The sequence below is a fragment of the Patella vulgata genome, chromosome 1 (genome assembly GCF_932274485.2).
Source record: "Patella vulgata chromosome 1, xgPatVulg1.2, whole genome shotgun sequence".
NCBI classification, from domain to species: Eukaryota; Metazoa; Mollusca; class Gastropoda; family Patellidae; genus Patella; species Patella vulgata.
This window is the reverse complement of record NC_065879.2, coordinates 54,676-126,764: the sequence shown is the minus strand read 5'-3', so window position 1 is coordinate 126,764 and position 72,089 is coordinate 54,676. Positions and strand designations below refer to the sequence as shown.

At 36.2% G+C, this 72,089-nt stretch overlaps 1 long non-coding RNA gene across 1 annotated transcript; it reads right to left on the bottom strand.

The window, feature by feature from the left end:
- Nucleotides 1-33,641: 33,641 nt before the first annotated feature.
- On the bottom strand, nt 33,642-43,118 carry LOC126822048 (uncharacterized). The gene is made up of 11 exons (XR_007680621.1): nt 42,887-43,118; nt 37,718-37,816; nt 36,620-36,718; nt 36,386-36,457; nt 36,059-36,115; nt 35,744-35,797; nt 35,444-35,506; nt 34,741-34,827; nt 34,357-34,416; nt 34,078-34,108; nt 33,642-33,919 (listed from the first exon to the last, which is right to left on the bottom strand). It is a non-coding gene; the product is annotated as an uncharacterized LOC126822048 (long non-coding RNA).
- Between the last annotated feature and the right edge of the window lie 28,971 nt (nt 43,119-72,089).

Genomic DNA, 72,089 nt, shown 5'->3' with positions numbered 1-72,089 from the left:
ATAGAGGGGGGGGGGGGGTATGTGGCCTCCCTTCCGAAAATTTTCCCTCTCCTCTGAAAAATGTCGAAGGAGTTCCCTCAAATATTGAAGGAAATATCTTATTTTCCCATTGCTCTAATGACAATATCGTGTCCTCTTTTCCTGCTGCCCTCCCCTTGTTCCAACCAAATCAATGTAAATAATAATAAGTATATTTATATCGCGTTAATTCCACGTATAGTCGTGCACGTTGCGCCTCAAAAAACACAATCACGATCAAATAAGTATGTTTATAATCTGGATTTAAAGGCGTCTAATGATTGACTGGATCTAAGATTTTCAGGAATCAAGTTCCATTAATTGGCAGCTACAACACCAAGTGAGTGAGCTACAAAGGACATGAGTTTATACTTTAGGACAACGAGGTTGTTCTTATAACTTGATCTTAGATTTTTCGATAGAATGTGGTAAGTTATCTCGTAAATGGACCATCGATCAATCCTTGTTATGCTGGCTCTCAGCCTCAGGGTGACAGGAAACCAGTTAACGTTGCTGGTGTTCGACTGATTGACTGACTGATTCCTTGTCAAGTGAGCCAGGGGTGGGAAATCTGGAAAAAATATACGTTATTGTAAATGTAAAAACTAGAAACTGGGCAAAATTTGTGGTCTGTAGCTTGAAAATTGACTGAGATACGGGCATTTGAGTATCATCAGTTACGGATACGTTTTCGAAACAAAGTATGTATCAATAATTTACTCGAGTTTCAGATATCTTATTTATACTTTTCTAGTGAAGATATACAGCTCAAATTTTCTAGTCTTAAAGAATTTTTTGGTAAGGTTCGCATGCTACTTGGCCATGAAAACCGAACAACATTTGGTGTACTTCTATATTTTCTGGATTTTGTAGTGCTCCAGGAGCTACAAAGTAATAGATATAGACCCAAATTGTGAATTGTTTGTATTTCATTCTTTCAATATTTCATTCGTCCATAATTCATTCATTTATTTAAACAGTTCTTTTATTCTTATGTTTCTATTAATCCTTGGTTATTAATTAGACGTTATGCTTCTTATCTAATGACAGACAGTTGACAGCTGACACATTAATGATTTTAATTATTATTGTAATGTCCTTTATATTTTAATCTTTCCTCTTTAATTGTTATTAGTAACCTTAGTGTGTATTGTTAATTCCTAAAAGATACCATTTTATTATAAATACCGATTTGTACATTGACAAATCATTCTAGGTTTCATCCAGTTTCCCGGACAGTTACTCCGCTTGTCGTACGTGCTGTTCTCCGTATATAATGTTTAATGTTTTCCGGTAATAAACAGTCTCAAGGATATCTGAAACTCTAGTAAATTATTGATACATATTTTGTTTCGAAAACTTATCGGTAACTCATGAACTCAAATGCCCGAAGCTAGTTTCTAGTTTTAACATGTACAATAACATATTTTCCAGATTTTTCGAAGTTTCCCAAATTTATGAAAATTGACCCACTTGACATTGAATGACCCATTATAGTGTTTGGAGAAAACGACGCGGCTAATATGTTGAGGGATTTTTTCATTTTATTTCAGTGCCGACCGGGCTACACATTCCGACTTTCTATGACCCATTATATACGAAAATTAGAGTATCACGTGGCGTTACTGACCAATGAATAATCAACCTTCTTCTGACTGTTGACGTTATAATACTCTATTTAAATAATAAATCGGACTAGTTCTGTTACTGTCCGTTTTATAGTTAAATTTGACCACGAAGAATTCAAGATTTACATCAAAACGTTTGAGTAACAACATAATCAAGTTCAACTACGTTAAACCTTGGTATAAAAAGATTAAAAGATGACATAATTATTATAATAACCAAGATGAATTACTAGTCTTGTCAATCTTGGCAATAGTGTACAATAGGAGCTTTATATATGACGTAATTTAGGTGTCTATTTTTACTTTAGGAAAACTGGCCCTTTACTTCACGTTGTCGTATTATCTGGAACACTCGGCGCTACACAAATTGATAATTATTATTAAATGTTAGGACAAATAACGTTTGAAGTGTTCTCTTTAAAGAAAACGTATTGATAAATGCCACTCCTATTGTACGGTGTATGTGAAGCTTGTAATATATTACCGACTTCAAATCATTCTAAAAACAATATATTTTTTTTAATTACGACGTTCCAATAGGCTTATATGACTTTAACCATGTTTATATAATATGCAGATTTCGTTCTAAATACAAGATGTTTAACACATAAGTACAAGTAAGTAAATAGGCTTATCATCAAATATTACGATCATTAGACGTGGTATATTGCCGATAGTTCATCAAACTGCATCTACTTTGATATATTAAAGGGACAATAACACTCTTGCTGGCTTGAAAGCTCCAGAAAATAAATAATATCTCTATCTAAGTACTAGATGTTTAAGTGTCCCACCTGTTGTGTAAATTATCCATTACATCCTATTTTACTTGTCCAGAGGGTTCGAAAATATTTTTAAATCGAAGTTTCATTTGAAAAGGTTTACGTTAGACGTTTCAAACCATTATGTTGAATTTTTCAAATTTTTTAAATAAGGTGTGTTAAGATGAAATTTGTATCATCAATTAATTGAAATATTCTAAAATAGTACAATTTGTTGACCAGAATAAAGATTGGGACATATTATTCAGTTACAACAAGAGTGGTATTGAGCCTTTAACCAGTTTTCGATTCTACGGGGTGACTGGATTAATTACCCCGAGTAAACTCTATATTTATTGATGTAAAGAATAAAACATAAAAACAAACATAAAAACACACGACTAAGTCAATACAACTGATAAATCAAAGATTTTGAAAACTTTTCTCATAATCTATTTTTCATCTTTTTGGTATGTTTATTTTGAGGTTTAAATATTCACTGATTCGACATTATCATCGATTAATTGTTTCGGCAATTCATAGGCGTTGTAATGGGCGGGGATGGGGAGGGGGCGGCTTAGGCGCTACTCAAAGTGTGAAACCATATGCCATATTATTTAATGATTGATTCAGTCTGAAAATTTGGGTGACAAAGATTTGTTTTTTAGCAACACCCCAACCGAGATTGGCTCCCCTACGCCTATGCTGTTATTCATATTCAGTCAATAGGAAATTTTCCACAATGGCTGAATTAATGCTACGTGTGCAAAACAACTGTTTTATCGTTGGTTAGAAATATATTGTTTTCGAGACATCTGTCATACAATAACTCCCTGGATGGTGAAAGAAATGTTGTAGTTTGCATGTTTTTCATGTTTTTAAAACATCTTAAATCAATTTCAAGCCATGTAAAATTTATTATTAAATGAATCCACGTCAAATGTTTCTACCAAGATAAAATTTTGAATATTTTTGATATGACGTGTTTAAACTCTTTTTGAAGAACTCAAATATTTACTAAATGTAGAACAAATTCCAGATAAAAGGGTCCTTTGAACTACCAACAACAATCCAAATCACACAGTCACGGGTTAAACAAGACGTATTGGATGTGTTATACATACAGTCACAGGTTAAACAAGAGAGGTTTAACGTCCACTCGACACAAACTAGATCATTTCGCGACTAAAATATGGTTCAATTTTATTTTATAATTCGCTTGCTCGAAGGGGTCTTTAGCAGCGGGAGGAAACCGCAGAAACCGGAGAAATACCCAAGAGATTGGACAGGCGACCCTACTCCTTGTCACGGTATATACAACCGGGGAATCAAAACCACGCCATTAAACCCATTTACTCAAAATAAAAAATAGACATACAATAAGAGAATATTTCCCAAACGTTGTATAATAATATTGTGAGTAATAATCGGCTATGTGCTACATGAAATATAAATGTAGGAAAAATAATAACATTTACGTGAAATGTAGTAAAAAAACCCAGGTAAAAATTAAGTGGCCTGGGCTCTGTTCACAAAAACTTAAATCTCCTTAAAATCGCCGTAAACTAAAATTCCATCCTAACTTATGATAGATGCGTTTCACAAAACGATTTCTTAGCATTTTATATATAATAAAATACACTAAAATAATATTCTAAGTTAAAATTGTATCTCAACTTAAAATAGTGGCGTTTCACAAAACTATTTTAGGGACAATTTTAACTTAGGACAGCCGTCACCGTCTCCTAACTTAAAATCACGACATTAACAAACATTGATTAGAGCTACGTTGTGAGATCTATTGCGACATATAGATATATTTGGAATAATGATAATATTGCCAATGGCCCGGGTTATATAATTTAAACATACTTTCATTCACAAAAATAATTTTCATTCAATTTCTTTTCATTGCATGGGAAATATAGCTGCGGTCCACCCCTTTATTTTATTGTAAGGTAATATAAGCAATTAGATGACACCCCAAATTAAAACCCAAAGAACAAAGAAACCCCCAAAACCCCAGTAAACAAAACTCTTTGTTACTATTTTATATATTACCATGATTCAAGTATAAATTATACTATTTTCAAATAATTAATAGACCAAAAAGAAAAACCCTAAAAAAAAAAAAATCTAAACCCACTTCATATCTAATGTCTAAAAGAAATATTTTTGTAGGCCTACAATTATTTCAATAATTCGCTTGCGCGTAGGGGTCTTTAGTAGTGGGAGGAAACCGAAGGACCCGGAGAAAACCCACGAGGTTGGACGGGCGACCCTACTCCCTGTCACGTACAACCGGGGAATCGAATCCCCGTCAGTCCTATAATACTAGATACGCCATATGCAAAGTATTTATGGTTTTGGGGTTATGATAATTTATATACGAGCCAAGGGTATTTTATATTGTGAAAAAAATCATTTTAATTTAATAAGATATATAGGCATTATCCAATAAGAAGTTTGGCACTTTGGCATTTTCAAATTATTATTGAAAGGGTCCATGGGACTGACATTTCAAATCTAGGCATCGAAACATTAGTTATTTCGTGTATTAGTTTAAAATTTATTAAATACTTTTAAAAATCGACAATACTTTAGTCTACATTAATCGTTTGAGTCAGAAATATCACATGTTTGTGACAATTCCTCAATAGTTTTTGTTAACCAAAATACCATAAAACTACGAAATTGAAGCGATTTAGTTTATCGATACGCATTATTTCTATTGAAGCCTGCAAGTAAATCAAAAGCTTAGGTCACCAAAAGCGACATACAAGTTCAAGGCCATCCAACTCATACATTTCAAAACGAATAACACGCAATAAACTTATTTATATCATCCCTCTATGACTGTCTGACCATGTGTAGACATTGTTACAACGTATGAAACTCTCCCCATTGGTATTGTAACGGTTAGTTCAACCTGGCAACAGTTTTCAGTTCAAAAGCTGGTATGCTTACATCCTAAGTGCCCTCACCGGAATTGTGCACTGCGCGAACGCAAGCATTTTAAACTAAAATCTATTAAAATTTCATTTTAAGTTACAATCGATCTTCGTGAAACGTATAAAATTTGAAATTTCAGTTTGATTTTAGTTAAAATCTATTTTTGTGAAACAGGGCCCTGTACAGTTAGGAATCAAAACATAAGCGTGTGTATTAATTACAAAGTTAGGACATATTATTTATATAAACCAGAGAAAAAACTGAATACAAGGAATCAATTCACTACCCCAGGGCCCAGGATTCAAGAAATCCTTAAAATTAAGAATTGCCCATCAAACCATCCTTAAGTAAAATCCTTATTTCAAGTGGTATGCTGATAACCTAAGTACAAAAGTTTTGGTGTAGGTAATCGACTGATGCGGTCCATGGCTCATTCGGGCCAGATTATTGGCCGATTGTTGACTCTTTCGGACCAGATTCTGGGCCTTTTCAGACCATTATTCTTCACTCATCCGGACCATTACGTGAATGGCAAGAGTATTTAAAATATGTTTCATATATTTAATATTATGACAAAAATGACAACAATATAAATAGTGACTGATACTTCAATAACAATGAGCTAAATTATAGAAAAAGTCCATTCTCAATATCCCTGTTCACCCAAAACTAACAATGAAAATACAGAAATTTAAATTGTAAAGAAGAATATGGGATATGGGACTTTAAAATATTTTATATAATGTAATCCTATATTTAAAAAAATAAATACATTTGTGCCATTTTCTCTAAAATTAAGACTGGAAATACAGCATTGTAAATTGTAAAGAAGAAAATGAGATATGGGTCTACTATAAAAGCAGTTCTTATTTAAAGAAGATACTAGGATATAGGCCTATGCAATGAAAGGTTATTAAATTAGTAAACAATAAAAAGATCCCAAAATTACAGACTATGTAACTTATATATATGTTTATCCACTAGAAAGACAGGCTATGAAAATCATATCATGTAAGACCACATAAAATATAAAGGAAAATGGGTTATTTGTGTGTGCGTGTGTATTATGTTTATATATAAATACTCTGAACTTACAGACTGAAGAAAAGTAGCTTATCTATAATTGAACATTTCTTTTCCTAATAAAATTATAGTCGAAAATATAGAAGGGAAAAATGAAAATAGAATATAGGTCTATGAAAGAGCTATGAAATTACATACTAACAAAACTTGTTTTGACTGCTTAGAAAGTTGAAAGTACAGTAATGCTGTTACAATATAACTGAACACCCGAAAACTACAGGCCGCAATTCTTAACGCATGATCTTTAAACTTTGCATATTTATTCCTTAAATACCCTAAAGATGTTTCATATTGTTTTGGTGCATGCCCAACCCAGGTCACAGCCACACCCATTTATTCTTTGTGCGTTTATGTGTTTTACCAACAGGCCGAAATTCTTACTGGATTGTCTTGAAAACTATTTATATATATTCCTTATACCCAATGGATGACTGTTATTATTTTTGGTGCATGCCCAACTCCCGGGGCACGCTAACACAAGATGCTTTTGTGTGTTATCGTCCACAGGCTGCATTTCTGAACTTTTGGTGTATGCCCGACTTCTGCAAAGTCACGTTCCAGTATGATCCATTCAAAATTGCGGCCCTAAGCGATAAACATAACAAAATGGGCGTTGCTGTGCCCCTGGGGGTTGGTCATGCACAAAAAGCAATAGCGATCATTCTTAGGGTATAAGGAATAAGTGTACACATTTTCAAAACAAGCCATTAAAAAGTGTGGCTTGTAGGCAACAAACTGACACACATACAAAAACTGAGAGGGCTCTCTGCCCCTGGGGGTCGGGCAAGCACAAAAAACAATAGGGAACATCAGTAGGGTATAAGGAAAAATTAGTATTTATAGTTTCAAGACGATGCGCTAGGAATTGCTACCTGTAGTTTTGAGGCGTTTAGTGATAGTGAAACTAAGCAGACAAAACAAGTTTTCACCTGTTTTTAAAGCAACCCTAAATCGAAACGATACTCCCTGGATCCCAAAAGATTCTTTATTCTTATTCTACGTTAAGAGTTGGTCTAAAATGACAAATATGAGGGGTCTAAGTCTTTCAGAAATAATTTTAATCTGATCATCAAAACCCCTTTAGAAGTTATTTAAAATCGATATGAAAAGTCAACAATTTTGATAACAGCCATTAAAACGTCATCACTGCACATATTTCAAGTGCCAATTAAAAATATAAGCCATCAAATACACAAGATGGACTTTAATGTATGTTATAGTAGGGTAATTGAAGTTTCATTATCAAACATTTTCAGAATTTTAACCTCTGTCCCACATGGCCAAAATTGAATGTGAAAATGGGTATATTTTGTACGTTTTCAGTGTGTATTGAATTTCGAGACTGAATATTTGGAAAAGTATATATCTGATCGACTCAGAATCTTTTGTAAATTGATATAAGACAAACTGATATTAACTATGTCAATTTTGGAGGTCGTGTATGCAATAGTGACTTTGTCACCTGGTGACGCAAACAGTATGCATTGGACAATGAGTGTGATGATAAATTCATGATCTACACCAAAAGTTGTCTTAGATTACAAAGTTTGAGAGTTCTACTCCAATTAGAAATGTGAGTTTTTAAAGCATCCGAAAACCTGAAAAAAAATACTGAATTTATGATCCGTTTCAGTGCATTAATTTCAAATGCCCATATCTCAGCGAGTTTCCAACCTAGAGAGGTAAAATCTCGGATTTCTTAGTTTAAGGCCATATACTATAACACATATTTTTTTTTATACTTTTTTGGGAGGGGGTCATGTTTCCACCATTGGTCCGATTGATATCGAATACCCCCCCCCCCCCCTATAATAGATTTTTTTTTAACCCAAGGACATAATAGAGTTTGGGTATTTATAAAGATTTAAAATAAATAGTAGAACATATTCTGGTAGAATACATCCGGCTGATTTCCAAATTTTTTTAAAATCAAAAATCAAAACTATAATAAAATAAACAATAGCTACATCTAACATTTTCTTTGTCATTATAATTGGGTTTTTGTTTTCACACAAAAATTATATTTTTTTACATTTTATGGTTATTTCAGTATTCAAAATATATAGTTTCTCCGTCACAAAAAATAAAAAAAAAATATTTTGGAAAAAATTGAAGATTTTGGAAAATTATGGGTAAATTGATCCTTAAATAATATCAAGACACGGAAAACTGGCACAGTTAAAAAAAAATAGTTTATTGAAATTAAATAACAAATGAAAAATTGTATACATTGTTTAGACATAATTTAATCAAAATTATATTATTCATTACAAATAGTATGGGGTTGTGCCGCAATGTTATTCATAATATTATTAATAACGTCGCACGTTAAACCCCATCTCTCTCTCTCGGAGTTGGATGGACGACTACTAAAGACCCCTACGCAAGCGAATTACTGAAATAAAATGGTGTTGTGCCGCAATGTTATTCATAATATTATTAATAACGTCGCACGTTAAACCCCATCTCTCTCTCTCGGAGTTGGATGGACGACCACTAAAGACCCCTACGCAAGCGAATTACTGAAATAAAACTGAACCATGTTTTAATTCCGAAATAACCTAGTTTGTGTCGAGTGGACGTTAAACCCCATCTCTCTCTCCTTCTCTCTCTCTCTCTCTCTCTCTCTCTCTCTCCTCTCTGGGGGTTGGATGGCCGAATGGTTAGCATGTGCGTGCTGTATCATACGGCCTGTCATTGAGTTAACTGGCGTGGTTTCGAATCCGCGGTTGTACGTGACAGGAGTAGGGTCGCCTGTCCTACCTCGTGGGTATTCTCCGGGTCCTTCGGTTTCCTCCCACTGCTAAAGACCCCTGCGCGCAAGCGAATTATTGAAATAAAATTAAACCATATGTTAGTCCCGAAATGACCTAGTTTGTGTCGAGTGGACGTTAATTATCATGGGAGATACAGAATTGTAAATTAGATATAGGCAGGCCTATGCAATAAGCAGGGTTCTTTAAATAAGAAAATATAGGATATAGGTATATGCGATGGAGGGTTTTTGTCATACATAACAATATACAGAATCCACTAAAATATTATCTCATTTTAAACATCAGCGAAAAAAAAGGTAATAAAATAAAGTTGGACACATATAAATTACAGACTATGCTGTCCAAAAGACCAAAGAAAAACTAAGTGCACAACACTTGTTGAGTTTTTTCCAATAAAATTTAACTGTGAAATTACAGAAAAGTAAAAACAATTGGTTTAAGGTCTATATTTTTAAAGAATAAATACGGACTGTTTTGTATTAATTAAACAATGAAAATACACAATTTTGAATTGTAAAGAAGAATATGAAATATAGGCCTATAAAATATAATTATATGTAATCTTAGATCTTTTTATATAAAGGCTCTATAGAATTAATAGTATAAAAAGAAAATGGGTTATTTGTGCGTGTGTGTGTATTATGTTTATATATAAATACTCTGAACTTACAGACTGAAAATAATTAGCTTATCTATATAATTGAATTTTTCTTTGTCATGATGATGATTTTTTGTCCATACTAAACTTACATCTTTTACTCATTCTAGTCGACAATAAGATAAACGTTTCCCGGAGAGTTGAAGAGGACGCTGAATCCCCAGTCAGCTAGAACAAGGTGTGAGCACCAGCGGGGTGTGTGAGGAGGATCGCGCCACTTACACCAGGGTAAATTAGGCAATGATCAGTTTCTACATATGAAATAAAGAACCTTGTATCAGACCTGCGCTGTCAGACCAGTCTCTAGCAAAACTCTGTAATCTCGATATATACAATTATTGATTCGTATAATAACTTAGATATACTCCCCACTTGGAACACGGTAGATATAATGGGAAATATTTAGTGGTGGTGATGAGCATGGGGTGGAGTGGGGTATCCGCTCCGTCACTACAGCTTTGGATAGGCTGTCAAAACGAATAAATGAATATCTTTATTCTGCAAGTTTATCATTAAATAATGCACAAAATTATAAAGCTTAAAACATCGATTGAGACTTGTTCGATTGTTTTATCTCGAATTATCTCCAGCGCTCAAACTTAATTATCTAGACAGCCCCCCCCCCCCCGTAACGTCGCGTAAAAATGTCGTATTGTCGGGTTAAAATGTCGTGATGTCATGATGTCGGGTTGTCGTGATGTCGGGTTGTCGTGGTGTCGGGTTATCGGCCATAGTGATACACTGATCTTGGTGTTGGTCAAGAAAGTTCCTCGGGATTTTGCAGCGTAGTTTCTCCCTGTCGGTAGTGCAGAATAAAGGGTCTAGCAAAGTACAGCGTCTAGTTGTGTAGATGGGACAAAAAACACGTTCCCGTGTACATATTGGCGTGCACATAAAAGAATCCTTCACAGTTGAATTTCGATGAAGAAATTTCACGGTCCATTGAAAATTTCCGTCATAGCACTCCGCATAGCGTATGCCAATCTTCAATAGCCCGATTGGTACAGAAAAGTAGGTAAATTGGATGAAAGAGCGGCCATTTTGTTGGGCAGTTTCATTTCAATTTTCCCGAAATTCGAATATAACCTTCATTATGGTAATATATCTAAGCAGTTTTTAAAATCGGAAAAAAATTGTGACCTCTACAGAATCCACAAGCTAAAATCCAGGAAGTTACGTTCGGATATATGTGGTTATCACAAGGAACCAAGATCTTTATGATAAAAAAAAATATATATTTAAGGTTTCATACAAATTGGATAAAAACTGTGGCCTCTAGAGGGTCCACAACCTTGATATATACCATATTTTTTACACTATTTGCGTGCAAGGGGTGGTCATTATGTCTGTCAGTTTTAGTCCGATTTTCACGAAATTCGTACTCAGCCATCATTACTGTATAACTGTGATATATTCACACGTTTTTGTCTAAATCGGATAAAAAATGTGACCTGTATAGGGAGCACAAGCTCAAAACCCGATTTTTCCTGCAATCAGGGGCCATAATTCAGGAAGTTACAATCCGATACGCGCAAATATTGGGTTATAAACATGCATTTCATGTTTCATCAAAAATCGGATCACAATTGTTACCTCTAGACTGTCCACAAGCTAAATACGCGATTTTTCGTACAATCAGGGGCCATAATCCAGGAAGCTATGGTCCGATACATGCCAATATCGAAAGGAACCGAGATTTGTGGGAGATAGACCTATATTTCAAGTTTCGTCAAAATCGGATAAAAATTGTGACCTGTAGAGTGTCCACAAACAAATTGTGGACGGACGTCCGGGCGGTCAGGGGCGACGACAATATACGTCAGACAAATTGCTCCATTCTGTACCGAGATGTTAGCGATTGGATTTTAGACCTAGCCTCGATCATCATTACAAAAGTCGGTACGATAAAACATCATCTCGATTATCCATTTTTGCATTTAATCATCAATGAGCGTTGAGCAGTAGATCGGATTCAAATTCAGTGAAAATCCGACATATAAGATGGCATCGAGAGTTGATTAAGATCTTTTCATGTTAATAAATGTCTAATTAATAATTTATATAACATTTCAGACCTAAAGAAAGACCTGCAATAGGCAGATTTAGCTCTTGCATAACGTATGTTTAATTGACAACATTAATACATCACATAGGCCTAATAGACGGAGAGAAATAAAAAACTACCGAGAACAAATTGCAAAAGAATTTCTTTCACTGTAATTTAGTAAAGGAGTGTCTAAAGGACTCCCAACTCAAAATTGTCCGCTGAAACCCTGTAGCGTTTTTCATAATTAGCATAAATCCAAGATGGCCGCCAATTGGACTTTCTGACCTCCATATCTTGGAAACGGCTCGTTTTAGAGCAATAAATGTATTATCTTTAGATACAAAATTAATATCAACAAATGGGAAAATAAAATTTTCAAAACGCCAGCAGGTCATGGTGTGACGCCCTGACGTCACAATGACGTCACGACGTCACACTACCGTTATTTTGACGTCAAAACACTGCTTTAATACTGAATAAGCGGGTTTGACGTGAGTTCTGGTGTCTTAGAAACTCAGAATAAGCGGGCTGTGACCTAGTTTGTTTTTGTGACACTGACTGATTTGACTGGAATCCAAGTTGGTGATTGGCTTGGAATCCAGTCTGGGTTTTCCCCAGATACTTGAAACTTTCCTTTGCTAATTTTGTGAAAAGAGTCGTATTTCGCCATGGATACGTGCATAATTTGCGGGAATAACCTAAATAATGGTGGGGATGTTGTCAAGCTCTTGTGATTGGCTTGGACTTGTCATGTTTTAATTTGCAAAATTCAAATATTTTTCATATATACTCAGCCAAATTAAAAACTTGACACTGATGAATTTCTGGTAAGTCAAATAAATTTTAAAGTGTTTCTAACGATAGTAAGTAGTAAGAAGCCTTTGATTTCATAAAATTGTAAAGTCACGTGGATCACGTGACTTTTGAGCATATGAAGATGAAAAACCTGAAAAACACGTGCAAACACAAACTCGTGAGATCAATCGATGCAAGTTTGCTTAAACTGAACACGCACACGTAACTTGAACTGGAAAAACAAATTAAAATTGTTATTTTCATCATTGTTAGAAAATGCCGCGCCTTTCAAATGTAGAACGTTTACGTGCTATAGGTAGGCTCTATGCTGGTGAGTCTGTGGTCACTGTTGCGAGAGCCTTTAATTGTTCACGCCAGACAATAATTAATCTTAGAATGAGAGTGCTTCAAACTGGAACTATTGCCGACCGCCCAAGAGCGGGAGCGCCACGTGTGACGTCACTCCAGGAAGATCAAGCAATACGATTACGTCATCTTAGAAACAGATTTGTCACTGCAACCTCCACAAGTAGAGAGATGTTTGGTGGAAGGGTAACTGCACAAACTGTTCGAAATCGCTTGCAGGCTGCTGGTCTTCGAGCTCGGAGGCCCTACAATGGACCAATATTGACACCTCTTCATCGATGTAACCGACTTGTGTGGGCCACAAGACACATAAGATTTACTCAAAGACAGTGGAATTCGGTTGTCTTTAGTGACGAATCTCGGTTCACTTTGAGATTTGCCGATGGCAGGGTCCGAGTGTACCGCAAACGAGGTGAACGTCAGCAAGTGAATCCACCACTGACGTTGCAGGACCTTCAACATGCTCTTGCTGAGCAGTGGCGACGTCTTCCTCGGGTAGTGTTTACTAATGTTCTGAGATCCATGAGAAGACGTTTTGTGGCAGTACGAGACGCTAGAGGAGGCAACAACCGTTACTAAACACTTTATTCCGATTGTTCTCCAAGTCTGTGAATTTCATTTTGGGGGGTACTGTGACATCACGAACATTATCAATGTCAAGGACTTTCGGCGAGACGTATTCTTGCTTTCTGTTGATGTCAAGGTCGTCTGTGCACAACATAACACTAAAATAGTTGCCTTAAACCAAATATTAAAAATCTAGTCCCAAAAATCCCGAGTGTCAAGTTTTTAATTTGGCTGAGTATATATTTAGCCAGGTGTGCCGCTATTTTTCATGTGTGCCGTTGGCAAAAAAAGGGTTGAGAACCATTGTGTTAAGCTCTGGTGATTGGCTCTTGCAATCCAGTCTGGTTTTCCCCCAGATATTTGAAACTGTTTTTGCCAATCTTGTGAAAAGGTCCATATTTCGCTATGGATAAGTGCATAATTTGATAATAACCTAAATAATGGTGGGGATGTTGTCAAGCTCACCACCAAGGGATCAAATGTAATCAATCAGGCTGCTCAGCTTCACCGGTTGGACATTTCGGTCACCCCTCCTAATGCTCATGTGCATGTACAGTGCAGATAGAATTTCACTCACCAGATTGAATTCCAGTCCAGTCAGTGTTACAAAAACAAACTAGTTCTCAGCTCCCTTATTCTTAGTTCTCTAAGACACCAGAACTCACGCCAAACCCGCTTATTCGGAATCAAAGCAGTTTGTCCGGTTGTCAAGCCTCAATATTTCGAGTGAATCTGGAAATTGTCTATAAAGTTTTTTTAGGATTGATTTTAGTAGCCTATGGTGTCCTTTTTCAGAATCTGCCGGGTGAACTCCGGTCACCCTTGAGCGTTTTGCGAAATTCAAGATGACGCCCAAGACGACCGCCATTTCAAATAATACCCCATAACTCCCATAGTATTTATTCTAGGACGAAAATGTTTGGGTCTAAACGTATGTTACTCGGGTCAAGGAATACACTGAAATCATTCATTATGTTGTGGGGTGATTAGATGATAGTAAAATCTAAAATGCCAGACAATATGGGCCATTATTTCACCAAACCCAAACCAAACTATATCTAGAGACAAACTACCTATTTCTGGATAAAGGGGGACACGAGCTGTTTAGTGAACATTTAAACAAACAAATTCTACCCACAAAACACGAAAATAACCCCAACAAAACTAGGCAATATTCAGTTTAATCCTTTGGTCGTATTTCTGGCTGCAACCTAAGACAGTACAAGCACAAAATACTATACATTCTAAGCCACCCGTAGTGCATCTACAAGCACGCGTACTGCATGATGTGTCATTCTTGTATCCGCATCTGATGTGACACATGACAGACCCCGGAGCAAGTTGGTCGGTTGTAGTGTTATCAATTTAGTATCCTTCACCCAGCAATGGCTTGTTGATGAGCTCTTTTTACGTTCCCTGTAAATGCATCATTCATTTGAGCAAGACTACCATGTTTGAGTGGGGATGATGACTTTAAAATGTCCATACCCACCAACGTGATTCTTGTCAACTTTTTATGGACAGAGCTCCTTGCAAATCGACGCCTGAAACACGCTGGAGCGTATAGGCATCCGTAACTGAAAATATATCGTCATCATCCACATTTAAACCATGTAGTCTTGCTCCAACGAATGATGCATTCGTATGGAAAGTAAAACATTGTCACCACAATGCTTTTGTGTGGCGTTCACTGGAAGATCGCAATCCACCAGAACTGGATCCAGAACTGTATTGCTGGGTTAAGAAGACTAAATTGAGAACATTACAGTCGGTCAAATTGCTGCTGTGGCTCATCAAATGCGGATGCACGAGTGACGCCCCAAATAGTACGCTTGCTTGTAGCTGCACTAGGGGTGGCTTAGAATGTATGGTATTTTGCACCTGTGAAGTCGCAGGTTGCAACCAGACACACGACTAAAGGATTAAACTGAATATTACCTAGTTTTGTGGGGGTATTTTGCGGGTAGAATTTGCTTTTTAAATGATCAAAACACAGAGTGTGCTCTTCTTTTCAGGGCCGTCCCATGTGGCCCTGGACCGTTAGGCATGTATGTAGTGTTGTCGTATCAATCATATGCTTCTTTGTGCATAAATATAGTTTGGTTCGGTGAAATAATTATTGTCCAAACCGCCGCTATCGAGTTAAAGGGCCATATTGTCTGGCATTTTGCATTTTACTACCATCTAATCACCGCACAATATAATGGACGATTTCGGTGTATTCCTTGGCCCCCAAAACATACGGTTAGACACCAAAATTATCATCCTAGACAAAATAGTATGGGGGTTACAGGTGATTATTTGAAATGACGGCAGTCTTGGAAGCCATCTTGAATTTCTCAAAACGCTCAACGGTGACCCAGGTTCAATCGGCAGATTCTTAAAGAAGAAACCATAGGCTACTAAAATCAATCATAAACAAATTCTTTGTGTACAACGTCCAGGTTCAGCCATAGTTCTGCCGGACCAAGTGTTTTGACGTCAAAATAACGTCAGTGTGACGTCATTACGCCAAAATGCCGTCATGACGTCACACCCTGACCGGCTGGCGTCGTGATAACCTTTTTTTTCGATTCGTTGATATCACTGTTGTATCTAATGATAATACATTTATTGCTCTAAAACGAGCCGTTTCCAAGATATGGAGGCCAGAAAGTCCAATTGGCGGCCATCTTGGATTTATGCTAATTATGAAAAACGCTACAGGGTTTTAGCGGACAATTTTGAGTTGGGAGTCCTTAAGACATCCCTTTACTAGATTCCAGTGAAAGAAATTCTTTTGCAATTTGTTCTCGGTACTTGACAAACATAAATTATATCTCTCCGTCTATAGTGAAATAATAAAACAATAAAACAATAATAAAAATAACAATATATTTTGCCAAGGTGTTAGGCGAATTTACTTGTCAACAAACCTTGTAATGATACCGGAAGTAAAAGACTAACGATGGCGGGCGGTGACTTAAAGCTGCAGTATTGGTCGGCCTGTGTTCTAATATCTCTGTAAAAGATACGTCACAGCACACGGCATCAATCATTGGCTCAATGGCGCGTGCATTGTTTGCATAAGACGTTACTAGTTCGGACAGAATGCTGCCTTGTACTCGTTTTAATACCCATTTACACTAAAATATGAAATAATTTTTACCTACAAATACTTCAAACGTCTTTATTTATTTTTCTAATACATAAAAAAAATGTTTTAGAATTCAGTTTGTCGGTGGAAAAAAGTTAATATTTGTGGCTCATTAAGTCGCATGGCAGTCATCCTTATCAGTGATTGTTGCGGCCTAGCGAATATTCACTGCTGATCAGTGTGTGGCATGAGCTATCCAGTATATTTATAGATCAGCACCCCCCTCCCCCCAACCTAAAAAAATACAAAATTGTTTTTAATTTGGGATTACTTCAAAATATACTATTCAAAAAAAGTAAGGGATATTTGATTTTTAAGTGTTATTAAAGTCACCTAATGAAACTGACGTAGAAACAAATGACAAAATGAAATGAAGTTCACATTCATCGATTTATTCCAAATGATCGTTAGACTAAGTAAGGCACAGACTGACCATTATAAGGGTAAAATGATACCCGGGGTCAAACAGCAAAGTTACCACAGCATCACAACCAAGTCAGTAACGGGTAAATCCTCCTCTGTTTGCCAAACAAGCATTGATCCGACGTGGCATACTCCTAATGAGACGTCTAAGGTCATTTTGGTCCAGATTGTCCCATTCCTGTTGCAACGCAGTAGCAAGTTCTTGGACATTGGCAGGACGTTGTTGACGTTGACGTAACCTCTGTCCAAGCATGTCCCAGACATGCTCGATGGGGGAGAGGTCGGGACTCAGTGCTGGCCAAGGTAATGTGGTGATGTTCTGTTGTTGGAGGTAACCTGTAACGATCCTGGCCCTGTGACATCTTGCGTTGTCATCCTGGAAGATGAAACGGCGGCCATGACGTCGTGCGAACGGCACAACATGGACTGCCAAGATGTTGTCCCGGTAGTACTGGCCTGTAACACGCCCTGCAACAACATGTAAAGCCGTTCTTCCAGCAACAGTGATGCCTCCCCACACCATAACAGAACCACCCCCCAAATCGATCATGTCTGATGACGTTAACGTCTTGGAAGCGCTCGTTTCGACGACGCCACACCCTCCTACGTCTGTCCAAAAAATCAACAGTGAACCTTGACTCATCTGAAAACATCACATTGCTCCAGCGTCGATTATCCCAGTGTTGACGATCCCTACACCAACGACGTCTTGCCTGAATGTGATGATCTCTCAAACAAGGGATCACGCGAGGACGTCGGGCGCGAAGGTGACCCCTATGCAGTCGATTCCGAATCGTCTGGCCACTCACTCTCACACCAGTGTCTGTTTGAAGACGAGCGCTGATCTGACTTGCTGTGATGACACGATTTCTCAAGGCCAAGGTACGGATAAATCGATCCTGGGCTTGAGTTGTCGCCCTTGGTCGACCTGAGCGTGGTCTGTCCTGTACAGATTGTGTATCACGGTATCTGGGCCATAGCCTGCTTATGACAGACTGAGAAACATTCATCGTCCGCGCCACAACCGCCTGTGTTGTGCCGATCTGTAGCATGCCAAGGGCACGTAACCTTTCATTTTGGGTAAGCCGACGCATATCAAAATTTGTTTTCTGGTCACTAAAACAATTAAACTGATGTTTCCACCCTGGAATTCAATGCCACAATGACTGTAACATTCAAAGTCAGAGTCGTGCAAATCTTGGGTTGGACCCCCATGATGATCCCAAGCATCACCTGCATTCCATGCGGTAGCTATTGGTGCGTTTGGGCGTCACATGTAACTGGAAATGTTTCTTCTGTTAGGTTCTATAGTGACTTTTTTCGTAGTCATTTGCATATTTTAGTATTATGCCCCCAAAATCAAATATCCCCTACTTTTTTTGAATAGTATAGTTGACTGTAAGCGATCGATAGTCTGTAAATCAGGTCGTGCAAATTATCCTTACTTTAACAGAGGGCAGATTATTTGTTAATCAATTGCATACACATGATCAACGCCATTTTATAAATTCACATCAAATCATTTGTGAATGAAATTATAATGACTATATAAGGCAGTGAATTTAACGCCTGGCATGAATCATGTCTTTCAATAATGCTCAAGAATTAATTTGGAAGTACAGTCATCTGGCCTATTAGCTCATAGTTAAAGTCTTACATGCCAGCAACTAGTGTTTAATTGGTTTAGTTAACTCTATAAGTGAGCCTTGCAAAACCAAGACCAAAGGATTAGAGGAAGAATTTCCCAAATGACCGCGTTTATATACCGTCTGCATGTACGCACAGAATCAACACTTAAAATGAGGTAATATTTTAGTGGATTCTGTATATTGTTATGTATGACAAAAACCCTCCATCACATAGGCCTATATCCTATTTTCTTATTTAGAGATCCCTGCTTATTGCATAGGCCTGCCTATATCTAATTTATAATTCTGTATCTTCCATGATAATTTAAGAGAAAGAAATGGGGTTTAACGTTCACTCGACACAAACTAGGTCATTTCGGAACTAACACATGGTTCAATTTTATTTTATAATTCGCTTGCGCGTAGGGGCATTTAACAGCGGGAGGAAACCGCTGGAACCGGAGAAAAACCCAAGAGGTTGGACAGGCGACCCTACTCCTTGTCACGTACAACCGGGGAATCAAAACCACGCCATTAAACCCATTTACTCAAAATGAAAAACAGACATACAATAAGAGAATAATTTCCCAAACGTTGTATAATAATATTGTGAGCCATAATGGGCTATGTGCTACATGAAATGTAAATGTCGGAAAAATAATACCATTTAGGTGAAATTTAGTAAAAAAAAAACCCAAGTAAAAACTAAGTGGTCTGTGTAGTAGTCAAAAATTAGGAATCAAAACATAAGCGTGTGTATTAATTACAAAATGAGGACATATTATTTATATAAACCAGAGAAAAAACTAAAACTAAATACAAAGAATCAATTCACTACCCCAGGGCCCAGATTAATAAAGCATTTCAAGAAATCCTTAAAATTAAGAATCGCCCATGAAACCATCCTTAAGTAAAAATCCTTATTTCAAATCGTATGCTGATAACTTAAAGTAGCTAAGTCTCTAACTCAATATCATCCAAAATCTTCGACATTGAAAACACAAATTATTTGTCGGTTTAAATCAACATTGATGTTGTGATCTTACCTGGAAAAGATGGGCTTCTGATATCCAATATTTAAGAAAAAATAAACATTTTACAATTGGTACACGAATCGTGTACCATAGTGCGTTTCAGTGCTATTTGTAATAAGGGACTCGAAAAACGAGGCTAGGCATATTCCACAAGTCATGTCAAACGGTGCCGCTATATTCTTATCTGGAGAGCATGCCCAATAAATACTATCGGCGTAGACTGGAATAACCAGAAGCTAGAGATTGAAATTCGATTGAGAATACTGGCGTATGTCGCCGAACCTAACTGATTAGAAATTACAGTAAAAAAGAAAGGATTGAATGTAAATCAATTTATATACATTCATGTTACATTATTGTATGCGTTGCGACCCATTTGTGTCAATTTCTAGGTCCCAAATATTAGCGACTGATTCGGTCCATGGCTCATTCGGACCAGATTATTGGCTGATTCTTGGCTCTTTCGGACCAGATTATGGGCCCCTTCAGACCATATTCTTCACTCATCCGGACCATTACGTGAATGGCAAGAGTATTTAAAATGTTTGCATATTTAATAATATGACAAAAATGACAGAATATAATTAGTGGCTGATACTTCAATGACAATGAGCTAAATTATGGAATAAGTCCATTCTCAATATCCCTGTTCACCCAAAACTAACAATGAAAATACAAAAATTTAAATTGTAAAGAAGAATATGGGATATGGGACTTTGAAAATATTTTATATAATGTAATCCTATATTTGAAAAATAAATACATTTGTGCTATTTTCTCTAAAATTAAGACTGGAAATACAGCATTGTAAATTGTAAAGAAGAAAATGGGATATAGGCCTATTATAAAAGCAGTTCTTATTTAAAGAAGATACTAGGATATAAGCCTATGCAATGAAAGGTTATTAGATTATTAAACAATAAAAAGACTCCAAAATTACAGACTATGTAACTTATATATATGTTTATCCACTAGAAAGACAGGCTATGAAAATCATATCATGTAAGACCACATAAAATATAAAAGAAAATGGGTTATTTGTGTGTGCGTGTGTATTATGTTTATATATAAATACTCTGAACTTACAGACTGAAGAAAAGTAGCTTATCCATAATTGAACTTTTCATTTCCTAATAAAATTACATACTATGAAGAAAAGACCAAACAAAATTAATCTGTACAGTATTCAAATTTGAAATTATAATGCTCCATTGCCGAGATAAATGGGTAATATAATTACTGTACATATTTTATGTTTATTATTTTATCATCGACCCTATAATACCCATTTATTCTTTGTGTGTCTATGTGTTTTGCCAACAGGCCGCAATTCTTACGCTAACACCATATGTGTTTGTGTTATCTTCAACAAACTGCAATTCTGAACTTTTGGTGTATGCCCGACTCTTGTCACGTTCCAGGATGACCCATTCAGAATTACGGCCCCTAAGCGATAAACATAATAAAATGGGCGTTGCCGTGCCCCTGAGGGTTCGTGCATGCACCAAAAATAATAGCAGTCATCCTAAAGGTATAAGGAATAAGTAAGAAAGGTTTTCAAGATGATCATTCTTAGGGTATAAGGAATAAGTATACACAACTTCAAAACAAACCATTAAGTGGCCCTCTGCCCCTGGGGGTCGGGCACGCACAAAAAACAATAGGGGACATTGGTAGGGTATAAAGAAAATGAGTATTTATAGTTTCAAGACGATGCGTTGGAATTGTGCCCTGTAGTTTTGAGGCGTTTAGTGATAGTGAAACTAAGCAGACAAAACAGGTTTTCAACTGTTTTAAAGCAAACCTAAATCGAAACGATACTCCCTGGATCCCAAAAGAGTCTTTATTCTTATTCTATGTTAAGAGTTGATCTAAAAAGACAAATATGAGGGGTCTAAGTCTTTCAGAAAATTTTTTAATCTGATCATCAAAACCCATTATTCCAATTCGTGAAGCGTATGAACCACTTTGTTCTCATTTTGGAGGCAAAATAAAATTAGAACATTACAATGTACATCCAAAATGATTACATATTTGTAATCTATGCAACAAGTCACTCTAAATAGACATGTTTGAGGAGTATAGGTCATTTAGAAGTTATTTTAAAATCAACGTGAAAAGTCAACAATTTGGATAACAGCCATTAAAATGTCATCACTGCAGAGATTTCATGTGCCAATTAAAAATATAAGCCCTCATATACACAAGATGGACTTTAATGTATGTTATAGTAGGATATTTGAAGTTTTATTATCAAACTTTTTCAGAATTTTATCCTCTGTCTCACATGACCAAAATTGAAGGTGAAAATGGGTATATTTTGTACGTTTTCAGTGTGCATTGAATTTCGAGACAGAATATTTGGAAAAGTATATATCCCAGACTCGGAATCTTTTGTAAATTGATATAAGACAAACTGACATTAACTATGTCAATTTTGGAGGTTGTGTATGCAATAGTAACTTTGCAAGAGGCTGTGGAAATCCTGAAAATAAATGTGAATAGTTCATTTGTTCCACATTTGTTCCTCATTGGACAATGAGTATGATGCTAAATTCATAATCTACACCAAAAGTTGTCTCAGATTACAAAGTTAGGGAGTTCTAGTCCTATTAGAAATATGAGTTTAAAGCATCCGAAAACCTGAAATACATTTATGTACTTTTTTTGACTTAAGGACATAATAAAGTTTGGGCATTTATAAAGATTTAAAATAAATAGTAGAGCATATTCTGGTATACACCCGACTGATTTCCAAATCTTTTTAAAATCAAAAATCAAAACTATAATAAAATAAACAATAGCTACATCTAACATTTTCTTTGTCATTATAATTGGGTTTTTATTTTCACTGTTTCTCTCTCTCTCTCTCTCTCTCTTTTAAATTATCATGGAAGATATACAGAATTGTAAATTTATGGTTATTTCAGAATTCAAAATATACCGTTTCTCCGTCACAAAAAAAATAAATAAAAAAAAAATTATTTGGGATCAAAATTGAAGATTTTTAAAAGGCAGAGGATATTCGCCATTCGAATGGCAAAGAGTTATTTGCCATTCGTTTACGTTATTTGCCATTCTTTTTTTTAAATCGATATTCTCTGTCCTATCACGATGTCTGGTCGATGGGTAATGCTACCAACCACTTAAACTAGTTTAACTTCGACCTACAAAATGCACATACATCATTTTCGTTGCAGTAAAAATGCGAAAATAACTACTACAACAAACGTTGTTTGAAACAGTGCCATTTATGACCTGTCTTTGAAAGGTTTAAATAAGACAAAATAGTTTTATTTAAATATATGGATTGGAAATAAACAGTGGTTGAAAATAAAAGGTTCGGGTAGATAAACAAAATGAAATAAAATCCTGCTGCTAAATATGAAATATAAAAAAAGAATGGCACAAAAAGACGAGAGATATGTACAATAAGATAATAATTGTCTGTCTTTGGTAATGTTTTATTTTATGTTGATATTCAGAGAGAGAGAGAGAGAGAGTCGGTTCGTCATACGTCCGTTCGAAACAACCTTGGTAATTTCTGGACTAACATATGGCTCAATTTTATTTTAATAATTCACTTGCGCATAGAGCTCTTTAGCAGTGGGAGGAGCCGGAGAAAACACACGAGATTGGACAGACGGCCTTACTCCTTGTCACGTTCACGTACAAGCGCGGAATCAAAACCACGCTACTTGACTATATAGCCTAACACATTCTGATCCAAGGCGCACGCGTTAATCTTCCCACCAGACATATTTGGGGTACGCTAAAGTAAGACGTTCGCTGGTGATTCCGGCCGAAAAAGTTCATTTGGAGTTTCCGGCGTGGATGCAAAGGACGACGTATAGTCGTTCGGCTGAGACGAAAAGTCGATGTCGTTAAACCCCATTGCATTTCTTAACATGGGAAGGGTGTGGCACTTTGTTGGTTCAGCACTTAATGATCTACTCTATTTTGCAAAATGATACAAGGACAGCGAATATCGATTTAATAAAAGGGCGGCAGATAACGAAAACAGATGGCGAAATACTCTGTCATCCGGATAGCGAATTAGTCTGATGATCATACCCGGTGTTGGATGATAATGTTCGTATGTATTGTTCGGCATGGTTTTCTCGGTGTCCTCTGGTTTCCTCCCACGACTAAAGACCCCTACGCACAAGCGACCCCGAAATAATTTTCTGAGTAGAATAAAAGTTGCTATTTGTTACAAGTCAAACTTAAACAGTTTGTGACATTCTAATTTCAGTCAGTTTCAGCGTGGTTTCGATTCACCTGTTGTATGTGACAAGGAGTAGGGTCGCCTGTCCAACCCCATGGGTTTTCTCCGGGTCCTACCACTGCTAAAGTCTAAAGACACCTACGCGCAAGGGAATTATTCAAATAAAAAAATGGAACCCTATGTGTTAGTCCCGAAACGACCCTCTCTCTCTCTCATTCCAGTTTCATATGAGGGAAATTTTGCCCGGATACGCCAATGTATACACGGGTCCTCGGTTTTTTGTAACCATCCGAGCGACTACACAGCTGTCCTTGTCAGGCCCTCCGTCCTGCACCACTGACAAGGGGAAACAGCCGAAACAAATTATGATCATGTCTAAAAAATATATCGTTTAGAGTACACAGAGACGCGGCATGCGAAGCCGGTCGCTTAAACACACATTCATGATTCCAGAAAGAATATCACTGTGTATTAAACTGACTTTAAATTTTCTAAATTTTATGTCGAATTTTAATCCCTTAGTCAATTTTAAGAAATTACAATCTCATCCCTGGCTGGTACGCCTATGTGAGTAGATGTAAATGAATTATATGTTTGACAATAAAACACACTGTTGAGAAAGAAATGTATGCTATGAGTAGCAACTGAATATGGGATGCCAATAAAGAAATGGCGGGGGGGGGGGACAATGCAATGGTTAGCACGTGCACGCTGTATCATAAGGTCTGTCATTGAGGTCTCTCTCTCTCTCTCTCTCTCTCTCTCTCTCTCTCTAGTTTGAAATGGAAGGTACAAATAGAAATATACGGGTGGCAAATATAACACGCAGTTGGAAATGAAATGTATTGGTAGGAAATGAAATATACGAATGGTATATAGATAGAACATGCGGTTGGCAATGAAATAATATTGGTAGCCTACTCCGGTTGGTAGGCGGGCGGACAGGCAGATCAGGTAGAACAATTTCAATAACCCTCTGCTGCTTTTGCAGGAATGAAATTAGATTAAGTTTGTATTTTATCTACTTTGTGATAAACAAAATTGCAAAGAAATGCGTTTTTAATGTATTAGTAAAGATACAAAATTTCACAGAATACGGAACTTTTCACATGTGTGCTACTTCCATCTACACACGATGTCTGTTTCGCTGTCTACGCTTCGCTGTGAACGAAGGTGTTCATATGCACTATGAAGCTTCAAATAACAAATGACAATTAAAAAGGAATTCTGGGTCTGTATTTTGATTAAAAGCACAAACAATCTGCAAGAAATTTTTGTTTATTATATAAAACGAATGGCGAATAACCATCCTTATGGCTCTAGGTTATTCGCCATTCGAATGGCGAATATCCACTCCGTTTTTAAAATTATGGGTAGGTAAATTGATCCTTAAATAATATTTTCTGTGAGTGTATTTAGGTAATAACGACATAGGTAATATTGGGTTAATATACATGTGGAAAATAGGACTATAATGGTAGGTTACAAATGGTAAAGGTACAAAAAATGGCACACACGGAAAATTGGAACAGTTAAAAAAAAATAGTTTATTAAAATTAAATAACAAATGAAAAATTGTATACATTGTTTAGACATAATTTAATCAAAATTATATTATTCATTACAAATAGAATGGCGTTATGCCGTAATGTTATTTATAATATTATTAATAGAATGGCGTTGTGCCGTAATGTTATTTATAATATTATTAATAACGTCGCATGCCAGTCAGTTGTTAAATGATTTTCATTAAACTTTTCACATCGTAGAGGAAGAAATGAGAATTAAATTCAAGAGTGAAAAGAACAGCAAAGGAAAACAGATTGGCTTTATAGATTATGTCCAGACATAAAGTTATGGTATAGGCCTAACCCCATAACAAGCATATTTGTATATTTACCCTTTTTTAGTTATAATATATATTTCTTCTTTTTTTTATTTTCTTTTGTCTTTGTTTCAAAGAAAATAAAAAGTAATAAAAAGAAAATGGATACCCTAAAGACTCTAAAATTGCAGACTACTGAGTCCACAAGACCAAATAATACATCTTGGGATTTTTAAAAGGATAAATTTGCACTATTTATTGTTAAGTTATCGGGGGGTTGGATGGTTGAATGGTTAACACGTGCGCGCTGTATGATAAGGTCTGTCAATGAGTCAATTGGTGGGGTTTCGAATCCCCGGTTATAAACGGAGTAGGGTCGCCTGTCCAACCTCGTGGGTTTCCTCCGGGTCCTTCGGTTTCCTCCCACTGCTAAAGACCCCTACGCGCAAGCGAATTATTGAAATAAAATTAAACCATATGTTAGACCCGAAATGACCTAGTTTGTGTCGGGTGGACGTTAATTATCATGGAAGATACAGAATTGTAAATTAGATATAGGCAGGCCTATGCAATAAGCAGGGTTCTTTAAATAAGAAAATATAGGATATAGGTATATGCGATGGAGGGTTTTTGTCATACATAACAATATACAGAATCCACTAAAATATTATCTCATTTTAAACATCAGCGAAACAAAAGGTAATAAAATAAAGTTGGACACATATACATTACAGACTATGCTGACCAAAAGACCAAAGAAAAACTAAGTGCACAACACATGTTGAGTTTTTTCCCCTAAAATTTAACTGTGAAATTACAGAAAAGTAAAAACAATTGGTTTAAGGTCTATATCTTTAAAGAATAAATACGGACTGTTTTGTAGTAATTAAACAATGAAAATACACAATTTTGAATTGTAAAGAAGAATATGAAATATAGGCCTATAAAATATAATTATATGTAATCTTAGATCTTTTTATATAAAGGCCCTATAGAATTAATAGTATAAAAAGAAAATGGGTTATTTGTGCGTGTGTGTGTATTATGTTTATATATAAATACTCTGAACTTACAGACTGAAAATAATTAGCTTATCTATATAATTGAATTTTTCTTAGTCATGATGATGATTTTTTGTCCATACTAAACTTACATCTTTTACTCATTCTAGTCGACAATAAGATAAACGTTTCCCGGAGAGTTGAAGAGGACGCTGAATCCCCAGTCAGCTAGAACAAGGTGTGAGCACCAGCGGGGTGTGTGAGGAGGGGTGGGGTCAGGCCCGTAGCCAGCTTGCTGGCGCAGGGGGGGGGGGGGCAGCCCCGGCGATAGGAGGGTACGGGGTCTCCCCCCGGAAAATTTTGAAAATTGAGTAGCTGTAAACGAGTTTCTAAGCATAGAAATCGACAATTATATGTTCTAAGAACGAACTATTCTGAGTGTTTTTCAAGAAATATATTCAAATCATACATAGGTAATTTATAAATATGGTCGACAACTTTTTGTCAGGGGGGGCAAGATTATTTCCAGGGGGGGCTTCGCCTCCCCAGGCCCCCCCTTGGCTACGGGCCTGGGTGGGGTGAATGTAGAAGCCCGGGCACGATCGCGCCACTTACGCCAGGGTAAATTAGGCAATGATCAGTTCCTACATATGAAATAAAGAACCTTGTATCAGACCTGAGCTGTCAGACCAGTCTCTAGCAAAACTCTGTAATCTCGATATATACAATTATTGATTCGTATAATAACTAAGATATACTCCCCACTTGGAAGACGGTAGATATAATGGGAAATATTTAGTGGCGGTGATGAGCATGGGATGGAGGGGGGTATCCGCTCCGTCACTACAGCTTTAGATAAGCTGTCAACACGAACAAATGAATATCTTTATTCTGCAAGTTTATCCTTAAATAATGCACAAAATTAAAAAGCTTAAAACATCGATTGAGACTTGTTCGATTGTTTTATCTCGAATTATCTCCAGTGCTCAACTTAATTATCTGGAGCGCTCGACTTAGTATCTTGTATGTCCTCAATCAGTCACCGTAGTTTATGGTTATTTCAGAATTTAAATTTCTCTGCCACAAAAATTTAAAATAAGAGAATGGATAATGGAAGATTTGGAAATTATGGGTAGGGAATTTGATCCATAAATAAATATCTGCCTTACGTGTATGTAGGTAATAACGGCATAGGTAATAATGCGTTAATATAAATGGGGAAAATAAGAAAAAATAGCACCGATAAAAATGGCATAAATTTAAAAAGTGTATTAAAATTGAATAACAAATGAAAAAATAAAAACAATAAAATAATGATAAAAATAACAATATATTTTGCCAAGGTGTTAGCGAATTTACTTGTCAACAAAGCTTTTAAAGGTACTAGAAGTACAAGATTAAAGATGGTGGACTGTGGCTTAAAGCTGCATTATTGGTCGGCCTAAGTCATGAGCTATCCAGTATATTTATAGATCAGTTCCCCCCCCCCCCCCCAACTAAAAAAATACAAAATTGTTTTTAATTTAGGATTACTTCAAAATAGTTGACTATAAGCGACCGATAGTCTGTAAATCAGGTCGTGCAAATTATCTTTACTATAACAGAGGGCAGATTATTTGTTAATCAATTGCATACACATAATATATGCGATTGATTTAATGTATTAAATATACATTATGGGAGATGAGATAACGAGCTGGCAGTTCGCACTATAATAGTTAAAAACTAGATAGTGTAAAGGGGATTTACTGATAATTTCAGTCAAATTGATCCACTCCGAACCGAGATTTTAGCGATTTAATTTTCGGCCTAGCCTCGATCATCATTACTAAATTCGGTACGATAAAAAAAAAACTTGAAGTTGACCTTATCAGATAGATCTACCCCCCTCTCGGTGATTGTAGAGGGGTAGATCAGTGTGCTTGTGACCTTGACGAAATCTGCAGATGGCCTTAACATTAAGACCAAACCTGACGGACGTCTTTAATAACTAGACCACGCGCAGACGCTAAATTGGTGACTTTACAATGTAAACAAAAGGCAATTTATTTGATTCATACCAAGGCTTTATTTTTCTAATTTCTATAGTTCTACTGGAATAATAAAGTGTTGAAAATATAAACTCGATTCAGTGATCCAGCTTTGTGTAATAAGTAGAATAAAAGACTTGTCTTAGTTCTTAGATTCAAGAATCATAGAATTATTTTAGAAATGTATACACAGTCCTACCTTGTTAAAGAATAATCCTATTAATCCTATTATTCACTATTGCCATTGGTCTATTGTTAGTTGATGTTATCTTGACTGAACAAAGGGTATACAGTGTAGGCATATACGTTTATTCAAATATGATCAGCACGGCAAACATGTTTTACTAGGTGTACGGTGAAACCAGCAACAACAACAGCTGATATTAGCTTAGATGTGTGCTTAGCGTAAAGAAAGACCCGCAATAGGCCGATTTAGCTCTTGCATAATGTAGGCCTGTGTTTAAGAGACTAGTATTTTGTTCTAGAGGTTGTTTTAAACACTGCTTTTCTGTCTGTCTTATTGTGTTAATCTTGTGTTAATCTTGTGGCACAAGTAGCGTATAGTAGGACGAATGGTCTTGTAACAGAACTGAACTATGAAAAGTCACGGTCCGATATCTTTCAAGGGATGTAATATACTAAACAGCAAAAAAAAACCCCAACCCAAAAACGTCAGTACGATTTCAAAATCAGAGAGGCACTTTAATCAAATCATTCTAGAAAAACGACTTACTAAATGGATCATAGCAATTTTTTGTGAACAGTATGTTGACACATTAGTGATTAATTCATCACAATTCCAATACATTACGAAAAAGTTTAGAGTCTGTACACAGTCTATACATCAGTATCTGGTGTGTCCACTGCGAGTGCCAATAACATCAGCGCAGCGTCTGTACATGGAGTGGACCACACGATTGATGAACGCCAATGGCACCTGGAACCACACTCTCAGAAAAGGCTGGCCCAATCCATCGGCTGTTTGGTCTCGGTACGACGTTATTAAGTCTCCTCTGAATTTCATCCCAAAGATGTTCAATCGGTTTTAAGTCCGGACTAAGGGCTGGCCAGTGCCTAACGTTGACGCCGTTCTGCTTCTGCTGTAGAAAGTCTCAAGTAACTCTGGCGGTGTTGGCACGGGCATTGTCTTGATGGAAAACGTTATTTCGATGACGTGCGAAATGTGGAAAGACGTGGGGTCTGAGAGCTTGATCGATGTAGCGCACTGTTGTAAGGACGCCTCCTCTCCCTGGACCAAGATTTTGGAACATCACAGGACCCACTCTCTGGTTCAGGCCGATTCCACCCCAACGCATTATACTTGGACCTCCCCATGAGTCTCGTTCCATAACACATTGGTCAGAATAACGCTGGCCACGTCGACGCCATATTCTGGTCCTGCCATCTGCAGTTGATACGCAATGCCGACTCTCATCTGTGAACAGAACAGTTCTCCATTGCTTGTCACAAATAACTGTAATAAATGAAAATATACGACACTAATAGATCATCAGTTTATATACATAATGTGTATTAGTTAGTTAAAAGTGATAGTAATCAGTCATTCAGGATACTTATTGATTCTTACTTAATAATTATGTCTCGCCAAATGTTAGAGTAAAATGGTCGAATTGCACATTAATTGATGTGTCAAATGGAGTTAAACCAGGTGGAGTTCTCTCCCCTGTATTGTTCACTGTATACTTAGACAAGTTATTAAGAAAATTGTGTGACAGTACCCTTGCTTACGCTGACGACATCACCCTCGTCACTCCGTCAAGTCAATCTCTTGTGTTACTACTAGATATATGTGCCAGGTTCTCAGAGGAATATGATGTTCAATTTAACCCTGACAAATGTAAACTGCTCTTGTTAAGTCATGATAAGCAGAACGATAGCAATTTTAAAGATATTTATTTTTAACGGTAAATGTATTAATGCAGAGAAGGTTCTATCAAAATGAGCAGGATTGATTATATACTGTTTAGTAATTCCCTAATACAGTATATACGCCATTCTTTTATTCTGACCATAGTATTGTATGCACTATATTCAATGTTGACACCACTGAAAGAGGCCCTGGCCTATGGATGATTAATAATACTTTGTTAGAAGCTAACTCATATACATCATTAATTACTAAAATAATCAATGAGAAATTACAATGTCCCCTGTATATTTCCGACCCACTCGTTTGGTGGGATAACCTTAAATATACATTTAAAAAAGAATCAGTTAATTATTCTCGTAAAAGGTCCCAAAAGGAAAAGATCGAATATTGGAAATTACAGAATTTCCTCGCAAAATTACAAGAGAAATTATCTAAAAGACTTTATGTTGATCATAATTTAATTCAAGGCTTAGAAAATAAAATACATGAATTTGATTTGATTAAATGTAAAGACGCTATACTCCGGTCGAAAAGTCAAGACGCACTAGAATCAGATAGATGTACCTCTTATTTCCTAAACCTTGAAAAGAAGAATAAAGAATCCCATTATATTAATTCTGTATTTAACGTTAATAATGATATTATTGATAATCCTGCTGATGTATTATTCACTTGTAAACGTTTTTATAATGATTTATATACTACTCCTCCAATCGACAATAATACTGAGATCCAACAGACGACAGTTAACTGACCATGATAGAAACAAATATGAGGGTGAGATCACCCCCAACGAAGTTCTACTGGCTTTAAATGGAATGAAAAAGGGGAAATCAGCGGGCTCTGATGGTATACCGGTCGAGTTCTATCTACACTTTTGGCACATATTATCTCCTATTTATATGTATATTTTAAAGTACATTGTTAAGACCAAATCATTATCCAGAGACTTCTAAAGAATTATAGACCTGTCACCTTACTAAATACTGATTATAAGATTTATGCAAGAGTTTTAGCTCTTAGATTTAAGTCAGTCTAATGTACGATTACACTTGCCGACACTAACTCCGTTATTAACACATTTACAGAAATGAAAATTTATTGCGATGCCTTCGGGGCCAAATTCAATGAGGAAAAATCTGAAATGCTGCCTATTGGAGCAGCTAAAGGTGTAGATAATAACTTGCCCTTGAATATTTTAATATTAAAATATTATGTTAAGTATAACTGGGACACTAGAGTTAGAAGTATCAAACACATACTTAATATATGGAACCAGGGAAAGCTATCCTTAATAGGCAAAGCGATAGTTGTCAAAATGCTTTGTGTATCAAAACTATGGTGTTTCCTAGGAGTTTTTGATATTCCTGACTTTTTTGTGAGTGATATAAATTCTTATATCAAATTTTTTTTTTGGAATAACAAAACTCCATTAATCAAATCCTCAACTGTAATAGGTAGCTATGAATAAGGTAGAATTAATATACCTAATATACCCTGTAGAGAGTCTGCCTTAAGACTAGTTTGGCTAAAAAGATATGTCGATCCCAATTTTAACTGTGTATGGAAACATTTGATGTAAAATTTCCTATCATTATATTGTAATCTAAAGTTAGATGTTGAAGTATTTTCAATTAATATGTTTAAAAAAGGTTTTGGCCCTATGCCACCCTTCTACGTCAACAGCATGGGATATAATAAATAGTAAAATTCGTATCAAACCATGTACATATAATAGCATTATGAATCAATCCATATTTTACAGCCCCTTTATATTACAAAATAGCAGCCCCTTATCATTTAATTTATTCATGAAGTGTGATATCACTAAAATAGCTGATATTTCACATTGTGTTATACCCGGATTACTTCCCCTTGCATTTATTATAGACCATATATTAGCCCCAAAACGACCTCGTTTGTGTCTAGTTGACGCTAAACTCGCTCTCTCTCTAATTTAATGGGCGTCGACATCTTGTTTTAGGGCTATTTTTCTCCCTTTTAATGCTCTCTGACTGGAAAGAGTAAACATTCCACACGCTAATGTGACGATCGGATAATCTTGCCAAATATCGACAACCCATCTACATATTTGTCTGGATGATATAGACTAGCCCTTAGGGTGATTCTCCAAAGTGGTCTGATCCCTACCAATTTATAATGTCCTTTCCTTCCCACCATTCATCTAGAGCCTAGTCAGACTTCCCCTGTTTCCTTGTAATGATGACGTCATGTAAGGTGTGAAAGACATTGTTTTGGGTGGATGAAGAAAATCTCTTCCTGATCGGCACCCAGGTCTTGCAACATTGTTGGTAAAATTGGGTACACATCAAAGGGGACTATGTAGAAAAATAAATGGAAACCGTCGACTTTGTACAGATCTTTTACAGAGACAGGTTTAGAACTTTTCAGCCAGCCCTCGTATTGATTGTTTAAATCATTACATCGCCATCTTTATAGACCCGTGGCTTAAGAAGCGGTCACGTCATATTTATGTGTCGTGAAGGATATATTTGGGTGGATTATGGCAAATCGTGTCACCCCTTCGCGAAGTGGGGTTTTAAACTGTTCTGCATGAATCGGTATAAAGCGGTGTACAGAGGGTTAAATTTTGCCCGGGCAGCTGCTTTTCCGTCTACTCATCGCTGAATTAGGGTTAACAAACTACGGAGAATAACATGGATGACTGGCAAACACAGCAACATGAGATAAACAAAAACACCAACAAACTATAGAAGTTAACATGGATGACTGACAAACACAGCAACACGAGGTAAACAAAATAAACAACAATCAAAGAACAAACTATTTATTTTTCAACTTGGTTACATTTTAAAATCTTTGTTTATCTGGTTTTTATGAAGAAATACAGATGAATATATTGAAGTTTTTGGTTTAGATGAATATATAATTGGCTTAGAATTATAATTCATAAAGAAAGAACTAAATAGCATTTATTTATTTCAAAGAAGTGGTAAACTATCACAATTTATTTTATTGGATCTAATAATAGTTGCTCTCTAACATAAACTAGTTTGGTTACAACTCACAATATGGTTGTCCACATTTAGCTGAAAAATACAAAACATGGTTTATATATTATAAATAAACAAGTCATTATTGGGTGAATATACTCAAATATTACAATATAGTTTATTATATTAAACCTTATATAGCAGTGGTTAAATATCACAATTTATTTTATTGAATCTAATAACAGTTTACTTACTAATAACAAAATGAGTCTCCACATTCAGCACCTGAAAAATACAAAACATGGTTTATATATTATTAATAAACAAGACAATGTAAACCTATAGTACACCATGGTAGACGATTAATAACATCATTAGGTGAATATACTTATAAAGTCATAACTCATTGTTTGTTGTCATGACGGGGGTTGATGGAATCTTTTATCTTATTCAAATAAAGAGGTTAAACGTGTTTATATATACATATTGGGTGATATTGATAGGTGATTATAAATAGAATAGTGATTATTTACTTGCACAGAATCCACCAATACATGGATAACCACTACACTCACTGGATTGCCTACACGGTTCTATAAAAATAAGTAATACATCATTAGACACAACAACACTAATGATTAGGCTCTTTTAGTACTAACACTGTACGCTTTATTCCAACTAGATGTTTATTACAAGTTGGAGATTAGACAGATGATGGAAGCAATAACTACTTCCATAGTCTTAATATACAGCATTTACATTAGAACACTCAGCCCCCCCCCCCTCTATCTGAGACTGTCCTGTACATTATGATCACATCCCCGACAGCTGTATGAATTAGATTTCTAGAAATAGTATCTATTAATAAATACATCGGGTTTGTATAAATGAGTGTCTATAATATAAATCATATTTACCGAGACAAACACCACCTGAACAAGTACCATCATTACCAGCTACCTTGCACACATCACCATCACCATCACCAACACATAATCCTCGAACTATAATAAATTTACAACTATAACAAATATAATTTACAATATACAATTGTGTTTAAGATTACTTTCATAAGACAAAAGAATAATATGATCAAATTGATAAAAATTTAACAAATCATTCAACATAAGATAGTGTTACCAGGTGTTCCTCTTGTTCAGGCATTAGGTATATCCTGCTAAATCCAGCTCAAACTATGCAGTATTTAAGAAAAACCTTAAAACTGAACTTTTTAATCATGCTTTTAAATAGTGTTTAAATTGCTTTATTCATGTAACGATTTTATTCGTATTTGCTAATTAACTTTTAAAACTTATATATATTTTAAATTTTGAGTAATTTTAAGCCTTGTGTGTTTTTTTTGAATAATTGTTTAAATCGTATATGTTTTTTAAAATAATTATAAATTTAATATATTTCAAATTTAAAATGTATTTTTAAAGTATTTATCTTGATGTAAAACCAGCGCCACTGAGCAGCTATACTAGCTGGAACGTGTGCGCTTTATAAATGTATTAAATTATTTATTTATTTTATAAGCGCGGACAAATGATCAAGTAGAACAGCATTAATTATAGAAATAGACGGATAATGGATAACATATATCTATATTATACTTACACCTGCACGTGTTGTTTACACATTTATTACCAAAACGACAGAATCCTTCCCCGCATGGTACATCTGAAATATTTCAACTTTTATAATGCTGGACACTATTACAAGAGGTGTCTGATTTATTTATAGTTTCTCTCACCTAGGCCAAAACATGAATATAGCTATGGGTTGTTAGACAGATATTAAATAATCAGTATATATCATCATTCATTTGATCATATATATATATATATAACCACTTAAAGTAATATAATGATTGTAGCTCAACTTGATATTATAAAGTTAGTAAAATAAACAACATACCCTGATCAGTACACACATTAGACATGTCATCTGTAGTACCACGACAATTATCACCTGAAATATAAAACATACATATAATAGAGTTTATAAATAGAATGTCATATTAACGTAGACCACAATTAAGACTTTTATTACGTCTTGCAAATGTTTTGACAGTAATACATTTTTGAAATAAATATTCTAACGGGTTTGATACAAGTATTACAGGTGATCGTTTGAACTTGAGTTTAAATTTCAACTGTTTATAAAGTAAAGGGTAATGGTCTAATGTTTGTATATACATTAATCAACAGACATGTAACATGTTATACTTACCTTCGTCTACACAAGTACCATTCAAACACACTTCATCACTAGCACAGTCGCCACAATCTGAATATAAACAAATAACAGATTAGAAGATTGACTAAATACATATTTTAGTGAAGCAAATATTATTAACTATATATTTCTTTAACTATTTAGCCATTTAAAATATTTGACAAAGCAATGCACGGGATATGTCTAGTTAATTTGTAGATTAATCCACAGATTATATGATGGAATTTTAATTTTATCAGTAAATTTCAAGATCATAGTTATTTGAGTGGATAAAAACTGGATTGGTTATAAATATAGCTGATAGAAGACTAGGTATCTTACCATCGGTCTTACATCTATATCTGTAACACTCTCCTCCTCTATTCTCACACTCGTTCACGTTACATACTATCACTGTAACATAATTATAATATTGGTAATATATTAGATATGTGCTATACTCCCGATTAAAGAAATCATTGCACCGTGGGCAATATGTGAGGCCTCCCATTCGTGTTCCTCATCATATCTGATCAGGTAAGGTATTATAAAGACAAATATCACAAGAATACTTACAGCTACAATCAGCTCCACCAAAACCAAAGGTACAATTACAAACACCTTCACCTACACATTCTCCCCCATTCAAGCATTCGACATTTTCACAAGGATTTACTGAAAAGCAGAATAATAGTTGAGTGTTGGCCCTAAAAACATCATGCAGATGTCAATATTTCAAGTTTCATCATTACAGTACCTACAAACAAATGTGAACGGACGTCATGGCGGACAGGGGCGACGACTGTGATATTAGTGATAAAAGGGATCAGTTTCGTACATATAGGATTTATTTACCTAGGTAGCAGGAACATAAATAACTATATAAACAAGGTACATATCTATATTACGACTACCATTCCACCCTTCTGCCACGGCAGCGGCTGATTCGGGTCAATCCATACCATCGTCTCGGGACCTCTCTGCTCGTCTCTACTTCCCGGGGGGGGGGGGGGGCGAATGGTTAGCGCGTGCGCCATTCAGTTAACTGACGTGGTTTCTATTCCCGGGTTGTACGTGAAAAGGAGTAGGGTCGCATGTCCAACCTCGTTGGTTTTCTCCGGGTCCTCCGGTTTCCACCCACTGCTAAAGACCCCTAAGCGCAGGCGAATTATTGAAATAAAATTGAACCATGTGTTAGTCCCAAAATGATCTAGTTTGTGTCGAGTGGACGTTAAACCCTATTGCTTTGCTCTCCCATTCTCTCCCCCCCCCCTCTCTCTCTCTGTATATATGTACTGGACATCCATATATGTAGTGGAAAGTTGAGCTGATATCGTAGATCAATAACGTTGGGTTTAATGGGTTCGATGCATTTGAATAAATATTTTATATAAAATATAGTCTTACTACAATACAAGTTATGGAGCACTTTGCCACACGACAAAATCGGGGCATATAAAAATCACAAATACTTACATGTAACGTTACAAGTAGCTCCACGGAAACCAGACGTACAATTACAAACACCTTTACCTACACATTGTCCACCATTCATGCAGGTAACACCATCACATGGACTTATTGAAAAACACAGTAATGTTTAAACATATACCATGTGACTTCACCAGTAGATAAAGTGTTGACTCTAAAGACAAAAATCACAACAATACTTACTGTTGCACGTTGGTCCACTGTAACCAGATACACATTCGCAAACACCTTCACCTACACATTTTCCACCATGCATGCAGGTAACACCATCACATGGATCTACTGAAAAACACATTAATATATATTTACACGTAATGATGCATGATTTGCATTTTTTGGAAAACATCAAATTTTTCACGCCTAATGCAAACTGAACGCAGCGATCCATCTACGTCATACTTCGAGATAATGATCACTGCCCAAGTTTGCTTCCATTTAAAACGCTAACGTGATCATTTTGGGGCGGGACTGGACTGGACTGCTTTGTGTACACAACAGAGTAAAAAAAACGATCAAGCACGTGTTTTATGTAAACACGTGTCATTGACAAAATGTCAACTTCTGCCACTCCGGTAAAAGCGATATATAATATGTGCTAGTGGGTAATATTTGCAATACATCTTTGCCATTGTAAACTTTATTTAGAGTTTCAATCTGTATATCTATCAAAACAAGGTTAGATACTCATCAATTTGTCTTAGCAAACAAAACCGCCTCTGTGAAAATTATCTTTCATAGGCGCCGCCATATTGAATAATTAGAGGACTATTTTGTGATTCGGCTTTGATTATTTTGACATTTTCATACACACAGCGGCTAAATAAACATATTTAATTTCATTCAATATGACAATAGAAGAGAAATAAATAATTCTAAATATTACTAAAAGCATACTCAGTGTTTTCGACTAAAATCGGCGATGTAGGAATTAAAATGTCGGTTAATTAGCTTAGGCCCTGTTCTCAGGTGGAGCTAGCTGTAGAAAGGCAGCCTAAGTTTGGGATGGGCTTAATGCACGCTTAGTATTTACTCAGATTGATTATTTAACATTTAATTAAGAAATTAAAATAATGCTAAATATTCTCCCGGTTCGAAATTAAAACACTTTGGCCTATCAGTTTAGTTCACAGACAAATAATGCTAAATGGAATTGAATCATTCCTGTTAGAGGTTCAACAGGAACTAAATGTTGTTTACCCGAAGAGCTTAAATTTATGTTAAAATCCTATCTCTTTTAAAAAGTCTAACACTTTACCATATATACCCGGTAGGGTAAACATGTGATGTAATGACTGACAACGGTAAAAATTCGATCTAATATCTTTGAAATGCTTGCACTCAATCAAAATGTGCTTAATTTTCAAAGGAACATGGCAGTGTTCACATTCTGGTTGAGGCTCTCGCTTTAAAATAAAAATGTGAGTTAAAAAAGTATGACCAATGTGAGAGCGACACAAAACAACTTCATATCTTCTGTTAGTTCTATAGGAGTTGGACCAGTTCCCTAAGAGGGGCTTAATGTGATGAAGTTTGTTTGTGCCTGCAAGATCCCAAGACCGTTGCCATCGCTCGTATATAAAATCAGAAAATGGTATAAATTGTAATATGGGAAGATCTTGATACAGCAGACTTGATCATTCCCTTTAATATCAACATGACTGGTGAGCCAGTAAAGGACGGTCTCCTTACAGTTAAACTCGTGTGATAGTACACAGGAATCTCATCTTCTATCCGCATATATATATATATATATATATATATATATATATATATATATGTATACACCATACTCAACTAGACAATATATCATAAAAAAAAGAACAGGAATACAATGCCTGCTGAAGCTTCGAGGCTTCAACATGCATTGCATTCCTGTGCTTTTTTTTTTATTATATTATTGTCTAGTTCGGTATGATGTATGCATATATACGATTAGAAGGTCAGATGCCCGTGGATAGTAGCAAACGATAAATGTCTGCTACTAAAGGGTGTACAAGTTGCTTATTGTTTATTGCCTGTAAAGAGGACAAAGAATCAGTAAATATAATGTGTTTTAAAGACGAGGAGGGTTTAATGAACTCCAAAGTCTGAAAGATGGCCTGGAGTTCAGCAGTAAATATGGAAGCATGACAGTAGCCGAAACTACCCGATCGCCATCTTTGGAACCATCTGTATAAATTGGAGCATAATCACCATTATCGGCCAAAGCAATGTGTTGCAGAGATAGAGCTCGCAATCCAAATACCCACTCAATTACTAGGATGCCACTCTACACCGACACAGGTCGCAACGCACGGCAAACACGTTGTCCCATTACAGGGGTCAATTTAGTCGCATTTTACGACACGCAGGACATACGAAGGGTATATTCTTATCACCCCCTACACCCCAGGGGGAGATCGTTAGGATTATAACATATAATTGTGTTTACGTTTTGTCATATATCGTATACAATTTGTGATATTTCGTAGGGTCATAATCCACGAAATTGTGTTCAGATATGCGCTAATATCAAAACGTAATCTTTAAGTGGCATTTAGTGATTGGGGTACACAATAACAGAACACAATTTTTATGGGAAACAATCACTGGTTTTATTCTAATAGCACGACGTTTCGACAAGTATCCTCTTATCGTTATCAAGCACAATGACATTTAGTAAACTTGGATTAAAGATATAAGAGTTCATGATGAAGCCATTTACAAAAATTAAATAATAATAACATTAAGAAGTAAAAGATTAAGCAAAAACAACACAATATAATAGACCCACGGTCCAACCAAAGGATAATGTTGACTAACGCACCAAAATCTTTGGGATATAAACCTATATTTTAAGTTTTTGTCTAATCGGATAAAACAAATGCAAATGGACAGGAGCGACGACAGTATACGCCCACTTAGAGAAAGCAATATATTCATTTGTTTGCAGCTAAAAACTGATTCATTTTCAATATTATTAATCATTGTTATATTTATTATTTTTACATACGAGTTTCTAACTGTCATATAATATTGACATTCGAGGGTACGGGTATCGTTGAACCTCTATTGATAACTTCATCGCGGGCTGTAACGTATACGGCTTGTAAAGGAAGGGAAATGCTCCATAATTTGTTCAAAGTAAATCCTTGTAAATTTGGTTTAAGAATAATCTATATGTAGCGTCCTTTGATATCCGAAATCACTGAAGGTTATACGCTATAGATAATGTCACGGTATTTCACGGTATGTCCCGTCACATCATTACACGTGACGTCAACAATCAAGGTACATCACGGACTGTCCAATATAATAACATCAATTACGTATTTAAATGGAAAAATCATTTGTCATTTCTAATTCTTATGAAAACTTCTCTATATTAATATTAATACTTAAGATACATTATAGGGAATTACACAAAGAGCTGTAATAGTTAAAAACTAGAAAATGTAAAGGAGATTTGCTGACAATTACAGTCAAATTGATCCACTCTGAACAGACAATTTAGCCATTGAATTTTGGGACTAGCCTTTATTACTATTACTAAAGTCGGTACGATAAAAACATAGTCTCGATTATCTATTTTATTATTTAATCATCAATGAGCATTGAGCAGCAAATCAGGTTCTAATCCAGTAAATATCACAGACTAGCGATGTCATCGAGAGGTGATTATGGTCTGAATATGTTAATTAATGTCTAATTAATAATTTAGATAACATTTCGTACCTAAAGAAAGACCCGCAACTGGCAGATATAGCTCTTGCATAAAGTATGTTAAATAAAAACATGGTAATACACGGACCTTTTCTATTTTAATCAGTTCTATCACATATGTGATAATGACTGACGCCAATATTGTCCTTTAAACTACATAAAAGGTTCTTCCAAATCCCCAAAAATAAAAAAAAGTCTCCTCTAACTAGAAGGAATAAAACCAGAACACCAAAATCGAGTCTGACAATAGCAGTTTTGAAACATGTGAATAGTTCATTATAGCTGAGGAATGGGAATGTAAAGTGTCTTCGTGCAGAACAATCATTAGAGTAGTACGATTTACTCAAATCCACCCAAAATTAGAAATATCCACCATTATTTCAAATTATAAGACAATAATTTATTTCGATATTTGATAATATCCCGTTCTTTATGCCAAATTGTTATTTTTAATTTATAATCCCAACTATGTGAATAGTTCATTATAGCTGAGGGATGGGAATGTAAAGTGTCTTCGTGCAGAACAATCATTAGGGAAGTACGATTTACTCAAATCCACCCAAAATAAGAAATATCCACCATTATTTTAAATTATAAGACAATAATTTATTTCGATATTTGATAATATCCCGTTCTTTATGCCAAATTGTTATTTTTGATTTATAATCCCATCGCTTTTGTTTCAAACGCGATTTCCAAACAAATCCACAATTATTTTAACTTCCATCACAATAATTTATATCTATATTTGATAATATACAGTTCTTTATACTAAATTGTCATTTTTTAAATTTAAAATCGTAACATTTTTGTGTCGATATTCCCCCTCAAAAGTTTTGAACTTAAAATAAGGGACATAATTCCTGTATTGCACGGAATCGCATTCCGGGAAATTGAATTTTGAAGGACATTTTTTTTTTTTGAAACAAAACGTTACGAGTGTAAGTTATAAATGTCAATTTGGCTTAAAGAACATTATAATTGTTATTAAATAATCATTATATGAGTTGAAATAATGGTGGATTTGGGTAGATTTGGGCGGGTGTGGGTAACACTGGCTACCGCAATCATTGTCAAAGTGACATTTGTCCCAGTCATAATCTAATCCTTCTAGCATAATATCTAAACAATAGCGATCTAAGGTAAACATGACGATGACGTTACGCGACTTGATCTGGGCAATTGTCTGTACTAGCACCTGTACCGCTGAAAGTTACCCCGATGTGTGCGTGACGTCACGCCATACATTTCTAAGATTGCTATTAAACCCTATACAAAATTATGATGAAGAGACTGCTAAATGTGGTCCATTGTGTGTCTAAAAAGACTGGAATCAACGAAATGTTGAACAAGAAGCTACAGCCTGTGATGTTAGAGCCATTTAACATTGAAGTCAGTGGGCCAATAATTGCTAACCCGAGTTTTTATAATCTATCATAAGCCCAATGGGTTTGCCTCCCACTTGTCAAACATTGGTCAAAATTTAAAAGGGCAGTTTAGATTGTATTTGAATTAGGTTTTATTCCACCACTTGAACATAGAATTATCCAAACATAGCCAAATATGTTCGGTGCATCTGTACTAGTTTTAATTTATCGCAAATTATAAATATGTTCTGAAACAAATCGGGGCAAATTTAGTTATACGTACCAGTACAGCAGCGGCAGAGATCAGATTGGTGAACTTGATCACACGATATAGTTTTCAGGTTTACTGTGGACCTCTGTGAACACGACGTTTTGCTGTTTGCAGTACAGGCCATCAAGGCAAAAGCTACCACGACATTCAGAATCAAAGCATACATGGTTAAATTAATTCAACTTGAAGTTAAACACATCTGATGGCCTACTCGGTTTAGGGGTTCTTTATAGACAGACGGATGGCAACAGCTATCGATTTCCATGTGAAAGAGCACGAACATGAAAACACGTGGCCTCCATTGTCAACTCCTACTGGAAGGAACCAAATAATATTATTGGTTTAGAGAAATATCTTACACAGTTGACTATTGATTACGACGCACCTTAATCAATGTTCGTCCATACTCGATACTTCCACTGGGAGGAGCCAAGTAATATTTTTGGTTGAGGGGAATATCTTGCGTAGATGACTATTGATTACGACACACCTTAATCAATATTCACCCACTTAGTGTATAGTTTGTGTTTGGTGTAAATAGTTAATTAAAGAACCATGGATAAGAAATCATTGTCTTCGTCGCCCATGTTTTCCCATAGACTTCATTATTAAATCCATAGCATTGCTTGGCCTATAATTTTTGTTTAAAACCACAAAGATTAGGACGTGTTACAATTCTTTAATACAAATATTGAAGAGGGGTAAACCGTTTCGATATTTTTCTAGGCCTGGTCGAAGGACTCTATAGGCTGTGACGTCAGTTTCGTGGGTGATTTCCCTTATTCGTATGTATTTACTTCCTGATTCTCCCACCACAAAATCAGGCGTATTTAAAATAATTGCCAGAAAATATTTTTAAATTCTACACCAATAGTGGGATCAACAACCCAACAGTGAGGCTTGTGCCCCCTGCCACAATTCCTGAGTAATTATATTATTTTACCGAAAATTTATCTTTTTGTACAGCACTGAGGCATCAAACTGCTTATCTGTTCTTAACCTTAGTATAAAATCCATATGACAGACCTTAAGTCTTGATTTAGTGAAACTATATACCAAGCCTCGTCATTCTCCTAATGAGAACCAAAGTCATATTCAATAAAATTAAACTGAAATGAAATGGGATTTCACGTCCTGCTGCTGTGTTTCTAAACTGGATTAATGAAGACGGACATACGTCATACAGTGGACGTATAAGGGAAATTTTGCCCGGGCAGCGGCACTATGGCCTATTCTTATTTCGAATTCCAACTTTCAAGTTTCTTGTATGTGCACGTCAATGTGTAGCGTGTACCTTTCCGAACGATTACGCGTTGTCCGTGGCCAGGTGCCTCGACCGCTGACAAGAGGGATCCACGCCCAAAAGTCTCGATGAAATATCTCGGCCAACAAGGGATCTCCTGGTTAGCGAGCCAACGTCTTTACATTTGTATGCCATCAAACAATCCATTTTGCTTTTCGAGCTTGAGGCAAGAAAAATAATGTAACACGATTTAATCTCACGCTGTCCTTTTAACTCCCTGGTTTGAATTCCGGCGCAGGGAAGTCAGAGGCTGGGCTGAAAAAAGAACATCTAGTCCTTCGAATGCGACCAAAACCTGAGATACGACATATCAAAAAAATCTTTTTTTTTTTGGTTGACACCATAGTTTGATTACATGCGCATACATTACCAATAACATACGCAAAGGGAATTCATTAAAGCAATAAATATGTTTAATTTATTGCTTTATTCGCATGGCTGCCATGTTACATATGATAATCAATATTATACATATGGAAGATTGACTCATCGGGAAACAGAACAGGAAACTAAAATTTATTTCAGTTGTGGAAATGTTTAATTTATTGATTTTGTTCGCATGACTGCCATGTTGCATATCGTAATCAAAATTTATACATATGGTAGATTGACTCATCGGGAAATAGAATAGGAAAATAAAATTTATTTAAGTTAGGAACATGTTTAATTTATTGATTTTATTCGCAGGGTTAATCAAATGTTATACATATCGTGAATTCTGTTACCAGGAAACCGAATGGAACAATAAAATTTCACGGTAAAAAGTATATAAAGTTACCTTCACAATTCACAATTATAATACGAACTGGACAACTGTTCATCGATGGAGGGACTTTGAATATTTACATATGGGTCATTCCATGTCAACTGGACCAAATTTCAGAATGTTGGGAACATGACCCCTTCCCAAAAAATTATAAAAAATCTATGTTATAGTATATAGTCTTAACCTAGCAAATCCAAAAGTTTTACCACTCTAGATAAAAAAAAACCTCACGGAGATATGGCCATTTGAAATTAGGGTACTGAAACGGACTAAAAATTGAAAAGTTTTTCTCGGATTTTCAATTGCTTTAAACTCACATTTGTAATTGGAGTACAACTTTCTAATCTAAGACAACTTTTGGTGTAGATTACGAATTTAGCATCACACTTAATGTGCGATTCAAACTTTTTGGGCCACCAGGTGGCAAAATGCGGAACAAATGAACTATTCACTTTTTTTTCACGATTTCCACAGCCTCTGGCAAAGTCACTGTTGTATACATAATCTCCAAAATTGGCATAGTTAATGTCAGTTGGTATTTTATCAATTTACAAAAGATCCCGAGTCGATTGAATGTATATTTTCAAAATATTCAGCCTCAAAATTCATTCACACGGAAAATTTACAAAATTTACCCATTTTCTCCTTCAATTTTGACCATGTGGACAGAGGTTAAAATTTTGAAACTGGTTGAAAATGAAACTTCATTTACCCTATTATAACACACATTAAAGCCCATCTTGTGTATTTGGGGTCTTATATTTTTAATTCGCTCTTGAAATCTGTGCGGTGATGGAGTTTTAATAGCTATTATCAAAACTGTTGACGTTTCACGTTGATTTTAAAATAACTTCTAAATGACCTATACCCCTCAAACGTGTCTATTTATAGTACCTTATTGCTTTGATGACGAATATGTAATAATTTTGCATCTACTTTATACCATTCTAAATTTATTTTGCCTCCCAAATTAGAAAAACATTGTTGTTCCGCTTCCCAAATTGTAATATAGGGCTTTGACAATCAGATTAAAATTACTTCTGAAAGACTTAGGCTCCTCATATTTGTCATTTTAGAGCAACGTATATTGTTCAATAAGAATAAAGACGCATTTGGCTACAGGGAGTATCGTTTCAATTTAATTTTGATTTCCAACACAGGGGAAAACTTGTTTTGTCTGCATAGAAAGTTGAAGTACATGTACAGTAGTGTTGTTACATTATCACTGAACACTTGAAAACTACAGGCCGCAATTTTTAACGTATGATCTTGAAACTGCATACTTATTCGTTATACCCTAAGGATGTTTCCTATTGTTTTTGGTGCTTGCCCAACCCGGGTCAGAGCCACACCCATTTTTTTTCCTTTGTGTGTCTGTGTGTTTTTTTTGCCCTACAGGTCGCAATTCTTAATGGACTGTCTTGAAAACTATTCATATATATTCCTTATACCCAAAGGATGACTGTTATGATTTTTGGTGTATGCCCGCCCGACCCCCAGGGGCACAGCAACACCAGATTTTAGTGTTATCGTCCACAGGCTGCAATTCTAAACTTTTGGTGCATGCCCGACACCTGTCACGCTCCAGGATGATCCATTCAGAATTGCGGCTCCTAGGCGATAAACAAACAAAATGGGTGTTGCTATGCCCCTGGGGGCTGGGCATGCACCAAAAATAATAGCGGTCATCCTAAAGGTATAAGTAATAAGTATGACAAGTTTTGAAGATGATCAAAACACACAGACACACAAAGAAAAAATAGGCGTGGCTCTGCCCCTGGGGGTTGGTCACACAAAAAACAATAGCGATCATTCTCAGGGTATAAGGAATAAGTATGCACAACTTCAAGACAATCCATTAAGAATCTTGGCTTGTAGGCGACAAACTGACACATGCAAAAATTGAGCGTGGCTCTCTGCCCCGGGGGTCTGGCGCGCACCAAAAACAATAGGGAACATCCTTAGGGTATACGGAAAAACTAGTATACATAGTTTTAAGACGATGCGTTAAGGATAGCGGCCTGTAGTTTTGTTGCGTCTAGAGATACTTCAACTTTCTTATTAGACAAAACACGTTTTCACCTGATTTAAAGCAAAACTAAAATGAACCGATACTCCCTGGATCCCAAAAGAGTCTTTATTCTTATTCTATGTTAAGAGTTGATCTAAAATGACAAATATGATGGGTCTAAGTCTTTCAGAAATACTTTCAATCTGATCATCAAAACCCATTATTCTAATTCGTGAAGTGTATTAACCATTTTGTTCGCATTTTGGCGAAAAAATAAAATTAGAACAATACAATGTACATCCAATATGATTACATATTTGTAATCTACGTAAAACATCACTTTAAATAATCCTGTTTGGAGAGTACAGGTCATTTAGAAGTTATTATAAAATCAACGTGAAAAGTCAACAATTTGGATAACAGCCATTAAAACTTCATCACCGCACAGATTTCATGTGCCAATTAATAATATAAGCCATCAAATACACAAGATGGTCTTTAATGTATGTTATAGTAGGGTATTTGAAGTTTTATTATCATTTTTTCAGAATTTAAACCTCTGTTCCACATGGCCAAAATTTAAGGTGGAAATGTGTATATTTTGTACGTTTTCAGTGTGCAATGAATTTCGAGACTGAATATTAGGAAAAGTATATATCGCATCAAATTCGAATCTTTTGTGAATTGATATACTCAGCCAAATTAAAAACTTGACACTGATGAATTTCAACAATTTTTTTTCTGGTAATTCAAATAAATTTTAAAGTGTTTCTAACGATAGTAAGTAGTAAGAAGCCTTTAATTTCATAAAAATGTAAAGTCACGTGGATCACATGACTTTTGAGCATATAAAGATGAAAAACCTGAAAAACACGTGCAAACACAAACTCGTGAGGTCAATCGATGCAAGTTTGCTTAAACTGGACACGCACACGTAACTTGAACTGGAAAAACAAATTAAAATTGTTATTTTCAACTTTGTTAGAAAATGCCGCGCCTTTCAAATGTAGAACGTCTACGTCAGAGAAGTTGACCGATTTGGTGGCGGCAGCGTCATGGTTTGGGGTTCTTTTTGTGCACATGGACGTTCTCCTCTTGTTGTCCAAGGGAACTTAAATGCTGTCCAGTACAGGGATCAGATTTTGCAACCTGTTCTTCTTCCGTTTATGCAGAGACATGGGCCTGGACTAACGTTTCAACAAGACAATGCTCGACCCCATACAGCAATTGCTACCCTGAAATTTTTAAGAAATGCCGGTGTCCAAGTCCTGGATTGGCCGTCGCTTAGCCCCGACCTTAATCCTATTGAACACATCTGGGACGAACTGGGTCGACGTGTTCGTCAGCAAGTGAATCCACCACTGACGTTGCAGGACCTTCAACATGCTCTTGCTGAGCAGTGGCGACGTCTTCCTCGGGTAGTGTTTACTAATGTTCTGAGATCCATGAGAAGACGTTGCGTGGCAGTACGAGACGCTAGAGGAGGCCACAACCGTTACTAAACACTTTATTCCGATTGTTCTCCAAGTCTGTGAATTTCATTTTGGGGGGTACTGTGACATCACGAACGTTATCAATGTCAAGGACTTTCGGCGAGACGTATTCTTGCTTTCTGTTGATGTCAAGGTCATCTGTGCACAACATAACACTAACATAGTTGCCTTAATCCAAATATTAAAAATCTAGTCCCAAAAATCCCGAGTGTCAGGTTTATAATTTGGCTGAGTATATAAGACAAACTCACATTAAGTATGCCAATTTTGCAGTTTATGTATACAATAATGACTTTGCCAGAGGTTGTGGAAATTATGAAAATAAAAGTGAATTGTTTCTTTTTGGATGCAAAATAAAATTAAAACAATACAATGTACATCCAAATTGATTACATATTTGTATATTACGCAAAAAAGTCACTCTAAATAGACATGTGTGAGGGGTATAGGTGAGGGGTATAGGTCATTTAGAAGTTATTTTAAAATCAACGTGAAAAGTCAACAATTTGGATAACAGCCATTAAAACTTCATCGCCGCACAGATTTCAAGTGCCAATTAAAAATATAAGCCATCAAATACACAAGATGGACTTTAATGTATGTTATAGTAGGGTAATTGAAGTGTCATTCTCAAACTTTTTCAGAATTTTATCCTCTGTCCCATATGGCCAAAATTGAAGGTGAAAATGGGTATATTTTGTACGTTTTCAGTTTACATTGAATTTCGAGACTGAATATTTGGAAAAGTATTTATCCTATCGACTTAGAATCTTTTGTAAATTGATATAAGACAAACTGACATTAAGTATGCCAATTTTGCAGTTTATGTATACACTAGTGATTTTGCCAGTGGCTTTGGAAATCCTGAAAATAAAAGTGAATTGTTCATTTGTTCCACATTTTGTCACCTGGTGGCGCGAACAGTATGCATTGGATAATGAGTGTGATGCTAAATTCATAATCTTCACCAAAAGTTGTCTTAGATTACAAAGTTAGAGGGTCTTACTCCTATTAGAAATGTGAGTTTAAAGCATCTGAAAACCTGAAAAAAATTACTGAATTTATGATCTGTTTTAGTACCCTAATTTCAAATGGCCATATCATAGCGAGTTTCCAACCTAGAGAGGTAAAATTTTGGATGGAAGGCTATATACTATAACATATATTTTTTATAATTTTTTGGGAGGAGGTCATGTTCCCACCATTGGTCCAGTTGACATGGAATGACCCATATAGTACACTAGTTCTTAGGTAAACCACTTTCTAAACTATAAACAGCTCTCTTTATATTATAATAATAATAATAATAATAATATCATTTATATAGCGCTAGTCCACACAGAGTATGCTCATAGCGCTTGTGATTCAGTTCTGTACAATGATAGTTCAATACCAAGGCACCAACTAAACATAACGTTTAAATAAATACGTCTTCAATAAGGTTTTAAATGTCGATAAGGATGGAGATCTTTTGAGGTGGATAGGAAGATTGTTCCAGTATACTGCAGCAGTGTATTTAAAAGATCGCGCACCAAAAGATTTCAAGTTGTAATTAGGAATCGTTAGAAGAAGTTTATCATTTGATCGAAGGTTTCTAGACAAGGAATGGTGGTGGACAAGCTCTTGTAGGTATGAAGGTGATGTTCCATTCACTGATTGGTATGTCAGACACAACAATTTGAATTCAATCCGCTCATTTATCCGAAGCCAATGTAAAGAAGTCAATACAGAAGAAATGTGTTCACGTGGGTTTGTTTTGCAGATTATTCTGGCGGCTTTGTTTTGTATTCTTTGTAAACGTTGAGATTGTTCATGTGTTATGCCAATTAAAATACTGTTGCAGTAGTCAAGTCGGGAAATGACCAAACAACGAACTAGTGTTGAAGCAGCATCTTCGGTGATCAGATGGCGTATTGATCCAATATTCCTGAGATGATAACTACAGGTTTTACATAAAGAACTAATGTGGGATTCCATAGAAAGATTATTGTCCATAATCAGACCAAGATTTCTAACTGATGTTTTAAAGTTTATAACTGATTGTTCAATATATAGATGGTTGATTACACATATTTCCAGTCTGCGAGCAGGACCTACAACTAGGATTTCAGTCTTGTCAGAATTTAGTTTCAACATGTTGGTGTCCATCCAGGATTTCACATTTTTGATACAGGCTTCAATATGGGAGCAGGTTAAGTTTTGACTGACATGGTCTGGTTTAAAAAAGTCAATGATCTGGGAATCATCTGTGTAAAAGCGATGGTTCTTGTCATGCCGACATAAGAGCTTTCCAAGTGGTTTTGTGAACATAGAAAATAATATGGGACCAAGCACTGACCCTTGAGGTACACCACAGTACAAGGATGCTGATTTAGAGAAAGACTTCCTGACAAGGACAGCTTGAGATCTTCCAATCAAGTATGAGGAAAACCAACTGAGGACGGTACTGCTAAGTCCATACTCTACTTCTAATCGATCTAATATCCTTTTGTGATCCAGCGTGTCGAAGGGGGCTGATAGATCTAAGAGGACTAACATAGCCTCATTACCATCATCAACCCCACTCCTGATTGTGTTTAGGACATGATTTAGAGCAGTTTCCGTGCTGTGGGAGCTTCTATAAGCTGACTGGTATTTATACATTAATTTGTTAGTTTCTAAATGTTCTAGGAGCTGTATTTTGACCACCTTTTCTAATATTTTGGATAGAAATGGAAAATTAGACACTGGCCGATAATTCTTCAGGACTTCCGGATCCATTGATGATTTCTTAAGGAGGGGCTTAATAACAGCATGTTTGAAACATTCTGGAACTACACCACAACTCAGACTGGAATTAATAATTGCCGCCAATAACGGAAGAAGATAATCCAATATCAGAATCATAAACTGTGTAGGAATCTTATCCAATGCACAAGAAGTTGGTTTGGAAGATAATATGATTTTCTTCAGTTCTGATTCAGTTACATTACGAAATAAATGAAATTTATTACCATTGAAGGGTTCATCTTCAGGTTCATAAGTTCCAGTTTTTGACAATTCTGATCTTATTTTTGAGATCTTATCTATGAAATAATTACTATAATTACTAAAATTATTTGCCACTTCTAAATCTGGACCACGTGATGCACAAAATCTTGAGGTTTTCCTAGTAGATTGTTCAATGTTGAGAAAAGGGCTTTAGGATTTTTCTTGTTGTCATTTATGCGACTGATGTAATGATCTGATTTTGTCTTTTCGGTGAGTTTGTTAGCTTCGTTACGAGCTGATCTATATATGTGTCTATAAATCTCTGATTGCGACTTCCTCCATTTTCTTTCAGCACCACGCCTGATATTTCTAGCCTCCAAGATTTCTGCTGAGAACCAAGAAGTATTTGGGCGTTTGCGAATAATCTTTGTCTTCCATGGAGCATGTTTGTCAAGGAGATTTGTGAGTACAGAGTGTAACGTATCTAACAATTGAGAGGGGTCAGGTGTGAATGGGGGCTTAAGGTTTGTTGACTGGTCTAATTCCTGGACAAAGTCATTGGTGTTGATATGATCTCGACAGAAGGAGCAGATGGTCTATCAAAATCAACATCAAAAGATATGTAGAAGTTATCAGAGATTTGTTTATCAGCAACCTCCACGTTGTGAATGAGACCCTCATCCCTAGCCAGTATTCAATCAAGTGTATGACCGCTTTGATGGGTTGCACATGGGACGTGTTGTACAAAATCATGTACATCTAAGATCTTCTGAGCCTTTTTGGTAAGATAGTTTTCTTTCGAGTCATAATGGATATTAAAATCTACAAGTATCACGGTGCTTTCTTTCTTCTCATCGAGTAAATCACAGAGATGCGTAAATTCCGAAATGAAAAGTGTATCTGTGACATCATTGTTTTTCGAAGGTGGGGGACGGTAGATACAAATAAAACGTAGCGACTTTTTTCCACAACTTACAAGGCCATTGACATAAATCACTGCCAAACCGCCTCCTACTTTCTCAATGCGAGGAATATGGATATATTTATAACCATTTGGCATTAGAGCAGCTATTTTAGATTGGTCACCATCTTCTCGTAACCATGTTTCGGTAATGAACAATACATCTACGTTGGATTCCAGAATCAATTCATGCACAGAAGTAGTTTTGTTTTTTACTGATTGAGAATTCCATAGTCCTACTTTAAGAAAGGTTGACCTAGATTCAGATCGGTTTGATAAATCAGTTTTGATGAAACTATTTTCAATATCATTAAATGAGTAGTCACTCAAAACATTTGAACTGCTAGTTGATTTCTTTTGTTTCCTTTTGCCACCTCTTTTGCCCCTTCTTGTGGGTTTAACAGAATTAATCTTCAGTTCACATAAAACTTTGTAAACATCATGATCAAGTCTACTGTATTGATTAGAAAGTTTAGTTAATACTTCTCTACTCATCTGATTAGTTCACTGATAAAAACACTGGGATGTTTAACTCTCTACAGACTGAAAAGTGTTCACTATTTAATCCAAAGCACCATAATATGCACAAAATCAACATAATTTGATGACATATTTTATCCAAATCATCAAAATGATAAACAAGAACATGTTACCAAACTGCTATCCAAAATTCAGAAAGTAATATCCAGTAATGCCTTAGATATATCACAAAAATTGTAGAGCTGATACAGTGTGCTGCCTGTCAAGCGCTCACATATCACATATATTATTACCGTAAATACTATCATAAAGTGTCATTCATTAATTCCTGGCTATTTACCCGGTGTCACCCGGGCTGGTCTCAGTGACGATAACTTTTGGAAGTTTTGTGAAACAGGAAGTAGTAGTATAACTCAGAAACAGGAAGTAGTAGTGCAACGCTCCCGAGGTCTCTGTCACTCACCGGCTCGAGCCAATCATGGATACGCCTGGATGATCAAGGATGATCAAAGAATTCTGGTCATATTTCCAGAGACCGTAGTAGTTAGAGGACGCAGGGGTGCCTATTAAATGCCAACCCCGCCGTTTTTCGTCCGGACACATCTAGTGGATCACTAGTCGCCCGACACAAGTATTTATTCCACGAAAACACTGCTTTCTCTCGGACAAAAATCAGGATGCCCAATCATTCGTTATTCACCAATATCAAAAATCAAAAAAATGAAATGCAATTATTATGTGAATTTACTTACCAAGCATCTTCAATTATGGTTTCTTAATTAATTTTATACAACTATAATAATTGAAATGTCTTTCTTGTTTATTCTGTATATTTCCATTCTTAAAGTTTCTATTTGGTATTCAAATTAGAATATCGAAGAACGAGTTACTCGATTCTTTATATTCACAAATATCGACAAATTAGAATATCGAAGAATGAGTTACTCGATTTTTTATATTCACAAATATCGACAATTAAAATTGAAATAAGCAGTTTATATGAGATTCCACTGATCAGGCATCCTCATTTATGACATTTTTAGTTCGTGTTAGAAAAATGATTAAATCAAATGTGTTTAGAGACATTCTGTAGATATACATCCTTCAAATCTGTGGGTTTTTTTTTAGATCCTTAGAGGGCCTAATTCTATCATAATGCACAATAGAAACAGCATTTCACGATTTGACACGCAATATATATAAGGAGTTATAATAGTAAGTGCAGGAGGACTGCACCACACACAAACAATTACACATGACAAATCTGCTGACAAAACACAATAAACACAAATCACTAATAACAAACGTACACTGTAAAAAATAATTTCAGAGATTACACCAATTTAGGGTGAACTCCTGCTGCCCCCACAAAAGGTGTAACTGAAGTGTAACTGAGAGCTTGGTGTAAGGTTACACCAACATAACTACACTCGAGTGGTGGCTATATACACCTTTTAGGGTTCATCTTCAGTGCAACAATATATAGCATTAGGTGAAACTTTGCACTATAACGATTACTAAGCTCTAAGCTCGATGTAAACATGTACAACATATAGGGTAACCATATACTACTATAACAACTACTAAACTCGCAGCACGGTGTAAACATGTACATGATTAAGGGTAACCTTACACCACGGGTGCGACTGCTACAGTCTTGGTTCAGTGTAAACATGTAAAATATGAAGGATAACCTTACACTACTGGAGCGACTGCTAAGCTCTCAGTTCGGTGTAAACTTTTACTTCTTTAAGGGTACCCACACACCACTAGAATTACTGCTAAACTCTCAGTTACGGGTAAAATCACCCCAAATGTATCTGTGGTGCGTTCTAGGAGCATTTACCAAGAACTATTGGTGTAAGTACTAAAGCTTCGCTACGACCTTGGAAACGGATATCCCAGTGGGAACAACTGACCCAGGGTACTAGTGCTGGGTAACACGTTCGCCTGGCCGTCTCGACAAGATGGCAATGATTCGGAGATTTCATTGCCTAGTCATGTAATATTATAAAGTATACCTGCCTTACGTAAACAAAGTATACATTGTCACCGATATAAATGCAACATTATTTAACAGATCGACACAATGTAATTTATGATAAAGTTGACATACAGAAGTATAATCTAGTTATGTCGCAGGATATGCATATTATATATAATTGCATGCTATATATTCAAATTCAGCTATTTAAGTAAAGGGAGATAATAATATGAATACACTACCATTGGTGTAAATTAACCCTGTAAATATAAATATGAATCTTAAACACTTTCGTTTGGTATATAGTACACTCGAAATAGTGTTAAAAACATAAAAGAATAGAAGGATAAAAATTCACCGATCTCAGTGTAATGATCTATACGATTTTAAGTGAAATCTTACACTTTTTGTCGTGCTAATATTACACCCTAGCAAGCGGAATGTGAATACACTACGATTGGTGTATATTAACACAATAAATATAGTTATCAATATATAAATGTTACACGTTCTATCGTGCTAAAATTAAAAGCGTAATGTTTCACTACAAAAAGTGTACAAGAATACACCACGTTCAGTGTCATGCTACACTATTTACTGCTTTATTTGTTTCTAGTTACTCACCCCTCCTCGGGAAATAAATTACACCCAAAATTATGTTTTATTACACTTATTTTCAGTATACTTAATACCGACCAAGGGCGGACAGCTGATTCACTTTTGTAAGTGTAAACTTACACAATTTATCGTGTATATTTTACAAACTAAGGGTTTACACTCCATTGGAGTAAATTTGCACTTCAAATCGTCTAAAGCCACTCTTTCTTAGTAAAATGCACCAGTTACACCAAATATGGATTAAGATTTCACTTGATAAAGAGTAACGTTACACACTTTTTTTACAGTGTACATATTAGAGCAAGTGAATGGATCCGGGGGCTAGTCTGTAATTCTCATCCAGTGTGCCGCGAGATCTTCCTAAGTGTGCCCCGAAATTTTGAACGGCACACTAAGAAAATTTCTCTTTAAAGAAGCTAACTATTTGACTGATGAAATTCGAAACACTGCAATAAAGGAAGTTCATAGCTATGTTTGTCTTTATTTAGTTTGAGTCATTATATGTTTCTATGACTAGTCTTCGTCTGCGGTTGTATGCTGTCTATGACTTGTATGCTGTCTATGACTTGTCATGTTTTTATTTTGCAAAATTCAAATATTTTTCATATGTATTTAGTCAGGTGTGTCTCTGCTGTTTCATGTGGCCAAGGTGTGCCGTTGGCAAAAAACAGGTTGAGAACCACTGGTTTGGAGTGATACAGATTTCACTCAAAATGAAAAACAAACTAACAATAAGGTAATATTTCTCAACAAACTTTAAGTAAAATCTAAATGGCCCGCGTAGTAGTCAAAAGTTAGCAATCAAAACATAAGCGTGCGAAAGAATTCAAGTGTTTTAATTACAATGTTAGGACATATTATATATATATATAAATCCGGGCAAAAACGTGATTTCTACAGCAGATGTCACCAGATCAAATTACCCAGTTAACACTGATCGTTAGATTTGCGTAAAGTTTACGTTAACTTAACATCATTTCCTGACGTAAAATTATCGTTAAAAAGAAGAGTAAAATGATGGTAAAGTGACTGACCATTTTTAGGTAAACTTTATGTAAATTTAACATCATGTTGTTATGTGGGTAAATTGTCGTTGGATAGCCTGAATAATTGAATATTATATGACATCCTAAAATGATACAAATGGTTTTTGAAGCCTATAGATAAACTTTTATCACGAAAACTACACTATTTTATTATAGTTTTGATTTTTGATTTTAAAAAGATTTGGAAATCGGCCAGGTGTATTCTACTATCTATTTTAAATCTTTAAAATAAACACACACAAAGTAAATAAAGTCTTATTATAAATTACAATAGTAGATTAATTGTATATAAATTATAGTGATAGTTATATAATGTATTATAAGTTACAATATTATATGATGAATATTACATACAGTTAAAGGGATAGTCACTGTGTGTTATTATACATTACAATAGTGGATTGATTGTATATAAATTATGGTGATAGTTCTATTGTGTGTTAATTAGAAGTTACAATATTAAAATTAAAGATAAATTTATATCTGGATTTTAAAAAAAAAACAAAAAAAAAAACAACGCCCATTTATAAATCGTGCCAGAAAGATAATACTATAGGTAATCGCATGATCAGAAAACACTGAAACCCCCAAACAATAGGCAACCTTATGCAGTTCAAAAGAAAGATTTGCATAATATCCCCACATAATTTGTACCTTGCAATTTATCTAAAAACAATTTTAATGAATTTAATTGTTAGCATCTGTTTTATTATAGATAATATTTTAAGTTAAAATACGCTAGTTAATAATTATACATTATGTTATAGTCTTTACACTAAACCCTGCCAGAATCAATTGAGAAACCTTCTGTAGCAATTTTTGGGGGGTTAAACTGTATTTTGACCTGACTACTAGATGACAGTGAGTATAAGGAGGCTATAAAATCTTTCAAAAATAATAAGTCTCCTGGAAACGGCGGCTTAACACTGGAATTTTATCGAGCATATTAGGACATCATTAAAAACCACGTTTTTAATCCTTTCACCGTCGCAAAGACAATCAATAATTAGACTGATACCTAAACCTGGAAAAGATAAATCTCTACTATTTAACTCACGACCTAGAACATTGATTAATGTAGATGTTAAAATCATAAGTAAAGCTCTTTCAAATAATCAAAACACTTTTAAAAATTATTAATACATCATAATCAGACAGCTTTTATACCAGGGTGTCATATACAGGAAAATATACGAATAACTGATGATTGCTTTTATCTGGCAAAATTGAAGAAAATAAAAGGCTTTCTCTTAGCTATCGATTTTAAAAAAGCTTTTGACATATGGGTCATAAGTTTTTGTTTAAAGTTCTATCCTCCTTTGGATGTAAACGTAATTTTATTAGATATATTCGTACCCTTTATAATGGTGTCAAATGTTGTGTGATAAATAACGGTTTTACTACGGCATATTTTCTAATAGAAAGGGGGGTTCGTCAGGGTGGACCCAGCAGCACCAACTTATTCAATCCTGTAATTTAAACCCAATGTAATTTTATAAGAAATGATTTTAATATTAGAAGGGTTAACATTGGTCAGGAAACATTAAAACTAATTGCTTTTGCTGATGGCGTGACATGTTTCTAAAAGATTATATATCAGCTAGACATTTATATTAAGTACTTAACTTAAAAATTTTAGTAAAGTCTCAGGTTTAGAAATGAATGTTATAAAAACTGAAGCCATTGATCTAAATATGCGGAATACCTAATCTATCATCTGAAATACATCAGTTTGGTTTTGAATATCAAAATTCGAATATAAAAATCTAGGTATAGTTTTCTCCAAAGATAAAAAAAACGACTGAGAAATTAAACTATGAAAATAGATTGATTGAGATAGATATAATATTAAATACTTGGAGAAAGAGAAAACATACATTAATCGGCAAGATTCAAATAATTAAAACTTTCTGTATATCAGAAATATTGTATCCAGCGTCAGCTTTAACAATGCCAGGGTATGTTATAAAAAGATTTAATATTAAGATATTCGCGTTTTTATGAAATGGACCAGATAAACTTAAACGAAATGTAATCAGTCAAATGAAGAATATTATAACATAATTTCAAGTAAAACAGGATCTGGATTGAACATTAATTTATTCTAGCAACAGTATTACAATACTAGAAAATAGAGAGACCCTTCTCTGGTGAGCTACTAAGCTCTACCCTCCTACTGATTTATCTCAAACACCTCAGCTAATTTATACCAAACTTAGATATCTCAAGAAGTTAATTAAAGCATGCATGTACATATATTATTGATATTAACTATATTAAATAAAGAACTACACAATGAATCAGCTGTCATTGGTAGATTATTTCCCTACAATCATATTGATGGTGGTGACCTAGCGGTCAGCAATCGGACAATTATTGTTTAACTTGAACCCCAGCGATCAGCAATCGGACCATTATTGTTTAAGTTGAACTCTCTCACCCTGTAACAATATGGGGGATTAAATATGATAAATTTTAATGAAATGAAGATAGCTCGCAGCATTGTTTGGATAAAGAAAATTTATAATAATGCAACACAGACTTGGAAAATAACATATAATTTTATTCTTGACATGTATGGGGGTGATTTACTACCAGCGTGCAACTATGACCCTAAACTTAAAAACTTATCTCCCTTTTATCAAGAATTATTTCAAAATTGGTACGCTATATTTACTAAACATGTTGATAATTTGATACACCCGATGAATCAAATATTCTGGAATAATAGATGTATAGGACTATGTAAAAATATTTTTAGAAATATTTAAAAATAAAAATACATTGTATATTTAGAATTTTACTGAAAATAATTTAAATCAACGGGTAACTGACGAATATTGTAGAAATTATATAAAAAGTATAACATTAGCTGTGAGAAGATATCTGAAAACTACCCCACAAAACGAAACACAAAATTTTAAGAGTATTACTTATCTACAAGAAATAAACACTAACTTAATATTTTGGTATAAGCAAGACTTAACATCGATTACTGCTAAACAAATATATTCCGCGTGGATCAGCTTACTCTATGAAAAACCGTTGGCTATAGGCACATGGGAATAGGAATTAGAAATCAAAATAAATGAACAACATATGAAAGATCTTTAATCTTGCACATAACACAAGTATAGACAGCAAACTTCAAAACTTCCAATACAAATATATACATAAAATAATATACACAAAAGCATTACTATGTAAATTACAGTTAACCGAATCCACTCCCTGCACCTTCTGTCAATCCGATATTGAAACAGTAAACCACTTATTTTTTTTTCTGCAGTTATGCCCATCAAATCTGGAGCGAAATGCTCGAAACTACCCTTAAAAGTAACATAAATATAACATTAACAAATAAAAGTATCCATTTCGGGTATCCAGAAAAAACAAGTTTCAATAATCTATATGAATGGGACTTTACAAACCACTTGATATTCTTAACCAGATACTATATAAACTCTTCGGAAAGAAAAAATAGGGGATATTGAAATGCAAATACCTATGCAGGTTGTGATATGATAAATAGTCTTGGACTCTTGACATGCTTTGAGAGTATGTTCACAGATGAAGAACTTATCGCCCCAAAAGAACCACTGAGCTGCATGTGCGACACGCAATAGCGCGTGGGAGGGGCTCACTGTCAAATTTGACATGTCACGGAAAGGTTGATGAAAACTAACGCTTGCTGGTTTATCCTATCCATGTTTGCTTTCCTATCGGTTCTTGCATAAGATTTACTGTTTAGCGTATCTTTGCTTTAGTGTGTTACGTTTAATTTGATTGGGAGGCGTGTTCGTCGACGTCAACGTCAAACGACAACACTGCAAGAATTGGCCGTGGCACTGCAAGAGGGGTGGGTCAGATTGACCCAAATCGTGATTGGACGGTTGATTAGGAGCATGCCACGACGAATTGTTGAATGTGTGAGGATTGGTGGAGCAATTACTCATTATTAAGACAAAAATCAAAAACCTCCATTTCCACTTTTGACAGTGTATCTCTTTGCGGGTGAAATGGGGTCGTCAGATAAGCCGCCCATATGAACTGTTTATGTTCATGTGCAGGTAATTGGCCTGTTATTAACATACACTGGTTACCTCTAATAAAAACAGCAGTGCATTTCCGCAGTTTTGTATTGTTTCTGAATATACCCTACTTTTTTTTAAGAGTATATTTCGATCTAAATTAGAAAACGTTAAGCCGTCACTGTCTCTATATAATGCCTTTTTAATGAGTAAAATCTCATTAGAATTGGAAGTATATAAATCAAATATCTACTCATTAATAAATGGAAATATGTAGAATGCAACACATTATTGTAGAACTAGACTGGTCGCATACCCTTATCATTCAATTAATATTATACTATATATGAACATAAAACCTTATATGTACCAGATATTTTAATCTCAACGTGGTAGCTATAAGTTCTCCTTCTTCTTTCGACTTTCGTAGAAAGGAGTATAGCAATCTGTATTTATTTTGTTTTGAATAGTTTTCAGTAACCTCCTAAATATGTATACTCCTCCACCTCAGGCAAGGGAGATAACATAACTAAACGAAGGGGAAAAGTTGAAGACCAAATTTATGAAAGGATCTTAATAAAGCAGTAACTTAAAAAGGTTTAAAAGGGTATCTCTTAAGAAAAGGATACAAGTATACTTTAAAAAAGAAATTTTATATGGTAAAATGCTTTATTTACTGGTTTCTAATTGATGTAAATGTTTTGTATTTAATATTAATAAGTATTAGAAATCAGTTTTATGCTATACTGAAATATGTATATATGATGTTTCATTTCAAAATAAAACTATATTTTTTTTTTTAAAAAAAGGAGAAAAAAGAGCCGTTGTCCTGCACCACGTGAATGTATGTCAAGTGTGTGAGACTGTATCCACTATTTCTGTATAACGGTACATGGGCTGAAGTTATATAAACGGTTTTAAACAAAATTGCAGTCTGTGTGGCATTTGCTGTGGAATCTAAGAAAAGCCCCAACCACTTGTGAACCAACGATATAGCCAGATGCAATACCCTGATACGTATCCTGCAGACAACCGATTCAATCAGATACCCTGATACATACCCCGGAGACAAACGATCTAGTCAGATACAATACCCGGATACAAAAATGTACAATACAGTCTTCAGGGGAGGGGTATTTTCACTTGTCTTTTACTACAAATGTCAGTACAAATATCTAAATGAGAATTCATCCAAACTTTGCAATCATATAGCCAGGACTATGACAATATTTCCCGAATTACAGCATCTTCTCTGTGATTCACAATGACCGGAAACCACACCCTACCTTGTATTAGTGTAAAACAACACGCCAAGTGTTGTTCTGGATAGCGATTAATTGGACTAGCCGTGGTACGCACTGCTAAAGGGTTAATTGGACTAGCCGTGGTACGCACTGCTGAAATAGTTTTTGGACTAGCCGTAGCACGCACTGCTAAAAGGGTTAATTTGGTCCAATGTGTGAACATTGATTTGCTCATTGCCTGGAAAGGGGAGAGAGAGAGAAATGGGGTTTAACGTCCACTCGACGCAAACTAGGTCATTTCGGGACTAACATATGGTTTAATTTTATTTCAATAATTCGCTTGCGCGTAGGGGTCTTTAGCAGTGGGAGGAGACCGGAGGACCCGGAGAAAACCCACGAGGTTGGACAGGCGACCCTACTCCTTGTCACGTACAACCGTGCATTCTAAACCACGCCAGTCGACTAAATGACAGACCGTATGATACAGTGCACGCACGCTAACCATTCAGCCATCCAACCCCCTGCCTGGAAAGGAATCAAACCTACAAGAATCATATAGTACCAATTTGATTGGAGAGGACATGGATCTGTTGGGTTCTATTATTGCATCATGCAAAGGCGGACAACCTGTTTTCTTAGGCAAGAGAAGTATACAAAACTAGATAAACCAGCGGTTGCCAGGCAGGATACGCCCACATTTTACAAGAGATCGATAGAGAACCCGCTAAAAACAAAAAGGATTTTTTTGTACAATCAGGGGCCATAATCCCAAACGTTATGGTCTGAAATGCGCAAATATCAAAAGGAGCTGAGATTTTAGGAATATAAAGATATGTTTTAAGTTTCATCAGAATCGGATAAAAATTGTGACCTCTAGAGGGTCCATAACATTTGTATTACCTACTTATACACCATTTGCGTACAAAGAGTGGCCATTCTGTCGGGCAGCTTCATTTCGATTTTCGCGAAATTCCAATTCAACCTTCATTATGGTGGAATGGTGATATATCTAAACGGTTTTTAAAATCGAAAAGCAATTGTGACCCCTAGAGAATCCACAAGCTAAAAATGCGATTTTTCGATCAATCAGGGGCCATAATCCAGGAAGTTATGTGTCATTATCAAAAGGAACCGAGATATTTATGATAAAAACATATATTTAAAGTTTCATCCAAATCGGATAAAAACTGTGTCCTCTAGAGGGTCCACAAGCTTAATATACCATATTTTTATACTATTTGCGTACAATTTTTGTCCGATTTTCACGAAATTCGAACTCAACCATCATTAGTGTATAACTGTGATATATTTACACGTTTTTTTGTGTTTTTTTTTTAAAAACAAAATGGATAAAAATTGTGATCTCTAAAGGGACTACACGCTCAAAACGCGATTTTATTTTTCGTACAATCAAGAACCATAATTCAGGAAGTTATAATCCGATATGCGCGAATACCGGAAGGAACCAAGATCGTTGGGTTATAAACATGCATTCCAAGTTTCATCAAAATCGAATCAAAATTGGGATCTCTAAGAGGTCCACAGCCTTGATATACCAGATGTTCACACTATTTGCGTACAAGGGGCGGCCATTTTGCCCGAAAGTTTTGTTCCGATTTTCACGAAAGTCGATCTCAATCATCATTAGGGTGTAACAAGGTTTTTTTTTTAAATCGGATAAAAAATGTGACCTCTAGACGGACCACAAGTTAAAAGTGCGTTTTTACGTACAATCAGGAGCTATAATTCAGGAAGTTACGATCCGGTCTGCGCGAATATCGAAAGGAACCAAGCTCTTTGGGATATAAACATGTATTCCACGTTTCATCAAAATCAGGATCAAAATTGCGACCTCTAGAGTGTCCACAAGTTAAAAACGTGATTTTTCGTACAATCAGGGGCCATAATCCATCTTCCCGAAATAAATCCCATAATTCATGCATTATTATAAACAAACATGAATTGTTACAATAAATTAAAATTAATAAAATCCATAGATATGATCCTTTACCATTTTTACAATAAAGTTTTTAGGAGTGCTGGATATTAAACTAGAAATGTCAGTAGATATTTTTGAAATGGCCATTTTTAGATTAATTTAATGGGCGTCGACATCTTGTTTTAGGGCTATTTATCTATCTTTTTATGCTCTCTGACTGGAGAAAATAAACATTCCACATGCTAACGTGACGATGGGATAATCCAGACAAATTTTGACAAACAACCCATCTACACCAATATTCGTAGAATAATTGCCTGAATAATATAGACTAGCTCTTAAGGTGATCCTCCAAAGTGGTCTGATCCCTACCAATTTATAATGTCCTTTCCTTCCCACCATTCATCTAGAGCTTAGTCAGGCTTCCCCCTGTTTCCTTGTAATGATGACGTCATGTCTGCTGTGAACGACTTTTTTTTAGGGTAGATGAAGAAAATCTCTTCCTGACCGGCACCCAGGTCTTGCAACATCGTTGGCGAAATTGTGTACACCTCGAAGAGGACTATGTAGAAAAATAAATGGAAACCATCGACTTAGTACCGATCTTTCACAGAGGCAGGTTTAGAACTTTTCAGCCAGCTCTCGTATTGGTTGTTTAAATCATTACATCGCCATCTTTATAGTCCCGGGTCTCAAGAAGGAGTAACGCCATCTTTGTGTGTCATGAAGGACAGTGGGAAATCGTGTCACTTTAATACCCCTTCGCGAGATGTTTCAAAATGAAGTGGAGTTTTAAACTGTTCTGCATGAATTGGTATAAAGCGGTGTACAGTGGGTGACATTTTGCCCGGGCAGCTGCTTTTCTGACTACTCATTGCCGTAATAAGGTTAAAAAATTACGGAAGATAACATTGATGACTGACAAACACAACAACACGTGGTAAACAAAATTAACAACAAAGAAAGAACAAACTATTTATTTTTCAACATGGGTTACATTTTAAAATCTTGGTTTATCTGGTTTTTATGATGAAATACAGATGAATATATTGTAGTTATTGGTTTAAATGAATATATTCTTGGCTTAGAATTATAATTTATAAAGAAAGAACTAAATAGCCATTCATTTATTTCAAAGAAGTGGTTAATTACCACAATTTGCTTTATTGAATCTAATAATAGTTGCTCGCTAACATAAACTAGTTTGGTTACAATTCACAATATGGTTCCCCACATTTAGCTGAAAAATACAAAACATGGTTTATAATATATTATCAATAAACAAGTCATTATTGGGTGAATATACTCAAATATTACAATATAGTTTATTATATTAAACCTTATATCAGTGGATTTTATTGAATCTAATAATAGTTGTTCACTGTTAATTGGATATAGTATAACATAAGCTAGTTAACTTACAGCTCACAAACTGATTCTTCACATTTAGATTCTGAAAAATACAAAACATAGTTTATATATTAATAAACAAGACAATGTAAACCTATACGATTCTATAACAATAAGTAATATATCATTACACAAAACAATATCTAACTATCTATCAACATATAGGTGAAGTTCAGATGGGGGGTGGGTGTGTGGGGGGGGGGGGGGGGGCAGTCCCTCAACACTAATGATTAGGGCCTTTTAGGACTAACACTGTACGCTTTATTCCAACTAGACGTGTATTACAAGTTGGAGATTAGATTGATGATGGGAGTAGACCACTCAACCACCCGACCCCTTCTATCTGAATGTAGATCAGGTGAAAATAATTCAGATCAAATATTGGCCAATCTCGGATTACAACCCGTTATTCTTATATAATGTTTATTATTGACCTTACAGTGTTAGTTGGAGACTGTCGAATCTATCAGGTACATGAGGATCATATCCCCGACAGTTGTAATCGTAACAAGCTAATAGAAAAGAGTTAGATTTATATATTTCTAGAAATAGTATCTATTAATCAATACTTCCAGTTTGTATAAATGGCTGTCTATAATATAAATAATATTTACCGAAACAAGCACCATCTTAACAAGTACCACCAGAACAAAGTACAGTGCAAGGGCTGTCATCACTCTGCCCAATACAGCCGCTTACAGCTATAATACATATAATTTACAATAAAGAATTGTGTTTAAGATTACTTTCATAAGATAAAAGTAATATGATCAGGTTGACAAAGAACAAAATCTAACAAATTATTCAAAGGGGATGGGTTAGGGTTATGGTAAGAGGTTGGGGCTTAGGGCACACAAAAAGTGACCACTAAACGCAATAGCACGGGCCTAGGCTTCAAAGCTGGAGCCGAATGAACACGCCTGTTTAGGGTCTTTTCAGGGTTAGTTACGGGTCAGGTTATATATTGTTTTACTATATTTTATCAATGTTTGTCGGGGCTTGAGGCCCTTCTAGTTGGTTTTACGGCTGGAAACGGATCTTTACTTTGGGAAAATGTGAATCTATTAGGAACTACAAAGGATGGCTTACTCAATTTCGATCGTGTGTCTGGATTTCGGAGTCTACTAGGTGGCGTGGCTGATTTAGGTTTCTGGGTGATCTTGGCTTTTTTCAAGGGGAGGCAACTCTGGTAGGTGGCGCTCTGATTTTCCTAGATGGCGTCCTCGCTATGACTGGCTTAACAGATATACCGACAGATGGCGCTGTAATAGGTTTCACCGAGAAGTTGCCAGGGGGCGTGACGGAATTCTTCTTTTTAGATACCGCTGGTCTTTGAGTTTTTGGAGATGGAGTACGAGCCATCGGACTAGATGGGATCGGAACTAGAGAACTGGGCGAACACGGTGAGGGTTAGGGTAGTGTAAGGGGTGGGTTACCGATTAGGGTGCCCCACAGAGAGCATTGGCCTGGGGCATTGGGGTTATCGAGCAGTGGGAGATGGGCTTAGGAACAAAATAGGTTAGTCTATAGGTTTGGTTTTGACTCAAGGAAGTTAGGTCCCCATTTTTAATGAAGGTAACTTACTGGGAACAACAATGTCGCCACGATTTTTGTTCCTTGAGTAAGCTACGATGAGTTTATTTTTATAGATTTTCGGTAGGCTTTCTTGCAGTTCGTTACAATATCTCTTAACGATTTTTGTGGCCTTGTGCGCCGTGCTATTGTATTTTATGACTAGTGGGAGAACACTGGTATTGAGGAGTAGATTAATACCGTTTGGGGATATTGTGTTTAATTTCTTTATCCAGAAGTCTTCCCGGATTAAACGGTATTGCCTCGTGTCTACACTAGTCTTGGGGATGCTTTCAGTTGGAGTGATAATTAAGTCCGAAATAGAATGGTTGTTTTGGTTAAAGTGTTTAGATACAGGTTTATCTGTTATTCTCCTGATATCTGATAGATGGCCAAGCATTCTATCCCTTAAGGAGTTTTGGCTTTCACCGACATACTGGAGGGAGCAGGATTTGCAGGAAATTAGGTAGATTAGGTTCGAAGTTTCGCACGTGAGCCGGTTATTAATGGGAAATTTCTCATGTGACGTGTTATTTTCGAAAGAATTGGCACGCTTTAAATATTTGCAGATTGTGCATCGCACGCTCATGCACGGCATAGCACCGAATTGTTGGAATGGTTTGACGGGAATTATGTCTTTGGCTTTAATTTCTGCTAAAGTGGTGTTTTTAATCTTGCGTAGAAATCGTTTCGAATAACCCCGTTCCCGGAGTTTGTCGAAAACTAGAGTACACGCGTTCTCAAAATCGGTCAGATGCGTTCAAATGCGGTGAAAACGGAGGATTTGGGATTTAATGATACCCGAGAATGTGTGTTTAGGGTGAAATGAAGATTTAAATAAAAGTTGGTGGGTATCGGTATCTTTAAAAAATACCTTGATATCTAGCTTGTTTATGTCATGGAACAGAACTCTGCGGTTGTGTCGCTAATCGAAGCTGGCCTGTGCGCACGCGTTTTTTTCAACCTTTGCAAGTTTGCGTGTCAAGGGGGAGAGCGAGAGAGAGAGAGAGCAATATTGGGTAAGTAATTGCGATTTTTTTCTCCTTTCTCTGGATAATTGGTTACATCTCTAAAAAAAAATATTCTACGAATGTACACGAATTTTACCTTTCACTTTTAGTTTCAAGACGTTTAAATTTTCTGATAAAAGCTAAAATTGTTCTATCAGGCAATCCGTGTTGTAGACATATCCTTGTATACTTTTCATACATTTTTTTCCAACGAAGCCTTTCCGCACGGCTTTTTAAATCGTGTAGAATTTCCAGCTCTACTGCATTCCACCTGGACTGATAATTAGCAGGCCTGTGCCTGGTTTCAGCAAATACAACATTTTGACTTTGATCATCCTCCATGTGTACGCCGTCGTCGCGCCATTCGTCGTCGATTGTGTGAGGTTTGTGCTCTTGTTGAGGTTTTTCGTCTTCCCTTTTTTCAACTGTTGATGTCTCCTTGGCCTTCAATTGTAGTTTGTAGGGTATTGTTGGATGTAGACGGTGAATTCTCAAGACATTAATTTGTGGCAGAGTGTGCTTGTCTAGTATTTCCAAAGCCCTTAAGTGGTTTTGTGACAAGGGTAAATCTTGCACGAGTCGCGTCAATCTATTAAAGTCGACAAAATATCCATTTTGATGCATGGCTACACATGTGATAAAGCTTAAACAGTGTACAATTTGTTGAAAGGATAACGGGTGTTTAGGCTTAAGTTTTCTCAAGCACGTGTCCAACCAAGGTAGAGTCAATCCTCTGAGTCTATTTGCATGGAATAATTTTCTGTCCTCAATTTGGACAAGCACAAGAGGTGTCATTGCAATGGAACTGGGAACATTGTGACCTGCCACACCGGCCGAGGGGAAACAAATTCGCCAAAGTTTGTAAGGTTTTGTCCAGGAAAGAGTACGATTTTGATTGGTGTCCCAAACATGAAGCGCGGGGGAAAAACTTCAAGTCTATTTCTTTGATACCTTCCTCAATAACACTTTTAACATTTCTACCATTCTTGGATAATATATCCACGGCAACCGGGAATACCATACCCTGTCTGTTTCTGACGGGCTGAAAAATACAAATAACTGTTATAAATGAAAGATCAAAGTCATCAGTTTATATACATAATGTGTATTAGTTAGTTAAAATTGTTAGAAATCAGTCAGTAGTCGTTAAGTAGGTGTTTTGTCACTAAGGTGTTAAAAGTTGGACCATTGAATGATATATTGGCAAGGTTTGTGTATTCAATAGAGATGGGTGTTATAAATAGTCGAATTTTATACAGCTAGTTAATGACAACTGTATAATTTCTAACCACTTTCTATACATACTAAACATTAGTTTAGAAGTAGGGAAATGAAGCCGGTAACCCGTGGTCACCGTTACCCCAAAGTATCCCCAAGTCACCGTAACCCTTTCCCCTTAATTGATCCGAGGGTGGTTAAGTACATTCGTAATTTGAACATCTCTTACCTGGCTGAGAATGTTGGCCAGCTGATCTATACTAACACTCCCGTCTAGAGAACGTGATTCCTTATTGGGGTTCTTGAGTCCCAGTAGCAAGTTGGTAAACGACAGGGAAACTTGGTTTTGTTTCTGTAATTCCTGTAAAAGAATGTGAACCGTTCTTCTGCCTATCACATGTTCAGCACTCTCTGCATAATCGTCGTAGCCAAATAATGTCTGCATTTGGTATTTGGTACAAGACGAAGCGGTCCACAAGTGTAAGGGGGGGGGGTGTTGTTTCCTCGTCCAGAATGCTGGTCGACCACACCTCCAACGCCAGGAAGCCCAGCCTATCCGTTTTCGACCTGGTTGGGTAGGCGAGCCCACTACCCAGATTTATAGCAAATATATTTGAAGCAGTGGCAAGGGGTTTGCCCCACAAGAGTTTCTCTACACTCAACTCATTTTGGTAAGCCTTCCACACCGCTCGTGCATTTCCCGTGCCGGCAAATTGCTCATAAAGCCTTTTAAGTTCTTCAGTTAGATACAGTCCAACCCGCTTGATGATTGAGATCCACTGTTTCTCTTGGGTTAGAGTTGGGTTAGGTTCCGGGTCAGGGTCATGGTTAGAAAAAGGCACAAGAAGAGGGTGTTCCTCCAGCAATCGCCACACGTGATTCTTGTTTAGAAAGTGGTTTGGGTCGAGATGGAGTGTGACCCGTTTAGGCACAACAACAAATTCGTGTCTGGCCACACACGCCGAAAATTGTTCGACGTCATTTTGCACTTCGGAAATATACGCCTGCGCGTGATGACGTAAGGATGCCGTTAGTTTTGGGTTCACCGCTTTGTTTGATATTATGGCCCCGGTTACAGGGTGCGGCCTGGTATTTGGGTAGCGATTGGGCGTGTCTGCATATAACTGGAAAAATCTCAGGTTCTCTTGTTGTTGGCTTATTCGTCTCAAAGATGTCGAAATATCTATAAGTCGTCCGTCGACATTGGTTTGGAAGTTGGCACACTCATAGAAAGATAATGCTGTAGTCAGACAACCCCGCTGGCCGATATCGCCTTGCAGTCCCACTCGTGACCAGAAGATATCCATTCCTCGTAGGGATGATATTTGAGCACCCACATGAACCGAGAGGGTTCTAACGTCGGTAATGTTTTCCACGGGAAGGGAGACACATTCATTGCTCTTCTCTCCAAATCGGAAACTGAATATTATCTTTTCGAAATGCGGTGGGGGTGTGCAGTTGTTAATACTAGCTCCTAATATTTGTAAAACGTCAGCACTGCTATCGGGTAGAACGAACAATCGGGATAGATCGTTTAAATTGTTTTTTGCCAAAGTATTTGTGAGTGTCGTGCTTGGAGTTTGTTTCCTAAGGTTGTTCCGAAATAGACATCTCAATTCACACAAGGATTTATAGGTCCCTTCGAAGATGGCTGTCCTCACATACTTAACTGCCTTAGTAACTGTACGCGGAATAAATCCTATCCAGTATTCCCATCCGTACTCATAAAATAGTTGAGTGCCAAATGAATTTTGTAGGTTGGGAAGATTATTATCCCGATATTGATCCAAGGGCGGATGTTTCTTTAAGAGTGACCAAAGTGGCTTAACATTCAACTTTTCCTGGGGCATAAGGTTTATGTGGCGAACGGGGTGAGTAAGGTATGTCCAGCTATTCCATTCGACAACCACGCCATCGATATCGGGACTAACAAAGAGATGCGCCGCGGCCTCTTCTTGCGTAACATTAGTGCTTCTTATTGCTACATACCCATCTAGGTCATCTATACCGAGAAAGTTCTGTAGCGAGGAATACGTGGCGACCTTTTCCACAAAAGTCCTTCCATTATTCATTGCCGTCTTTGTGAACGGGGAGCATGCTTGCAATATCGACATTGACACTCTGAATCCATCGTTCGACCTGCCTTGACTTGGTGCCCAATACTATAATATATTATATAAGAGCAGCGAATGAAAAACAAAACAGTGTCCGTACGACTGTACGACCTGCGAATGAATGCAAGAGCCGAGTGCAGAGCGCGCGCGTCGTCGCGCATGTGCAGGTGAGCAAAGTACATGCGTTTTGGGTAGCCCAGGTTTACCTATTCACCCGAAGGTTAGCCTCACGTGACCCGCGAAATCACGTGACTCGCTCATTGGAAGCAAAGAATTTGGAAGGTAAGGACGCGTTGTGTATTGGTCTCGCTGTGTTTTTGTTATCGTGCATTTTTCTGTTTGATCTCTCTGTGTTTTGCTAAAATTTACTCGTTACACATGTTTCTCTGTATGATTCGTGGCCGGAGTCACGGGTGGCTCAGTCGGGACGTGAAATTATTTGACAAATCGCAATATCGACATTGACACCCGGAATCCATGGTTCACAATACTAGTATAAGAGGAGAGGAGGGAATGAAGAAAAAAAGAGCGTCCGAGAGTAGGAACTCCCAGCGAATGCAAGAGGAGATTGCAGAGCGACTGGCTAGCAGTGTGTCATAACCCGGGGTTACCCGGTCACCAGAAAGAAAACCCTAGGTTTCCCCGAACAACACGCGGTCTCTGCACATTGGCAGCAGAGAGCTTGAAAGGTGAGGACGCGTTGTGTAGTTGTCTCTCGTATTTTTTTGTGTCAAATTCCTTTTTAGACCTTATTCTGCCTCATTCATGGTGGGAGCCACGGTGGCTCACTGAGTAAGCGGAGCCGCGGCCGAACAGTAGGCCGTTAAAGCCCATTTCCTATCATTTCATTTGTATGTTTTGTTTGCAATTTACGTTTTAGACATTTTTCTGCATTATTCGGCGTTGGAACCATGGTGACTCGGTGAATAAGCTATTATCATATCATTTCATTTCTTTATTTCAGTAGACTAGTATGGAGATCAGCGACGCCAGCGATTCGGAGGATGAGATTTTCGACTGTGTGGAGGGGCGCCTCGAGGGGCTG